The sequence below is a fragment of the Mustela lutreola genome, chromosome 6, assembly GCF_030435805.1.
Source record: "Mustela lutreola isolate mMusLut2 chromosome 6, mMusLut2.pri, whole genome shotgun sequence".
In the NCBI taxonomy this organism is placed as follows: domain Eukaryota; kingdom Metazoa; phylum Chordata; class Mammalia; order Carnivora; family Mustelidae; genus Mustela; species Mustela lutreola.
Window position 1 is genome coordinate 148222838 of NC_081295.1, and position 72089 is coordinate 148294926.

The 72089-nt window shown below is 43.9% G+C and overlaps 1 protein-coding gene across 1 annotated transcript; it reads left to right on the forward strand.

Moving 5' to 3' along the window:
• Nucleotides 1–11632: 11632 nt before the first annotated feature.
• STMND1 (stathmin domain containing 1) lies at nt 11633–37637 on the forward strand. The gene is made up of 5 exons (XM_059179412.1): nt 11633–11840; nt 22010–22190; nt 27226–27377; nt 36092–36217; nt 36858–37637. The coding sequence occupies exons 1-5, from the start codon at nt 11760–11762 to the stop codon at nt 37137–37139; spliced, it is 822 nt and encodes a 273-aa protein (XP_059035395.1). The 5' UTR covers nt 11633–11759; the 3' UTR covers nt 37140–37637.
• The last annotated feature ends 34452 nt before the right edge of the window (nt 37638–72089 follow it).

The window sequence follows — 72089 nt, forward strand, 5'->3', positions numbered from 1 at the left end:
GTTATTGGTTTTTCCTATATGTTCCCAGTATATTTCCATTTCTTCCTCCTGGCCTTTGTGCTAATGGCTGTCATACATTTAACTTTCATACACATTATAAACCCCACATTGCATTGTTATTATTTTTGTTTAAAAATCAATGCTCTCTTAAAGAAAATTTAAATAGTAATAAAATCTCATCTACTCATGCATATAGTTACCACTTTCAGTTCTCTTCATTGTTTTGTGTAGACCCGTATTTCCACTGATTATCATTTTCCTTCTTCCTGTAGGACTTTCTGTAACATTTCTATATAAGGGCCTGCTGGTGATGAATTCTGTCATCTTTTGTATATCTGAAAAGTCTTTGCTTTTTTTCTTTGTTTTTATAGATATTTTTGCAGGGTATAAAATGATAGGTCACCACTTTTGCCTGCAGTATTTTCAGATGCTTTAACAGTACCTTAAATGTGCTTTAAAAATTCCTCTGCACCTAGGAGGTTTTCTTTCTCCATTTGCTATTAAGATTTTCTCTTGATCACTAGTTTGTTTTTTAAAGATTTTATTTTTTAAGTGATCTCCACACCCAACATGGGGTTCAAACCCACAACACTGAGATCAAGAGGCAAATTCTCCACCCACTGAGCCAGCTAGGCACCCCCTCTTGATCACTGGTTTGGATCAATGGATGATGACGTACTTTAGCATAGTTTCATGCTTCTCATGCCAGATCCAGATCCAAGATATTCCAGGAGTATCTGGATCTGTGAGTTTACAGTTTACAGTTTCAATCTAATTTGGAGTTTTTTCTGTCATTATTTTTTCAAATACCTTTTCTAGCCTCCCTAGCCTAGCCTCTCTAGCCTCCCTGTCTCCTTTGGAAACTGCAATTACAGGTATTTTAGATTATGGGGAGTTGTCCCTGATGCTCTGTTCACTTTCCAGTCTTTCTTCTCTCTGTATGCTTCATTTGGGACAGTTTCTACTGCTATGTTTCCAAGTTCACTAGTCTTTTCTTCCAGAATGTCTACTTACTCATTGCAAGACTGGGTGGTTGTGTCCCATCCCCCACCCTCAGTTTCATACATTGAAGTCTTAAAACCCTAATAACATAGTCTGAGGAGGTGGGGCTTGGGAGGTGTAGGTCGTGAGGGTGGAGCCCTCGTGAATGGGATTAAGGCCCTTATAAAAAGGACCCAGAGAGCCCTCTGTCCCTCTTTCCACCATAAGGAGATACAGGGAGAAGGCTACAACCTGCAAAAGAGCTCTCACCAGAACCCAACTATGGTGGACCCTGAACTTGAACTTCCAGCCTCCAGAGCCATGAGAAACAAGCTTCTATTCTTAACTCATCCAGCCCGTGGTGCTTTGTTATAGCAGCCTGAACAGACTAGGCTTGGCAGTGATCCCATTCAGGGCATTTTTTTTTTTTTTTAAGAGCACAGACATCATACTCTCGTTTCCATAAGTTCAATTTGGGTCTTTTTAATAACTTTTGTGTCTCCCTTTTCCCATGCTTAGTCTTCCCTCTGGGTCTCTGAACACAGAGAATAGAGCAATAATAAGTTGCTCTATCAAAATAAGTTTTGATGTCTTTGTTAACTCTAACATCTGTGTTCATTTCAGGTCAGTGTGGGCTGACTAACTTTTTTCCTAATTATGGATCATACTTTCATTTTTTTCTTTGCATGCCTGCTAAGTTTTTTATTATCGTGATTAGACGTCTGACATTATCCATGTTGCCTTGTTGGGCCCTCGGTGGTTTTGTGTTCCCATAAATATTCATTTTGACCAGAAGCAGAAGTCTACCAGGTCCATGCTACACGAGGGAAAAGGGAAGATGGTGGGCGGTATCATTCTCCAGAATTTCGTGAAGCTGTCTAGGTATAAAATAATCATAGCTTTCTTGCTTCTCACTTTGTTTCTTTTTATAGAACAGACTGAGGAAAGAGGACAGGTGAGATGCCTCCTTTTTTTTTTTTTTTTTCTTTTGTGGGAACTTTGAAACATCCTTTGCTTTTTTTCCCCCTCACAGAACAAAAAATCAAGGAATTCTCAAGTTGTTGCTGAATTTAATTCAACCGAAGCCAAAAGGATAAGAGAAGAGGAAGCTGAGTATCTCCTTCTAGCAGTCTTCAGCCGTAACACATCTCCTCTGAACCATCGAGAGTACAATTTAGCTACATTGCTTAGTGTCCCTTAAAAGTAAGATTCCCCCCCGCTCAGGGAGTCTCACTGCCACTATCAAGGCAAATACCCATCTCACGGCTGCCTGTTCAGCCCTTAGCTGGTAAATACTCGGTCTAATTCAGAGTCATTTGGGATTAACTCTTGAGGGGAACAAGACTAAGCTCATCAGGAAGTTTTTAGGCCTGCCCACTCTGGAGAGTTGTTCAATCTCCTTTTGAGTCTTCAGACTCTGTCCTGAAAGGGACTGACTTAGCCATAGGGCCTGTCAGGGGGAGAAGAACATTCCCTGCTCCAGTGGCTGCTGGAGCACATCACGGTCTGAGGGACATCCTGGGTGCCCCCTGGCCGGGAACACCACCTGTTTGCAAGGTCAAACACATTTGGCGGGGGAATGGGGGGGGGGGGCAGATATGGAGGCACTTTGCCCTGAAGTACACTATTATTCTCCGCTGAGTGCCAGAGAAACTCTACTGAGGGAAGAGGGAGACAGCAAGATCAGGCAGGTGAAGTAGACTTAGAAGAACTGGGGGACGCCCATCCTGGGTCTGTCACTTGATAAATTACTCCCCATTCTCATCAAGCCTCATATGATGTGTGGAATAAATACGACATGACCACCTTGAGAACAAGACCTGGGGGTCTCGGGGGAGGGGGCTCTGGGGGAGGGTCCCATCCAGTCCTAAGAGCAGTGGTGCTGGCATCAGGTACCTCTCCGAGCTTGTCCCTCCCTCCTCCTGTCCCCTCTGAGGCCACACCAGCCCCCATGTTCTCCTTCACATGTCCCAGGCATGTTCCTACCCAAAGCACTTTTTTTTAAAGATTTTATTTATTCATTTGACAAAGATCACAAGTAGACAGAGAGGCAGACAGAGAGAGAGAGGAGAAAGCAGGCTCCCTGCTGAGCAGAGAGCCCGATGCGGGACTCGATCCCAGGACCCTGAGATCATGACCCGAGCCGCAGGCAGAGGCTTTAACCCACGGAGCCACCCAGGCGCCCCTACCCAGAGCATTTTTGTTTACTCTTTCCTCTCCACCCACCTCCAGCCCTAAGCGTCTCGTCTGCTCTACCCTTCCCATCACTTTCTATCTCTTCCCAAGTCTGTTTGTTTTCTCCCAGCCTAGCACTCTCCAACACCGCCTATGGCCCATGTCTACTTATCTCTTTGCTCTGTTGCCCCTCCGTATGTTCCGTAAAGGCAGGGGCTGTGTCTCGCTCTCTCCCATATCCCTACCACGTGGGACAGTGCCAGATGCCCACTAAATATTTGTTGAGTGAATAAGTCAGCAAGCACGTGGAACAAACAGCAGGCTGACTGGTGTGATTGGATCATAAGAAAATTGGCTCGACTAGACCAAAGTCACAGATGATGTTTTCTCACCAGTGAGAATGAAACACGTCTGGGGCACCTGGGTGACGCAGTCAGTTAAACGTCTGGCTCTTGGTTTCAGCTCAGGTCATGATCTCGGGGTCGTGGGATCGAGCCCCGCATTGGGCTCCACGCTCAGTGAGGAGTCTGCTTAGATTCTCCTTCACCCCCACCCCTCCCACTCAAGCTCTCTCTCAAATAAGCAAATAACGTATGTTTTCTTAAATGGAATCCATCAGGTCACTGGAGATATTATAGGAGTCTGTCGGTATAAGCAGGTCCAGCTGGGGGGCAGTCTACTGTGGCGGGGAGGAAGGATGCGTAAGAGTGGGGTCAATGGCCAGAAAACCTAGAAACAAGAGGCACTGGAAGGACAGAGCCCCAACCCCAGAGCCAGTGCAGCATCCAGCCATGGGCTAATGGAGGCTGTATGGTGAGGGGAGCAGCACAGGCTTTCTGCGCCCCACGCAGTTAGCCAGTAGTAGTACTGGAAAGCACGGGGCCCGGTGACCTAAGTGTAACTGAAAGCTGCGGGCAGCCACTCAGGACGGTTTACAGAACTGAGCTAGAGTTTGGGATTAGTGCATTTCCCCTTCTGCCCTGGCCTTTCTAACACAGACTTTTTAAAGAATGCACATTTTCTCATTTTAAGTCCACAGCATCTGCCCAACTCTTCTCCTCACGGGTGTCACCGTGAGAATTCCACCCGCAACACGCAGCCAATAGGGGGGCCTCATGCAGACATTACCGTGGGCCAACGACAGGCCCCAGGGAGCACCTGACCCTTAGTAGGAGGGTCCCCAATCCATGTTTGCGGAATTCAATGGAATCAAGCCATTTCTGCAAGCGATGACACAGGTGCCCCACCCCTGACCGTCTGGAGTGTGGACGAAACCCAGTCAGGCACAGGGAAGTTGAGGAACCGAGTTTCTCTTTCCCAGTGGAGGGTGGTCCATACTCAGCCCCTCACCTGTCTGAGAAAGTTGTCCCTTTATCCACCATCCCGGTGTCTCTCTCTCCGTTTCTCTCTCTGTCTCTGTCTCCCTCCCTCCCTCCCCCATCCCCAACCCCCCAACAGCGTGGGCTTGTGTCTGAGTTTCAAGTCTTCACACAGAGACAGAGAAATCCAGAGCAGCCTCCCTGTGATGGTTTTCCCAGCGAGACTCAACAGACTTCTTGGGGAGCAGAGCTATAATTTCACTCCAACTAATTCTGACGCTGAGGCCCTCACATGGGGGTCGTTCTAAAGAGAACAGAGCAGGCAGCTGTAATTACAGAGCCCGATCAAAGGAAGACAGAGGACAGGAAGGCAAAGCCCAGAATCATGGGGTTCACATGAGCCCTGTCTGTGCTTGGAAGGGGCTTCTCCACGAGAAAGGGCGTGGGTCCCATCCATGCTCGAGTCAGGCTGGTGGTAGGTGACACATGATACTTGCAGTCTTTTCTTAATTTTTCTAGAGCATAAATGCCTGACGTGACAGTTGAACTGTCTTCACTGCTGTGGAAATGAGATGCGATCAAACTCGTGGTTAGAAAAATAAATAAATAAAAACATTCAACCCTGTTTAAAAACCTGATTATTCAACAACAACAAAAAATCGTTTTTTTCCTTTGCAGTGAGGTTAATTTGGCAAAGTTGTGGACTTCTGGTCAGAATTTAGAATTTTATCAAGAACTTCATGCCTATCCCCTATGAGGATTCCCCATCCATACACCTATTAAATTTATTTTCTCCTGTTTAAAAAAAAAAAAAAAGGGAGGGGATTTAGAATTTTATCTCCTTTACCATAAAAAATAGGCCGACCTTAACTGTCAAACTGTAGCCTCGGTCATCTTAGCTGACCTATACTGCATAGTCCCTCAGAGTCAACGATGTCCTTTCTACGCCTTATTTTTTTCCAAAATTATTTTTCCCCATAACCTTGGGAGGTAGGTACTATTGCTATCTCTTATTTTGAGGCTTTTAAAAATATATATTTTATTTATTTATTTGATGAACAGAGAACACAAGTAGGCAGAGAGGCAGGCAGAGAGAGAGGGGAAAGCGGGCTCCATGCTAAGGAGAGACCCCAATGCGGGGCTTGATCCCAGGACCCTGAGATCATGACCTGAGCCAAAGGCAGAGGATTTAACCCACTGAGCCACCCAGGGACGTCTGCTATTTCCTATTTTTCCTATTTTAAAGATTAGTAAACTGAGGACGCCTGACGGCTCAGTCGGTTAAGCATTGGCCGTCAGCTCAGGTCATGATCCCAGGGTCCTGGGACTGAGTCCCACATGGAGCTCCCTGCTCTGCGGGAAGCCTGCTTCCCCCCTCTCTCCCTCCTCCCACTTGTGCTCTCTGTCTCTCTCTCTCTTTCTTTTTCTCAAATAAATAAATAAAATATTTAAAAAATAAGAGGCGTAAACTGAGACTCAAGTTGGTCTCTCTCCAAAGCCCCAGTTCTTCCTGCTCTCCTTGCAGGGGGAGAAGCCTGTCTGTGCTCACGAACCACCCCAGAAGAGAGCTGAAAGTACACCCTCCTCGGAGAGTCGGACCCAGGAGGTGGGAGTCTGTGGTGATGGCGAGCCCAGCGGGCGGTCCGAAACCCAGGCTACCAGTTGGCTTTGCGAACCAGGCAGGCCATCCAGGGCACCATTCAGCATCTTCTAGCCCAGCCCTTCCACCAGAAGAGGGAGGGACCGACCCCCAGAAATCAAATGACTTCCTGGAGGGTGGTCCACTGGCCCCGAGTGAGACCTGGGTCAGAATGGAGCCAGCTGGCCCAGCATTCTTTCCACCACATTCCAGTAAAGAGGGGGGAAAAAAAAATCATCCAAGTCTCTGAAGGAGCTTTATTCTCCCCGTATCATTCAGTTCAAGGCCGGCTCGATAAAAATCACACCAGCAATTCGAGAAGTCTCAGTGCTGTGGGCCCACGTACTGCCAAAATTGGAAGCAGTGAAAATCATTTAAATATTACTTTTCTCTAATTGTGAGAATATCGGTGTGTGAAAATTGCCATGTGCTTTCTCAAAAGCGAGCTCGCCTTTCCAACTGCCGCTCGCTCGGCGAGCATTGTCTCTCCCTTTACACATCCACCATCCGCTGGCAGCCCGGAGTTAGACCCACATAATCCCTAAACGTGCTCCAGAACTGGTTCAGAAGGTGCGTGTAAAAGGAACTCTTTTTCATTCTCTGAGATGATTATTGCTAAATTTACAGTCAAGCCGCCTGTTCCCTGAGCCCTGACCCTGACATGCGGGTTTTCTCTCGGTCTGGACCCAGTCTGTGTTAAATGAGCAGAGCTCAAGATGGTTGGCTTGATGCCAAAGTTCAGCGAACGACTCTTGCCCTGTTTGCAGGCTGACTTCTTTATTCTGGATGTTCTCTGCAAGAATCTGTCCTATCTGGTCCTTGAGAGCGGGGCCTGGGATTGCCTCTCCTTTGCATTTTGAGTTCAATAATTCAAGGCTCGTGTTCGTGCAAACATTCGGACACGGATGGCAAAGACCTTCATGAGGCAATGGAGTCGTTGTGTCTTTTTTGCGACACTCTTCCGGTACCATTGTTCCTCCTTTATTAGTGGTAGTTCATAGATAGATTCGGGAGGTTTCTAAACATGCTAGGCCTGGCGCAGAGGCAAATGTGAGGGACCCTTGCATCCGAGCGCTGCGAAGCGTGCGAACAAAGGAGAGGACTGTTCTCCAGATACACAGGGTTTGGGCTGACGTGTCTGACAAAGGAACATGAAGAACCGGAACGAGATGGGTTTTTTTTTAATTAGGTCTTTAAATCCGAGAAGACACTCAAAATGCCACTCGTTTCTTACAATCTGGTGCTCTCTTTTCCTTTTCCAGAAGCTACGGTGTTGCCTGCACTACCTCCCAGGCTGCAGAACAGCCTTTCCACATAGCGAAGTGGTGGTCCCCATAGGAGTGGTCCCCACTCCGGCACCTTCCTGTTGAACTGGGTTTCTCAGCAAAGCCCAGGGGTGGGGCGTGGGGGGTGGGGGAGGTTGGTTAGCCGCTGAGTGAAGCCACTTAACAGGCCCGGGAGTTCGTTTAGTTTGATGCGATAAATCCCCCCTGTGTGGCATCTAGTACCCAGGAGGTTTTCGTCCTTCTGGAAGGGGGACAAAGTCTTCCCAGCCATTAAGGTTCCACACAGTTATTTAATACGCTTGTGGGAACTGCTTTATCATTTTAAATCATAGATCAGCAAACACTTTCCGTAAAAGGCAAGATAATAAGCGTTCTCAGCTCTGCAGGCCATATGGTCTCTGTCAGAGCTACTGAACTCTGCCCCCACAGCTCAAAAGCCACCCTAGATAATATGTAAACAAAATGAGACGGATTGTGTTCCAATAAAACTTTATTTATGGACACTGAAATTGGAGCTTCGTCTAATTGTCCCAAATGACTAATTAATGGTCTTTGTTTTTCAGGTTTTTTTCAATATTTTTTTTTCCAATCGTTTAAAAATGTAAAAGCCTTTCTTAGCTCATGTGTCAGATGAAGACAGGCAGTGGGCCCCAATTTTGCCCCAGGGGGGCCGAGATTCCCAATCCGCACTTCAAGCCAATAATTGACTAATAAAATAGAAATACCAACATAGACATCAGCTCCCCTCTCCCGGTTAATTTTTCACAAGCACGCAAGATGTCAGCCATCCCTGTGGCAATTAGTCATTTGGGACACGTTTAGGAATGAAGATCAGCATAGAATTGTTCTAGTAAAAAAAAAAAGAATTATTCTAGTCAGTGCAACCCCCTTATCTTTTCTCCCTCGCCGTGACCCAGGTACTCACAAAGACCCAGAGAGGAGGGATAAGTAACTGCTGTGGCTCTGGGGCTCCTTGTAATTTTATGCCTAAAGGTACTTCTTAGACAGAAGTAAAATGAAGTATGGACTTCATGTACATTCTTGACTCTCGTTTACCTCCTCAATCTTTTTTTTCCTCCTTCCTCACATCTTTCCTTTCTGTCTTTTGAAGTTATGATTTACTATTCAGATGGGTTCTAGACTCTTCCTACCCCAAGTGTGGTGCTCTACCGACAGTACCACTGGAAGCTGGTTAGGAATGTGGTCTTTGGCCGTGCTGCAAACCTACCAGTGGGAATCTGCAATTTAATGAGGTCTCAGGGTGCCTGGGTGGCTCAGTGGGTTAAAGCCTCAGGTCATGATCTCAGGGTCCTGGGATCGAGTCCCACATCAGGCTCTCTGCTCGGCGGGGAGCCTGCTTCCCTCTCTCTCTCTCTCTGCCTGCCTGCCTGTCTGCCTGCTTGTGATCTCTCTCTCTCTCTGTCAAATAAATAATGAGGTCTCTGGGAGTCCTTATAATATCCTCATCATCCCGGAGAAAAAAGAGCTCAGATCAAAGCCCAGGCTTAAATCCAGTAGGGAGTAGAGAGTTGACTTTATCGAGATTATCCAAAACTGATAAGAAAAACCAAGGATAGTAGTCAAACCTTAAAATGGGCAAGTGATGGGGCGCCTGGCTGTCTCAGTTCATGGACCCTGTGGCTCTTGATCTCAAAGTGGTGAGTTCGAGTCCCATCTTGTACACAGAGTTTACCTAAAAAAAGAAAAGAAAAGAAAAGGGAAGGGGCATGAGTGATGGCCCTGTTTTGGTGAAAATCAAAGGCGTTTTCACAGTGGCAGTCTTCAAAGTGGAAACGAATTATCTAAGACCACAGCATGATCATTGGGGGTTGATAGTACAGAGACTTAATACAACATCCCAGGATGAAGGGAGAAGGAGAAATGACACACACACACATTCCATGGCTGGGCGTAAGGGTGCCTGCAGAAATCAGAGAAAGGTAAGCAGGGTAGAGCAATTCCTGTGTGTTCCAGAATACGAGAAATGGCAGCGATATGCTGGTAAATGTTAAATAACCAGCTCCAGGGCTGGGGGTCGGGAGAGAAAGCCCTGATTGTTACCTGTTATCGATTTTCATGGCGTCCATACTCCCCCTTTGGCTGTGATGTCACTGGAGGCGGAGTTAGAGATCCACAGCAGCACACCGTGCAGACACAGGAAACCCGTGCAAGCTGGAAAGCTGACAACAGTATATCGTAGTAAAATAATTAGGAACTGATGAGTTGTATTTATGACCTTGATTTTAATATAACTAATGTAATCGTAATTTATATGACTTAATTTTTAATGATGACTGTGTTTCGCAGTTAGGTCCAAATATTCCTGATGATCAGCCCTCCTGAGGCAATACAAGCAAGCTCTAGAAAAAGAGCATTTTGGAAAATTAGAAAAAGGACATTTTCACAACTTTGGAAGTTACAGGATGCTTCCCGACATGCCCGAACAACACATCTGCCTTCCACCCCCTTGATTCATACTCGTGTCCTAGCAGATCTCTGTTCACAGATTGCAAGGAAAAGGAAGGGAGGAGAAGGGGAGGGGCGGGGAGGGGAGTGGGGGAGGGGAGGGAAATAAGAGAAGGGGCGGGGAGGGAAGGGAACGGACTGGCAGGAAACCCCTCTCACAGTTCATCCTGCACACTTCCATGAACCTTTCTCAAGAACATTTCATTGGTGTCTGTTGTGTCAGATTATTTTAGTCAAGAGTTTTTCAGTTCCCAGTTGGACTATTTCATGGGACTTATCCCAACCACGAGTTAATACTTTCAGATATGTTCCCCAAACACCGTCGGAGCGTTGTTCCAACTTCATTCACAAATCCTCCAAGCTCCTTGCTCAATAACGATAATGCCTGGACTTGAGTTTTATCCCCTTTTTCCTCTCTCCTCAATTTTAGTGAAATGAAAACTGACAGGCAACACCAACCAAGCAGTAAGGAGAGGCAGTGGAATGGACTTAAACGCTACAATGTAAATAATCAGCTTCTTCATTTTTTTCTTTTTCTTTTTCTTTTTTTTTTTTTTTAAGATTTTATTTATTTGCCAGAGAGAGAGAGGGAGCGAGAGCGAGCACTGGCAGACAGAGAGGCAGGCAGAGATAGAGGGAGAAGCAGGCTCCCCGCCGAGCAAGGAGCCCGATGTGGGACTCGATCCCAGGACGCTGGGATCATGACCTGAGCCGAAGGCAGCTGCTTAACCAACTGAGCCCCCCAGGCGTCCCAATAACCAGCTTCTTCTAACAGAGCTGACCGGTAATTTTCCCGCAAGGATTCAGAATTTTCACATTTCCAAAAATCCTTAGGAGAATCTTCCTGGTGGTGTGGATTCAGGGACCCACTGAGTCGGGACACCCCGTTCTTCATCCCAGACCCCCCATTAACTAGCCTCCCCGCCACAGTGACCATCAGTCAACCTCTCCCATCCCAGATTTACAGCCTGTAAAATAAGGGGTTGGTAGACAATGTACTATGATCCCTTTCAGCTTTTTGTTTTTAATTCTTGAAAGTAAAAATTAATTCAAACTAGCACACACACACCCCCAAAAAAAGTAAAGAAAAAAAATCTAGCAAAAAACTTGTTGCTTAGCTGGGCGATCTTTCCGGTCTCCCTTTTTTAGTGGACAACACCATTTTTACTTAATTCTCTGAAAGCACCAGGCCTCGCCGGGCACTCTCCTTACCACGTAACAGCTCATAAAACGCAGTCTCCATAAAAATGATTTGCATGACCCATTTCTCGGCTGCTGAGCTGTTCTGATCCTAATGCCTGGTTTTCTTCATGTGGGTTTCTGCCTGCGTGACCGTCCTCCCCAGCTCTGCCTGGGACCCCGCCGTCGGGGGCTGTCGGGCTGTCTGCACCGCCCGCCCCAGCGGCTCGGGAGCTGCTCCCGCGGCCGGACTCCGCCGCGGCCTTGCGCGCGGTCCCCAGCGTCCCGGCTGGGAGAGGCTCCCACGGGGCCTCAGAAAGGAACAAATCGGAGGTCCCCGCAGGATGCCTTCATCTAGGGTATTTGAAAAACGAACTCATTCAGGCAGCAGGCTCCTCCCACCCCTCCCGTCCCTCTGCAGAGGGCTGCGATTTGCACCGTCTCTGTGGTTGAGACGCCTCGGATCTTGTTTCCAGTTACAAACATCCCACGGCCGCCCAGGTCCCAGGTCCGCGTGATGCGGTTTATTGTGGCAACAGTTCCCGGCAACTGCCGAGCGCCTCCAGCCCTAGCTCTCGGTGTGCAGGGGCGGGGGTGCAGGGCGAAGGGCGCAGGGGTTGGGTGTGGGGCGCTGGGGTGGCACGCCGGGCAGCAGGGAGCACCCCTCGGGGCGCACTGCCTGTCCGGGCGGAGGGAAAGCGCGCGGCGCGCGGCATGGGCTGCGGACCTTCCCAGACTGCTGAGGACCAGAGACGCGTGCCCGCGCCCAGGAAGGGCTGGGAAGAGGGATTTAAGGTAAAACAAGCAAACCCAACAACTAGCGGGCACAAAGCCCTTTGCCACGACTGGGGGCGCGGGGGGCGGGGCGACTGGAGTAGGCTGGGGCTGGCTCCGCCGGGGACTCGCAGCCCTCCCGGGTGGGAGCCGCTGTGTTCGCCGTGTTCACCCGCTGTCTTATCCAGGACTCATCCTGCCTCAGGACTAGCTTTGAGAGCCTTTTGTGGTTCAAGAACTTGAGATGGTGATCACCCCCCAGGGCAGAGGCTGGAGTAGAAGGTAGAGCTGTGCGTTCTGCCCAGAGCTGGGGTTGCTGGGGACTCTCTGGGGAGGGTTGGCGTGGGGGGGGGGGGGGCTGTCCTACTTTATTGGCTTCCGGAAAGTGGGCCTTTGAGAATTACTTAGAGCTCAAAGAGATCCTGGAGGCCTTCTCTCTGGCTGAGCCCTGCCGCTTACCTAACCCTGAGGACCCTAAGGCCCAGAGAGGCGGGCGTCTCGCTTGAGGCTGCACAGCTTGGTTGGGGGCAGAGCTGGAGATAGACTCTGATTTTCAAGAGTCTCATTCCAGTACTCTGCGCGCGCTCTCTCCTTCTCAAGGTTGCAAACCCCGTAATTCTTCTGGAGACATGAAGGGGATTTTTTCCCGGGGTGCGGCACGGAGGGATGTAGGGTTTCCTCCCATTCTCACCGCCGTCCATATTGCACCAATGAAACTGGAAACCTGCAGAGCTATACCTTGGGGGGGGGGGGGTCACCCAAAGATAATATTACCATATACTCTATCATCAGAAGCAGGACAGTGAAAAGGAACACTATTAACAAATTTGCCATGTCCGATTGGAGCCCATACAGTCTGCCGGAAACTAGGACTTAGGGTGACCCCTGCAAAAGGGCATTTTTGGAGCAGCGGTCTAAAGTGCACACCTGTTTTTTCGCAGACAATGTGCGAGATACTATTTGGTGCCACTCGCAGCAGTACTGTGTGTGGTACACAGGCTGGGCTCTTGGGGCACATCAGTAGACAAACCAGAGACAAACCAAGCTAGGACCTGGTGCGCACCCATCCTGACACGGTTTCTATTCCTTGACACTGCTCCTTTCTATCTCAGCTGCCTCTGTCTGAGTTTAGGGCCCTCTTACCTCTTACAGGCTCTTCCTGCCTCTCCCACTGGTGTCCTCCCTAGCCTATCTGCCTCCCACCCACGCTGCCACCTCTGTTTCTAAGGAAGAATTCCCTGGAGTGTGCAAAAACGCCCTACACATGGTCCCACCGGTCTTCCGAGCCTCATCTTGTCCAGTCCCACACACTTGTGGACTCCCGGGTCTGCCGCAGGAGCCTGCAGTGCTCCCTTCCTCCACTCATCAACACCGTCCGTGCTGTTCCCCATGCCATTCCCCCTTCCTGGAATGCCCTTCCCAGGCTCCCATTTCCAGTTCACCTGAGGAATTCTTTTTTTTTTTTTTTAAAGATTTTATTTGTTTATTTGACAGAGACCACAAGTAGGCAGAGAGAGAAGCACAAGTAGAGAGAGAGAAGCAGGCTCCCTGCTGAGCAGAGAGCCCGATTCGGGACTCGATCCCAGGACCCTGAGATCATGACCCAAGCCGAAGGCAGCGGCCCAACCCACTGAGCCACCCAGGCGCCCTCACCTGAGGAATTCTTACTTACCTTCAGCACCGGGCCCAAACACTACTGCTGGGGCACTTCTGACATGGTAAAGGTTTATCTAAAGCTCCTTCTGCCTCATAGATTAATTAACTTATTGGAAACAATTTGGTCATCTTTATTACTCATTACTGCTTTGGGTTAATATACAGGAATACATTTCCCCCCCTCTCTCCAAAAACTGTATTAATGTGGGGTACATGGCTCAGTCGGTTAAGTGTCTGCCTTCGGATCAGGTCATAATCCTGGAGTCCTGGGATCGAATCCCACATCAGACTCCCTGCTCAGCGGGGATCCTGCTTCTCCCTCTCCCTCTACCCCTCCCCACCGCTGACGTGCTCACACCCTCTCTGAAAAAAAAAAAAAAATACAATCTTTTTTTAAAAAACAATATTAACATGATTTAAAATATTAACCCATTGTGCTTTTATCTTTCTTGTATGAAAAATATATATTTTTTAACTCTACTGGCATGATTACAAATAAGACTTCCATAGAAGGAAATTTCCACTCTCTGTGTTTCTTATCTGGCCATTACCCTTTGTTTCATTTTGTGGTTATTACTGAAAATTATTTTGTTGAGCAGGGGGAGGATAGAGCCTGTGGAAGTGATAAAAAAGCAATCCTTTCTGCATGTGAGATACACGGGGTTCTTCTAAGCCAAGCTTCCTCAGGCTTGGGAGGGTTTCTGTATTTCTCCCTGAATTCCCTGGGTATGGAAGTCATGGTGTCTCCACTGGATTTTTGTCCAGTTTTCCCAACTGGCTTCCCTGGGTCCACCCCACCCCCACCTGCCTTCCAGTTCTTCCTCTTCATGACCTCCGGGGCAATCCTTCTAAAGCAAAACCTGATTATGTCGTCATCTGTGGGCAAAGCAGTGACCAGCCCATCAGGTAGGCACACAAGCCAGTGGTCAAGAAAGTCACCACCTCGGGTTGATTTCTGGGTTCACCGTGTATGAAGTGTGAAGTGGTGTGAAGTGAACTTGGTCAAGTTATTGAGCATCTCTGTGCTTGAGTATCCTTCTCTGTAACATGAGGGTACTACTGGTACTAGTTATTTCATAGAGCTATCGACGAAGGTGAAATTCATGGGAAATGATCCTACCAACGCCTGGCACGGACTAAGTGCTTAATAGGAAGTAGTACAATTGTCGTTATCATGAGATAATTTCCCAAATCCTTAGCACGTCTTACCAGCCGTCCTCGGCTCACATTCTCCAGCTTCATCTCCTCCTACACTCAGTCATGGTCAAACCTCGCTCCTTGTTGCTGTCCAAACTCCTTCTGTCTCTATCTCCATGCTTTTGCACCTGCTGTTTATCCTCTTTTCACACTTTCCCTCTCCTCCTTGTCGGGTCACATAGCAAATATGTACCCATCTTTCAGGACAACATAAGACCCCTCTTCCTGCCCCTGCCCCTCCCCGCTACTGCCACCATGCTGGCAGAGTTAACCTTAGACCTTCTTCTACCATGTTTCAAAACATCGTATTGCATTTATTCGTGTTCACGTTTGCCTCCATCCTGAGTCACTACCTTCTTTGTCTTTGCATCTCCTGTGCTCAGTACAACGTCCGATGCAGACAAACACTAACGAACTTTTCTTGAGTGACTTCCATGTCCCTCCGGGCTCCTCCAACTCCTTGGTTTCTTCTTGTGTCCTAGTCGCGTAACTAGACTAACGACAGTCAGCAAGGAGGAGGAAGTTCAGTATTAAAAGAGCCTGAAAATTGACTCAGAGTCGACTCACGCCTGTATCTCCTTCCCCACCCCTCCCCCAAGTACTTCACTTTGGAAATCTGATCCAGCAAAGGTGTGATTATTAATTAAACACTCTCTAGCTATCGGAGCAGTGCTGCTTTTGCTAACTTCCTAAATGCACAGGCTGAGGGTTCCGTAGTTCAGCGGTGTCATTAAAATGAGATGAACGTGTTTGCTTGCATGAAATTTTTATGCTTCTTAATGGCACAACTTGAAAATATTCTGAATCGAACCTCCCGAGACCTACCTACTGGCTTTCTCCTCACTTTTGCCTTAGTTTAAAGGGGTAAAAAGGCACGATAATAAAACAATGCCTGATAAGAAAAGCATGCGAAACTTTTCTCAGTTGGAGAAACGTTCTTCTGTATAATGAACTCCGAGTTTCTGGCTTATTATGAAAAGGAACAGATTAGATTGGAATAGACAATCTCTACGGACCCTTCACAGTTTTCCCCTAGTCTTTGACCAGGAAAGTCTTGTTTGTCATCAGAATAAAAGGGACAAAGTGGCTTCTTCCACTTCAGATTCTTTTTTAAAAAAGATTATTTATTTATTTATCTGACAGAGATCACAAGTAGGTAGAGAGGCAGGCAGAGAGAGAGGGGGAGGCAGGCTCCTGGCTGAGCAGAGACCCCGAAGTGGGGCTCGATCCCAGGACCCTGGGATCATGACCTGAGCTGAAGGCAGAGGCTTTAACCCACTGAGCCACCCAGGTGCCCCACCACTGCAGATTCTTAAAAGATGATATTTCTGAGTGGTTTTTGGTGGGTTGCTATTTGTTTTTATATTCATTAGATGTAAACTAGAAAAATCAAATTTTGAAGGATGCATTTTCCCTATATGTCTAGAAGACAAATATATTTATAAAATGCATCTGCCAATCACGTGATTTAAGATTTCAGCTCAAGGGAGACTTGACAAGTGACTCCCTCCAAACTGCTTGGCAAATGCGTTTCTCAAAAGCTTTAAAACACAACCTAGGGTACCTCCAAACCCAAAACAAACAAAACACAAAAACCAACTCTGTCTATAGTTAAAAGTGATATCCTTTTTGGAATGCTGATGATTCTCATGCATCCCGTTAGCTTAGAATTCTCGGCTTTTCAATTCTGTCTATAATGATAAGATTTTATCCCTAGGACAATGCAGTATAAAATAGAACTGATACAAAATATAGAAACGTATTGATTCCGAGCTTCTACCACAACTTCATCTCAAAGAAAGGATAAAACCTCCCTCCCACCTCCCCACCCCCTCCCCAGCACCACGGCAGATAGACTTCTCATTGGTGTGAAAATATAAACCTTGCATGCATTAAAAAGAAAAAGAAATATGTTTCGCCATATCCCCAAGGGGCATAGATAGAATTAATTTGTAAATATCATTGGTCTTTGAACTCTGTCTATTCTCAAGTCTAGATTATGAAATTGGGTTAGAATTTCCAGAATGTGTTGCATATAGATAAGATATTTGAAAGACAGCCTCAGCTTTCCGAAGAGAAAAACCTTACATTTCTGCCCTGGAAACTCAAGGCTGGTGGATGTTATTTTATGTCAAAAGATTGTGTTTCTTCTGTTACCATTTAAGCTTTGGTCACTAACAGCTTAAAGGCAGACTGGAAGTAAGCATAAACGGATGAAGATCCTTGCTAAGGTCTGGGTTCGTGGCTTTGATGAAGCCTTTGGGAGATCGTGAGGGGTTAAATATACTTAAATATACTCTGATTTGTCAATGGCAAAATATCTTTGTGAAAAGCCACCTTCGAGACTGAGAAATTCAAATTTGCTCTCAGCTCCAATATGGGCATTTTGTTTGTTGTGGTTAAATTTGTCAGAGTCTCTAATGGGAAATGTTCAATGGCAGAATTCATCCCAGTGTTTCACCTGGTGCCTTCCTAGCTTCAGAAAACTAAAGGTCTAAAAAGCAACACAAAGTTATAAAATCACCTGTCTTACCATCACTGCAGATAATTGGTTTTTCATAGTTTATTTGGAAAGAGGAACAAGAATACCTAACACGATCTTTGCTTTACCTCCAGCATGAATCGTGAGCCCCTGAAAAAGCATCAGACTCCCCTTTTCTTTTGTTATATGTAACAATATGTGTTTATATATATGTGGGAAATATGGGTGCATAAATGTGTGTGTGTGTGCATGTGAGAGAGAGACACCCTGTCTGATATCATAGAATTATTATTATATAATAAAATAACAGTATGTCATATCTATAAAGACTTTTCCTGGGTCAGCTTACTGGACAGGGGCTGCACAGCAGTAACTGTGTCTGTGCAGAAAGACAAATGGAGAGAGAAAGAATAAGCACATAGCTGCTCTCGTGCTTTCTCCGTCTGCCGTTTTAGATATGTATTTTAGATATGTATTTTAGATCGATCGGCTTTTTGTTCGCTTACTCGTTTGTTTGTTCCGTTGGTTGCTTTTTCATGCTTCCCAGTGTTGTCTTGAAGAACAGAACCAATTAACTCTCAGCACGATGAAGTGATGTTGATTTAGCTGGAGTGATCATACCATGTTAGGATGGGGATGAGAAGCTATGTGAGTCTCCCTATGAACATAGGAGAATCCCTAATTGAATGACAAGAACCTGAGACAGGTTGGAGCTGCCCTGACCTACTGACTGCGATTTCTACTTAGCATCTGAGGGATTTCAGAGGACTTTGGAGAGCTTCCAGAAAGTGAACAAATGTGCTTAAGTTTTTTTTTTAAACTTGTATGATTTTTATTGTGAGAGTACCAAGAGTTTCATGCTGATGTCCTGCTTTTCTAAATTAAATTTTCCCAAAGGAAATGCTTTCTCTCGAGTCCCTGAAGTTGTAACTTTGAACCAGAGAGACCTCCTTCTTTTAAATGGAAGTTCTAAGAAGTGTGCTGTCTTCCTTTCTAATGTTTCTGGGCCCATCTCTTTCCCCCAGGTTCATCGCCATTGTCCTAGTTCATGTTCAATCAGATCTCACTTGGGCAACCGCAGTCATGTTCACTGACCGCCCTGCTCTGTCCCTTCCTTGCTTCCTTCCACTCCCCCAGTTTGCACTAACCCCAGTGACTTTTCTAAAAACACACGCATGATCATTTTATTTTACTTCCATGTACAGTAATCCTATGAAGGATTCCTGGTGACATTTAAAATAAAATCAAATTCCTTGATTTCCCTTTCCCACCTCAACCCCTACCCCTCTCTACCTCCAGCTGTTTCTGCGCCACTGAAAAAATTCAAGTTCAAATGCTCACAGTGCTGTTTCATACCCCTTCTTCGTGTGTGCTTTGTCTCTATCTAGAGTGACCTTTTCTTCTTGCCCACTGAAAGCTCATTCATCAAGACCCAATTCAAGAATCTTCTCTTCTTCAACATCTGCTGCTGCCCCAGCAAGATACAACATGGTACTAGTGTAGCAGGGCATTGCTGGAAATAGTGGGGTTTGGAGATAGGATCCTGAGGACCTCTGAATACTCAGGGGAGAAGAAGAGCACCCATGGGCCAACAATGTGAAATCAATAGACATGAGAAGAAGACCCAGAGGACAATACTCATAGATGATGCTTATGTTCTTAGGTCTCCTGGGGACACTGAGGAGGCTTCCTCTGGTATGTGTGTCTTAGATACAGAAGAGGTTGGCCAATCAACCCAAGCAAGGAAAGAAGAGCCAGTGCTGAGTGAGAGGGAGGGGACAGGGAAGTTTAGAAGGGATTGGAGAAAAAGTCTTCCTGAACAGACCGATATTAGAACATGTTGCCTCTCCAAATAAATGACAGTTCTTTAAATTGGATTAATTTACCTTTTTGAAAAACTCACTACATTTTTTTTTCTTACTTTTCTTCTTTTGCTGGGGGACTAGGAAAGATTGGATGTGGACCAGCATTTTGGAGTCACTGGTTTATTAAATCAAATATGGGCCCTTTTTTACAGTGTTTTGACCTATTTGCAAGTGATGGAATTGTAGTATGGAGAAATCGATATTCTTAAAAGGAAAAGGTGAGGTTGTAAGCCAGTGCAGGATTTATGGAGGGCCCTCTGGAAACCAATATTCATAAAAAATGTGTACATCTTTGGATCCAGCACGTCCACATCTAGGGACATGTTCTCTTGGAGTGATTGGGTGAGTTCACACTAATGTGAACTGTCTATGCACAGATATATGACAGCACTGTTCCTTATATTGAAAACATGTATAGAATCACATATATAAACATATGTAGAAACACCTAGATGGCATTGGTAGAAATTTGATTAAACAAGTTGTGACACATTACATAATAGACCACACTCCGGTTCGTCAACTAAACGACTGCTCTGCAACATTAAGTAGAATAAGGTAAATCAAAAAAGAAAAAAAAAAAAAGAATGAGGTAAATCTGTAATCTGTATACATTGACCTACATACACTGATATATAGTATATACACTGATGTACACTAATGTCTCTGATACATTGTTAATGAAAAAAACAGGTTACAGAAATATAATACAATACCATTTAATGTATAACCTAATTTATTTTATTCACAAGTAGCTTTATTAAAATACAACCCACATGTCATACAACTCGCCCATTTAAAAGGCACAATCCATAGTCATCACCACAATCTAATTTTAGCGCATTTTTATACTCTCCACAAAAGAAACCACTATCCATTAGTGGCCAGTCTCCACATCCTAAGCAACCACAAAATCTCTACTCCATTTCTATTAATTTGCCTATTCTGAATGTTCGGTAAGTGGACCACTCTTTGCATCTGGCTTCCTTCAGTCAGCATAACGTTTCAATTGTCACCTACATAGCAGCGTACTTGAGGGCTTTATTTCTTTTTATTGCTGTATAATATTCTTTGGTCTGGATGGACCGCATTTTATTTATCCATTCATCTGTTGATGGATATTTGGGTTGTTTTTACTTTTTTAGATATTACGAATATGAATTTTGAACATTGGTGTGCAAGGTTTTGTGCGGACATATGTTTTCATTTTGCTTGGGAATATATACCTAGAGGAGGTATTTTTGAATCAAATGCTAACTCTCTGTTTGGCTTTTTTTATTTTTAAGATTTTATTTTTTTGAGAGAGAGAGATACCTCGTGCATAAGCAGGGGAAGGGGCAGAGGGAGAGGGAGAAGCAGGCTGAGCAGGGAGCACCATGTGGGATCATGAACTCAGCTGAAGGGAGACGCTGAAACACCTGAGCCCCCCAGAAGCCCCTCTGTTTGAGTTTTTGAGAAACCCTCAAACCGTTTTCCAAAGTGGCTGCACCATTTACATTTCCAGGGCTCTGTACAAAATCTCCAAATTTCGCCACATCCCTTATCATGTGTTTTTTTTTTTCCTTATAGTCATCCTGGTGGATGGGCGATGGTATCTCCTTCTGGTCTGGATTTCCATCTCCTTAATGACTAATGATACTGAGCATCTTTTCATGTGCTAATTAGCCAATTCCAACTTGTTTTTAAAGATTCTGTTTCTTTGAACAAACACATCTGGGAAGTTATATACTGAGATGTTAATAGTGCTTTTGTCTACGGAATGGTACTTACTTTCTACTGTGTTTCTGTATCATTCGGGTTCTACCAAAAGAACAGAACCAGGATTATGGCTGGCTGGCTGGCTGGTGAGATAGATAGATAGATAGATAGATAGATAACAAGGAATTAGCTTATGCAATTGGGGGCTGGCTAGGTAAGTCCAAAATCCACACAATGGCATAAGTGGTCAGAAAGGACAGGTTTGGGTTGAAAGTGCAGTCCACAGAATGAACTTCTCCTTCCTCAGGAAAACCTCAGTTCTGCTCTGAAGGCCTTCAACTGACTGGATGAGGCCCACCCAGATTATCAAGGATACCCTCTTTCACTTAAACTGATTGGAGGCATTAACTACATTTACCACACACCTTCACAACAACGCCTAGACTCTGTTTGATGGAATAACCATGCTATAGACTAGCTTAGTTAACTCATAAAACCAATCATCACCAATTTCCTTCTGTATTATTTATTTTTATAATAAGTCTGTATTACATTTTTAATCAGCAAAAACAATAATGATACTTTCATTTAAAAAAAAAAAAAGACTTTTTTACACTGCAGTATCTTTACTTTTCACACTTGATGGATGTGTTCATCTTGGCGTCGTGCGGGTGCCCAGCGTGGTAGCACGTCCCTGACAGATTGCTAGCAGATACTGTATCCATTTCTACTGCTGCTGTGACAAATTATCATACACTTGGTGGCTCGCTACAGCACAATTTCACTCTCTTCCCATTCTGGAGGTCTGAAGTCCAAAATCAGTTCCACTGGGCTCAAGTCAACATGTTGGCGGGGCGGGTTCCTTTCAGGGGCTTCAGGAAAGAATCCTCTTCCTGTGTGTCCCGGCTTCTAGAGCTGAATTCCTCCCATACCTTGGCTGGTGGCCTTTCCTCTGTCTGCAGCTGATAGCATCTTCAATGCTTCTCAGCTTCCCGGATGCATGCATCCCCTTCTCTACTTCTGTAGCTGCGTCTCCCTCCGCCTCCATCTCATAGGGACCCTCGTGGTTACCCCTGAGTACTCCAGGATCACTGAGCCCACTCAGGGTCCTTAAACGCATCACACCGGCAAGCAAGCTAATATCTCCAGGGAGCTGGGGCCGGTCAGCCTCCACTACAGGTACCAGTCGGCTGAATATTCGCAAAGCAGATCTTGTGATGTTGTGTCCATCTTCCAAGAAACCATCTTCCAAGAAATCTTGACTCTCACATGGAGCCATTCCCTTTTCACAGGCTGATTTCGGAGGGATTCATTCCAGGGAGGACGGCAGGCCCCAGAAGGAAGCTGTGGTACCCGAGGACACTGGGAGCAGCCCCGACAACCTGGAAAAACAGGCTCCGTTGGGAAGCTTACCTGGCACCATACCAGAAACCTCCCCAGCTCTTAGTGAAAGAAACAGAAGAATAAATTCAGGTAACGGCCCTCGTTTATATGAATCTCCACAAAATACTGTCTCTCTAAATATGTTGTATAACATATGTTAGCAACCCGTTTATCAGTTTTGTGGACTAGGCAGTGTTCCAGATGGCAAAGACCTCATCTCTGACACAGGAGGATGGAGCCTCGAACCTTCATTCTGTAAATAAATAATGCTAACCATTAATTTTCTTGTAGATGAAGTGATTAAAACCATCTTGATTTTTTCCTTTTTTCTTTTCTTTCTTTATTTCTTTTTTTCTTTTTTTTTTTTTTTTTTTTTTTTCCAAGCAAGGAGCCCTTGCTGGTGGTGGGAAACAGACCTTAGGCTTTGGTTACATTCCTGTAGACTTCTGCCATGTTCCCACCTTTCCAAGAGAAAGTTCTCCATTTACAAAAATATATGCAGCCTCCCTCTCACTGCTCCCCTGGTGTCTCCCATCCAAAGGATCAGCAAATATACAAAACAATCATCTTTCAAAAACACAGAAGAAGTCATTATGACCTGGTGTGCTCCTTAGAAACTATTTTGACTTTTCCCGTGGTTGGTCTTGCTTTCCTTGAGTTACCTACAACCCCCCCCACCCCCCACCCCCCGCCAACTCCCAGGGTTGATTTAAGAATGCCTGGTTACACTTTATCAGCCTCTGAAACAAACTGAACTCAATAGAACTCAAGGAAAAGTGCTCTGTTTTACTGGAGGGGAAGGCTTTCGGGCTATTCCTGACTGCTGTTCTTTCTTGTCTTTTCTTCCCCGGGCACATGTTAGAGCTGGCAGGTAGATGGGTTAGTAAATGAGATTCTTCTCCTTGGACTTGGGGGCACACTCTCTTTATGATAGATTTCATATTAACCTTCACCTAGTGGGTCTGATGTGAGGAAGGAGACAGGGGATACAGCTGGGAAGCCTCCCCTCTCTCTCTGGGTCTGGCCGGCTCGTACATTTTTTTTCTCAATGATAATTCCGTTGATGGGAATCCCTCCTAGACCGTGACATGGATGTTCAATGTCTATGGCGCTACAGACGGCAGACCGTCAGGGGCACGGGGACGCAGGCGTTCCCTCGGTCCGTCTGTCCAGCGGGGTAATGCTGACAGACACACCAGCCTGGGGAGGGAGTGAATTATTAAAGCAGGTGTTCCAAGATGTGGTGTAAATTAGTTTCCAGGAAAGCCATTCCCACTGAATGAGTAAGAACCAGTGCCCTACGCTTTATATCTGTTCTCTGCCCAGTTTCTCCTCGGTCTCTTTTCTGGATCCCTGATCTGCCCATCTTTAGAGTATAGTTGTTAAAAATTTCAAGCTTCACACTAACATTTCTTGTCTTTCCTTTAAAAAAAAAAGAAAACTTCCTTGAGTTGGGGGAAATCAGAGGGGGAGACAAACCATGAGAGACTGCGGACTCTGAGAAACAAACTGAGGGTTTGGGAGGGGAGAGGGGTGGGGGGTTGGGGGAGCCTGGTGGTGGGTATTAAGGAGGGCACGGAGTACGTGGAGCCCTGGGTGTGGTGCATCAACAACGAATTCTGGAACACTGAAAAGAAATAAAATAAAATGAAAAAAAAACTTACTATTTTGAATAATTTCAGATTTGAGTAAAGTTGCATAAAACAAAGAATGCCTGTATTCTTTCCCCCAGATTTCCCAAATGCTAACATTATACCACATTTGAATGTGATATAATTACAGGAATCACAGTCCCTCTCTCTCCCCCTTCCCTCACGCTCACGCTCTTTCTCTCTCTCTCACACACACACACACACACACATGCACAGGTTTTTTCTGAGAGCAAATCGCAGACATAATGACACTTTATTCTGAAGTACACCAGTGTATGTTTCCTAAAACAAGGGTATTCTCTGCATAATCACAGGACAAGGATCACAATCAGCAAATTACCCCTTATGCAGTACATATCTCATTTGCATATTCAAATGTTATCCATTGTCTCACAAATGTCCTTTATAAATAAATTTCAGGTTCAAGATCTAATCCAGGATCACATGGCTAATGTCGACATCATGCGGTGTTTTTCTCTAATTTGGAACCAGTCCCTCAGCTTTTCTTTGTCTTTTATCAGATTGATGTGTTTGGAGACATAAGCCATTACTTTACAGAAACTTCCTCAGTTTGTGTCTGGCTGATATTTCCTAATGATTAGCTTTGGGTTATCCATTTTTAGCAAAAATACCAAAAATGATATTATACCTTGCTTAGTACATCAAATCAAGGGTCATGCGATATCTGTATTTGACCTTTATTGCTTTTTCTTTGCCTTGCAAACGTTTTTTAATGTAAAATTCATCAAATTTTTTCTCTGAATCTGAAATTTGAGTCATAGTTAGAAAGCCTTTCCCTATGTCAGCGTTAAACACGAATTCACCTACATTTTCTTGTACAACTTTACTTTTGACACTTACGAAGAATTTCTAACCTTGGGAGAAAATGCTAATCTGTACCTTAACTGCATAGGAAATAGACCCGTATGTTCAGTAGGCTGTCAAATTTGTAAAAGTAAAATCTGATGTATCAATAGCGGTAATCTCTGAATGGTAAGAGGATGGGCGTTTTTCTTTTCTTTTTTCTTCTTTTCTATACTTTCCAAGTTTACTCTGATAACCATGTATGACTTTATTTATTTTTTATTTATTTAATAATATTTTAATATTTTTATTTCTTTAATAAACTTTAATACGTTATTATTTATTTATATTATTATTATTATTATTATACAATAATTAATATGGTAATACATTACCATGTATTAACCAGAAAGAGGGGTCATGTCACTTTCCAACATCCCCCCAATTGTCTTCAGCATCCCAAGAAATAAAGAGGATTAGTTGGAAGACCTCCATAGTGCACGGGTTTCTTTGTAGGCTGGTCACTGTCAATGTCAAGCCAGTATTTTGGACCCAGAAAAATAATTGATTGAGACAGTTCATTATTTTTATTTCATAATCATTTTAATAATTGAATAATTGTATCATGTTAGTGACAGTCGTCAACTATAATGTTCTCGTTAGACACATCCTGAGAGGGAAATGGACCACACAGTGGTCCTTGGGGAAGGAGGGCACCGAGGTGGCGGAGAACTTGGGGATTGAAGTCAGACATTCTTGGATTCAAACCCTAGTTGATTCTCTTCCTGGCCATGTCACCGTCAGCAAGTAAATTCGCCGCTCTCATAGAGTTTATACAATAGGGATGATAATACCTCTCTCACAGAATTCACAACATTACAAGGGACATCTGGGTGGCTCGGTCCGTTAAGCATCTGCCTTTGGCTCAGGTCATGATCCCAGGGTCCTGGGATCAAGTGCTGAGTCAGACTCCCTGCGGAGTCCCTGCTCAGTGGGGAGCCCGCTTCCCCCTCTCCCTCTGCCCCTCCCCACCACTCATCAGCTCACTCTCTCCCTCTCTCTCTGACAAATAAATAAATAAAATCTTTTTTTAAAATTCCCAATGCTACAAAGTATATAAAAGGACGTAAGATGGTACCAGGTACCTAAGTGCTCAGTAAATAGTGACTACTCTATTGACCCTTTTAAATAAGATCACCTTCTAAAAGAAAAAAAAATCCCCTTAATTCTTTGAAGAGGTTTTACCTCTAACTTTGTATTAAATTTTTCTCTATCATTTCAAGCTTTCCTTTACTAGTTTACCTACTTGAAAGACATGCTTTACTGCTCTGTACCGAAAGGGATACAGCTTTTTTTTTTTTTTTTTAAAGAAAGAGGCCTTTCTTTTTTTTTTTTTTTTTTTAAGATTTTATTTATTTATTTGACAGAGAGAGTTCACAGTAGACAGAGAGGCAGGCAGAGAGAGAGAGAGGGAAGCAGGCTCCCTGCTGAGCAGAGAGCCCGATGCGGAACTCGATCCCAGGATCCTGAGATCATGACCTGAGCCGAAGGCAGCGGCTTAACCCACTGAGCCACCCAGGCGCCCGGTATACAGCTTTTTAAAGTGAAAACTGAGTCTATTTCAAACACACGCAAGGTTAGAAGGCACAGCACTGGACGAGAAATGAGATTATTGACAATTCGCTGAAGTTACTTGCAGCGGTCTTATAGCAACAAGGTGAATATTCTGACGGGAGAAACATCTCACTGGCTGGTGTGTGTGCCTGTGCGTTTTTTTCACCTCTTCCCGCTGCAAATCCATGAAAACTGTCTTTGTTAACCAGTGAGGGTAGAAATTTTCATAAAAAGACTCTGACCACTAGATGGAATGATTCATGGTACCCTCAGGACTTCCCGATGATTGCAAAACAGAAGAGAGCCCATTCCTGAGGACTCCTCCCTGAACCTTTGTTTAGTAATGGGAATCCGTGAGGACAGATGTTTGCTTGCCTCTTTGTAGAAAGGAGTGATTTCGAATGGGGGGGGGGGGTCTCTCTCATCAGTGCAATTTATAAAGGCCCCCGAGAAACTGTTTTGGTGCCATTTTCGGAATCAATCGTAAAAATGTAGCTGATACCGCTTGACTTCAATTGTAATTTAGTTCAAAGACTCTTTTCAAAAAGGCATACTCTTACTTACATAGCTTTAGCAGATGGCGTCACTGGAAACTCAAGGTTGCAGAACTAGAAGTCTCTTGGCAACATCCCACTGTTTATCCTTTGTATACAAAGCATAGAAACCAAACTGCAACTCAGAGGAGTCACTGAAAGGGTATCTCCTTCCTAACTGTGCTTCGTAATTAGCATAGAGAACCCACGTAGTCATACTCAAGTGTATAAGTGTTGTTACAACAAAAAAGTAGTACATAGCAGCACATGAAAGACTTTTTGTTATGTTAATACAGGGCTTGCTAAGTAAACTGTATATTCTGCTGATGTGTATCCTCTGTAAGGACATTCAGAATTTGAACTTCAAACGATTCAAAGATTTATATAATTGACACAGATACGTAGGTTAGAGTGTTGAGACTAAGATTTAGTTAAGTAATGTCATTTGTAAGGCATCCACTTAGCATCTGATTGATAAAATGTTCATGTTTACATTTCTATTCCTTCTTTCTTTCCCTGTAGACCTAGTGATGGATGGATTAATCCATAAACCCCAACCCCTAAAGACCCAAGAGCGACAGAAGTCATCGGATATTCTGGAGGAATTAATTGTCCAAGGAATAATACAGAGCCACAGCAAAGTATTTAAAAATGGAGAATCCTATGATGTCATGGCAAGTAATTCCATAATTAACATTAGCTTATAGTTTAAAATATCTATAGAATAGGATCGATCGCGAATTACAGTCTCCAAACTCTTCAAGTCACCACGCAGATTGTAGCATTTAGCTAAGCCAGTTTTTTCTCCCGTAACTTCTCTCTCCTGTCTACACATCACCCTTCTCTCAGGAAGTGCCTTAATCATTTTTTCAAGCTTATATATTTAAGCAATCTCTACATCCACTGTGAGGCTTGAAACAGGACCCCAGGACCAAGACCTTCATGGTCCACTGACTGAGCCATTGTAGTACCCCAAGAATGCCCTAATCATCCATGATTAATGAAGTCAATAAAACATCTTGGATTTTACTGAATCTGAGAGACAGTAAGCCCCGCTGAATATCCTGCCTTCATTCTTTGAATAATTTTTATTAAGCATTACCTATGTACTAGGTATTATGACTATAAACTAGAACCCAATTTCTATAATAGGAAAATACACCTAAATGCCAAAGCTAGAATAGATAGTCTTCCATACACACTAAGGTCCAACATGAGGAAACAAATACAATGATGAAAATCTTCATACTCTTTTTTTTTTCTTTGTTCATTCATCTTGACGAACTGATCATCGTTTTTCCTTAGTGTGGGCAGTATTTTTACTTAGATTTTAACTGGTTGTGGGCCAAGTCTTGAGTCCTTCATTTTTTAATAAGTTCTAGCTAAGCCCCTGAAGAGGATGGCAGATGTTGTTGTGGTGGTTTTCGTCTGTTTTCTTGTTTGTTTAACCAAAGCTCCCAGGCAGCCCCCCATCGTCCTAGAAAAGATGAAAAGAAGAATTGAGAGAGAAAAAAAGCCTAAGGAGAAATGAGTAAGAAAGAAAAGAAAGACACAAAAATGATGGAAATAGGGACCAGAAGGAACATTTTTTTTTTAAGATTTTATTTATTTATTTGACAGAGAGGGAACACAAGCAGGGGAGTGGGAGAGGGAGGAGCAGGCTTCCTGCTGAGCAGGGAGCCTCATCCTAGGACCCCCAGATCATGACCCAAGTGGAAGGCAGACGCTTAAGGACCGAGTCACCCAGACGCCCCACCAGAAGGAACATTAAAGGCTCTGGATGGCTGCCCATCTTGGTCCTGTAGGGAAAATAACCAACTGGGAATAAAAAAGATGCATTATTTAAATTAAGTTTGCCACCTCGACCAAGTCACTTAAGGGTTTGAATAAAGGTAATTTCCTTCTCTGCTTGTAGGAAATGCTGAGAACTCATGAATAAAAGCCAAAGTGGCATTCTCTTTTGAAGAAGGAAAATACGAAGGTATCTGGGGAAAAGAGAGGAGATTGCTAAACCTCATGAATGATATGATCAGGTTGCCAGGAGTAAGAGGGTGCAGGGGGCAGGGGAAGGTAAAAATAGATTATATAATGGAAAAGATAATGCCAGTGCAATGACAGTTTACATCTGGGCCACGCTATTGTGATACGCGGCACTTTAGGATACTGTATCTGATATGAAAGTACGAGAAGATGGGTCTTTAACATGGAAAAGGAGGGCGGAGAGATTCTTTTCCAGCTGTAAGTGAGTCTCTGGAGGACAGAAAAAAGGAATGTGTCAAAAGGAAAAAGACAGGAGAGCGATCTGGAGAAGGATGGATTGTGGAAACTTGGAGTAGCGAAGCGATGCCTTCTTTGGAGAAATGCTGTAGAACCCCGATGCTAACGGCAGTGGGAACAGCATTAAAAGGTTGGTCACAGATGAATGAATTCAGACTGAGACCTTACAAGGGCACCAGCAGGGTTAAGTAATATCAACTAAATCGTGAAAGAAATGTATCTATTGAAGAATGAAAACTATGGGCTTGACCTTCAATAGCATCATTAGGTGAGCCCCAGATGAAGAATGCATTTATATTATAAAGAAATTGAATGATTATCAGGAACCTAGCTGGACTTTTCTCAAAAAAGATCTAAAGTTGACGAAACCACAGAGGTAGGCGAGAATCACACATTTTGTTTCTTTTGTTTTTTGCTTTGTACGATGCCCCAGTATAACCCACACTTGCAACAACACAGCTCTGTGTTTTATTGCCTAGGGCTGTGGTCCTAAACCTGGCTGCACATTCTAGTCACCTAGCAAGCTTTCAAAAAATCCCAGTGCCTAAGTTCCTCCTGAGACTAGTGGCATGGGGGGAGCCCTGGCTGTAGTGTCCCTAGGTGATTCTGGTGGGCAGCCCAGGCAAAGAACCACTGCCCTGAGCTTTCTACCAATGTGGACACAAAGCCTTCAAATTTATCATAAAGCTGGAAAAGGTTAAAGCTTTTGAAATTGAATTCCCCCATTCATTATGAAAAAGAATTCTAAGGTATTCCTGAAAATATGTTATAATGTTATGTATATATTAATAGTATAAAAATACAATAAATATATAATATATTAATATTATAATTATTCAATATTGTATTATAATAATAAATTACAATGTTATATAAATATTATATTATTATAACTATAATATATAAAGGTATTTTTATATTATATTATGACTATGATTATTATTATATGTTATATGTAATTATATGATTATTATTATAATGCCATAACACATTTTCAGGTAGAGAACTAAGGGTATATACTCAGGAACATATGGAAATGAAGGAGAGATACAATTGGTCAGTGTCTCAGGTAAAGTCTCTCAATTCCGGCGTATCTGAGAACATATCAGACACCAGGGGTCTTAATATTTTAGGAAAAGTTAGGAGCCAGTGTAAAAAGATGAGTGAATACTGAAAGGGGGAACATACTAAGAACGGAAATATTGTTAGACAGTTCATATTTTTAACTATCCAATATCTAATAATAGTTAATTGGATCATACTTTTATTTAGACTATCATACTTAATTAGATAGTTAATTGAATCATACTTTTAACTCTCCAATATTTAATATTTGTTGAGGGGGAAAGAAAAGAGCAGATGATAAAACTGGCTAAAAAAACCAAACCAAAAGGGATGTTGATATCAATAGTTACTAGGATGTGATGAAGCCAATGAGAAATTGTAACACAATTTCTTCATCGATCCCAAAATTCATTTAAATCAAATATTAGGGGGAGATTGGAATAATAAATGTGAGAATACTGGGGCGCCTGGGTGGTTCAGTGGGTTAAGCGTCTGCCTTCAGCTCAGGTCATGATCCCAGGGTGCAGGGATCAAGCCCCGCATGGGCGGGGGTCCTCTGCTCAGCAGGGAGCCTGCTTCCTCCTCTCTCTCTCTGCCTGCCTCTCTGCCTACTTGTGATCTCTATCAAATAAATAGAAATAAAATCTTAAAAATAAATAAATAAATGTGAGAATACTTTAAAAACAAGGCTTTCTTATGTAGACCAAGTGTGTAAATATAAGGGAATGTTAGATCTGTCCCCTTCTGCAATTCGGTTCTCATGTAGAGGGAAATATAAGAAAAGGTTTTGTAAAGTGAGGGTCCTCCACTCATCTGCTGAATTGGGGACCCCCTCCTCCTTGGGCCAGTCTCTCTCTGGAGGTCCACAGCAGTATCTGTCCCCCAGAGGGCCCCATTCATTTTTTTTTTCCTTAATTTTTCTCATTTGCTTGTTGGCAAATACTACAGCAGTTTCGTAGTGACCCCCTCTCCCAGATAACATGCTTTCCAGCCAACTCATACAAATGGAATCTACCCTCACTCCGAAGGAATTGCAATGATATATATGTAAGGTAAATACCAGACTAAGTGAATCTTTCAGCATACTTTAAAACATTCTAAAGAGACTTAAGTGGCTATATTATAAATATGTACGGACTTTATATACACACGAAACCCTGTGTCTGGTTGGTATGGATCTCTACAAGAGTTGTAATGGGCTCTCTAGGCATTATCCCACCTAGGCATTATCCACTTGAGATGTTTTTTCTCCCAAACTCCTTTCCCCCCATCCCTTAGCCCACCCACGATCTCCAAACACAAGACTCTGATTTCTCCATTGACTCCTTCTTCTGTGGCCAAAGTTGACTCCCTCCTCCGGGCCACGTCTGCCCTTGGTACCCTTCCGTAGAGTGAGGGAGTTGGTTATCTTGCCTCAGAGTCTCTCATGTTATTTGTTGAACCTCATGGGGCTGGGGATGGGGGGGTCTCACAGGGAGGGAGCGGGACTGCCGGGAAGCTCCGACCCGTTCTGTGCACACGACTCTGGTGACGGAACTTAGCCAGGGTAGTTCATCTGGGGGTCAGCAGTTACTTTGGGAGGCTCTGAGGAACGCACAGTGGCTGCAGGAAGAATTATATATATACAAGCAAGGAGGGCTGAAAAGATCCAAACATTCTCACACGGTCTTTGGGTGGGGCAGTCCTCTGCTGGTGTTCTTTCTTTCTTTCTTTTTTTTTTTTTAAGATTTTATTTATTTATTTGACAGAGATCACAAGTAGGCAGAGAGGCAGGCAGAGAGAGAGAGGAGGAAGCAGGCTCCCTGCTGAGCAGAGCCCACCACCCCACCCCACCCAGGCCCATGCCGGGCTTGACCCCAGCACTCTGGGTTCATGACCTGAGCCAAAGACAGAGGCTTAACCCACTGAGCCACTCAGGCGCCCCTCTGCTGGTATTCTTAAAGAAAATCATTGACCTAGCAACTTCTATAGTTTGTTTTTTTTTTTTTAAAGATTTTATTTATTTATTTGACAGAGAGATTACAAGTATGCAGGGGCGGGGGGTGGGGGTGAAGCAGGCTCCCTGCTGAGCAGAGAGCCCGATGCAGGGCTCGATCCCGGACCCTGAGATCATGACCCGAGCTGAAGGCAGAGGCTTAACCTACTGAGCCACCCAGGTGCCCCAACTTCTATAGGTTTTAAAGTCGATTTTTTCTTTCTTTTTTTTTTTTTTTTTTTTTTGAGTTTCTATGACTCACTCCTCTCTGAGTGTATCACTGTTATTTTCAAGCGCCGAGAGTTGATAAACCCTGGCTTCAGGAAATCCAGTGGGAAAGAATACAGATACTTTCCCTTAGGTCTTTCAAAGCTTTTATTTCAATCGTCAGACTCAGGAAAAGATGAGGGCTGTGCAGGGAGGTTCATTTCCGGAAGCAGGAGGAAGTATTTGATTTCGTACGTATGGTCCGGGATAAAGCCACAGGAAGAGTCCACCCAGACCAGAAATCCCAAGTGTCTCAGAACTACTGTCTACGACTTTAGTCAAGATGCTGACTCCCGTGGGAAGCCTTAGAGAGTCTTTCTTCACTGAATCTGGGATTACCATTGCATGTTCTTTTAGCCCTCTGTGAGTGAACTTCCCAAAAAAACTGTTTTCATACTAATTTCAGAGTATCTTTAGCTGAACCACTACAGCAAGAACGTCCCTCTTCACAGCAAATGGCTTTTGCCAGCAGGAAGCCCAAGAGCCAATTGTCATAAAAATAATACAGTGATGGGGGAGGGGAAGCTTGCTTTGAAAAACATCCCACGGTTTTCATGTAGTGAAAAAGTTCTCACCACATAAAACTGTCTGATGGCTGTAACTGAGCCAAAATTTCAACAAATGTTTCCTCCTAAAAGGCTTTCCGAGAATCATGGTTCTTAAAGCTGGAAGGAACCCTAGTGGTCCTCAGCCTCCTCACTCTTTCTACGTGAGAAAAAAGAGAGTCCAAGGAGGTGACTTGTCTCTGGCGATACCATGGGTATTAGTGGTCGGCAGGTTAAAGCCCAGGCCTCCAGCTGGCCCCCGGGATTCAGGTTCCCATTCCCACCCTTCAAGACAAATACTGTAACTTGGTGATGATTCTGTGGGCTGTCACTGAAAAAAGTCACCGCTTGAAGCATCTCTCCAAAGACATCCGGATGGCCAACAGACACATGAAGAGATGCTCTACATCACTCATCATCAGGAAAATACAAATCAAAACCACAATGAGGTATCACCTCAGACCCGTCAGAATGACTAAAATCAAAAATACAAGAAACCACAGGTGTTGGCGAAGATGTGGATGAAAAGGAACCTTCGGGTGCTGTTGGCGAGAATGCAAACCAGTACAGCCAATGTGGAAAATAGTATGGAGGTTCTTCAAAAAGTTAAAAATAGAACCTCCCTAGGATCCAGTAATCGTACTACTGGGTATTTACTCAAAAAAATACAAAAATACTAATTCAGAGGGATACATGCTTCCCAATGTTTAGAGCAGCATTATTTACAGTAGCCAAACTATGGAAATGGCCCAAGTGCCCATTGACTGATGAATGGATAAAGAAGACGTGGTGTAAATACACAATGAAATATTCCTCAGCCATCAAAAAGAATGAAATGTTGCCATTGGCGACGGCATGGATGGAGCTAGAGAGTATAGGACTAAGCGAAATAAGTCTGAGAAAGACAGATACCATATGATTTCACTCATATGTGGAACGTAAGAAACAGAACAAATGGGCAAAGGGAAAAAAAAAAAAGGAGAGAGAAATAATCCAAGAGACACTCTGAACTATAGAGAATAGACTGATAGTTATTAGAGGGGAAGTGCGTGGGGGTGGGGGATGGGGAAATAGGGCAAGAAGATTAAGGAGGGATTAATTGTGACGAGCACTGGGTGTTGTATGGAAGTGTTGAATCCCTCTATAGTACACCCGAAACTAATATTACACTGTATTTTAACTGTACTGGAATTAACATTTTTAAAAACTTCATTTAAAAAGTCACTCCTTTCACTGAATGAAATGTAATTACCCTTTCCTGCGTAATTACTGATATCTCCTTGGAAAAGAAAATCCTGTGAAAGAAGTATTATTAAGCCCATTTTTAAAGAGATGAAAGCAAGGTTTACAGAGCTGAAGAACTCAGGCAAAAACACACCATGGCCAAGCCAGGGCTCAAACCTAGGTCTGAGTCTTGGTTTGGTATCTTGTTCTATTGTGCTGGACCTCTTCTCTGTTGGAAGTATTTTCAGCATGAACAGTCTTATAGTATAAAGAGACAGTCTTTTAGATATTACAATGGATATCACTAGTTCCTTTTCTTTAAGTCTCTAGAGATGGGGCACCTGGGTGGCTCAGTGGGTTAAGCGTCTGCCTTCGGCTCAGGTCATGATCTCAGGGTCCTGGGATCGAACCCCACATCAGGCTCCCTGCTCAGCAAAGAGCCTGCTTTCCTCTCTCTCTCTCTCTCTCTCTGCCTACTTGTGATCTCTCTTTCTTGGTCAAATAAATTTTAAAAATCTTTAAAAATTAAAAAATTAAAAAATAGAAGTCTTTAGAGAAATTACCTAGGACAAACCAGTTTATTTATAATGAAATCCCAGAGTTCACTGGGACCTTCCCCAGTTGTCATAAATCTATATATTCTGACCCAGTTGTCATAAATCTATGTATTCTGACCTAGATGTCCATCGTAAATTAAGAGAAGAAGGCAAACTGCAGAGCCTGGTGAGGGCATAATCTTATTTACGTTTGGTTTAACGTTACAGATGTACTACACATACATATGTATATATAAATATATGCACATAGAGAATTCTGGCAGGACACATACCAAACTTTTTAAAATAGTTCATGCTGACGAATACAACTGGGGACCAGGTGGTTTAAACAGAAGCCTGGGAAACTATTTCTGTATTGCTTTACTTTTTCATGACCAATGTATGTTATAAAAAATTAATTTTTAGGGGCACCTGGATGGCTCAGTCAGTTAAGCTTCTGCTTTCACTCAGGTCATGATCTCAGGGTCCTGGGACTCAGCCCCGCATGGGTGTCTACAGAGCGGGGAGTCTGTCTCTCCCTCTCCCTCTGCCCCTACCCCTGCTGGGCTCTCTCTCACTCCCTCAAATAAATAAATAAATAAATTTTAAAATTAATTTTTAAAAAGAGAAAACATGTATGTTAAAACTTTCTTTAAAAACCCTTTACAGGGGCACCTGGGTGGCTCAGTGGGTTGGGCCTCTGCCTTCGGCTCAGGTCGTGGTCCCAGGGTCCTGGGATCAAGCCCTGAGTTGGGCTCTTTGCTCAGTGGGGAGCCTGCTTCCCAATCTCTCTGCCTACTTGTGATCTCTGTGGGTCAAATAAACAAATAAAATCTTTAAAAAAACAAACAAACAACCCTTTACAATCTTTTTTATAAGTAGAAATTAATCAGAAAGTCATTATCCCATCACTTTAAACTCCAGAAAGGGTAGTCAGTCACATGAAAGAGTCAGGGATTTTTCCTAACGTCAAGAAAACATTCTCGAAGTCTTCTGACGGCAAAGGCCAGCCCAGGGTTAATTCTCTCCTTGGTGAGACCCAGAGTACTAAAACCCTATCTCGATCCGAAATGAAAGGCGTTTGTAGCCCACAGCATTTACAAAATTATCAGATTTAACTTTTTATTTTTACCTTGAACTACACATTCATCACTCGTCTGCCTCCTTTCTCTGCCTTAGGTTTCTTCTCCAGAATCTTTTCTTCTCCTGAAACCTCTTCCAGCTCCTGAACGTCCTCGCATTCTTTGATGGGTTTCAGGAAGAGCCCGTTTTTGTCATTGGTTTGGGTTTTTTTTCCTAGACAGCTAATAGACCTTTTTTTTTTAGGACTTAGTTCTCTTGTTCCCAGCATTCACATGGTGGTCTTTAACTCTGCCAAAATACCTGTTTAGATTTTTAGAACTAACCTTTTACACCGTGTGCATGCCACCTCTCCTGGATCTGCCCTCCACGCCCTGAATCATGTCTGTTTCTCCCTTTTGAAAACTGTTTTCCTCCAGGTGAACACGACACCGCTGAGAAAGCCACCGGCCAGGCTGAAGAAGCTTAAGATCAAACAGGAAGCAAAGGCTTTCACGATGAATGACCTGGACGAGAAGATGCGGGCAGTGGAGAGGCGCAGGAAGGTCCTGAGCTCACCCCTGAGCAGGGCTGCCTGCCGACAATGCACCCACATAGGCGTTTCCTAAGTGCTGCTTTAGGGTTCAGATCAAGTACTGGAGTGATCTGTAGGCTTTCTGGGCCGTCTGTGTCATTTTCCTTTAATTCTCTTTGGGGGGTGCAGGAGTAAAGCATCCTGAAGCTGGCTGAATGCTGGCCCCATCCAGGTAGCCTCAGGAAACACTGTTCACTTCTGAGTATGGGGTCTGCTTTATTGGGAAAAAGAAAACCTCAGCTGGGGTGGGGGTGGGAGGAGGTGTCGGGGGCAGGAGAAGAGGGCAGGAGATGAGGGGAGGCCACGCAGAGGACACGCGGTCTCTATCACCCTGTGTCCCCCATCCTGCCGGAAGCAGCTTTCACAGCTGTGGGCTGCCGACCTCTGCCTCCATCTCCCTACCTGGCCGACCTCTCCATCCCCTACCTGGGAAAGCAAGGGCCATCCAGAAGCTCCAGGAGGGGAGGGAGTGTGTCTGTCCTCAGCAGTGCCTCGGCCGGTGTTTGTGGAGTGACTGAATGATGGCACAGCCCAGCCATGCGGGTTCATGTCAGGCATAGGCATGAGAAAGTTATCTGGGCTCATTTTGCTTCTTTAATACTGCTTTTCAGACTAAAGAAGAAGACATAAGAAAAAGGCTAAGGAGTGACCGACTTCTGTCCCCGGCCAGTCACCCGGGGGCCACGGAACCCCGTGGGGCTGAGGTTCCCTTTGCCAAAGGACCCCACGAGGCGACTTCTGGCCTCTTGGAGCCAGCGCACCTGCAGGGAGCCAAGCCCTTGAAGAGGAAGAACAGCGATGCAGCCTCCAGTGGAAGGAGCTTCAGTTGTGAAAGCCTCGGGGTGGTGGAGTCAGACCGGTCCTACAACCAAGCAGATGATGCCTTTGAATGAAGCCATCTTCCGTGAAGTGCGTGAAAAGGCAGAACTCCCCCCAGCTGGGACCATCCTCCTCGGTGGCTGTGTGCTTTCTGGCGGCCTGACCTCACCCCGCTGGGACACGCCGTGGGTGGAGGAATGGTTGTGTAACCTGCAGGGGCTGAGCCGAGCCGAGGAAATGAAATGCCGACGCTAGCAAAAGGGAAAAAACCGAGACGATCTGACTAGCTTCCATATGACGCAGTTGGCATCCTCCTCCAGTGTGGCTTTGAGCATCGTGAAGACGTCTTGATGAATACTTTCCAGCCTACATCCCCCTGCCTGTGCCAGATGAAACCCTTCTCTTTGGCTCCGGGTCCTTGGCTATGCCCGTCCTCTGAGGGTCCCTTCAGACCAAATGCGCGGATGTGTATTCTGTATTTTCATGATCTGTAGGCTTCTTATCGGTAGAGTTTAGTTATTTTTTTTTTTTAACTCTCTTTGTGTGGTGAGGGATTAAAGCCGTATCTTGAAGCTGGTTGATTAATAGTTTCATGCGTATTAGCTTAAGCTAGCAATATCCAATTCTTGAGAATTAAGTGTGAAAAAAGAAAAAACTTCTCTTGGGTCTAGGGGCTAAGAGGATGTCCAGGTGGCAGGGGGTGTGTGGGGGGAGGGGCGCTGGGAGGACGCCCTCATGTCAGTTCCTTACTGCCCTGTGGACTCTCTGAGCTGAATTGGCTGGCCCTTATCTTACTGGAATTAGGCTTGGTTCTTCCCTCTGCTTTACCATCCACATCCAATCACTGACCAAGTCAGATGCGTCTCCATTCTGAAGATCTCCCCTCCCTTGTCACCATTCAACTATCATTCAACTGAATCACAACTTTTGTTGCTCTTCCAACCACAGTCCTCTGGTTAAAACCCTCTCTTGGCCTCCGTTCACTGTCATGATAGAGACCAGACTCTTTCCCGTGGCTGGTAAGGATCTCCGCTCTCCCACGCTCCTGCACTGAACTTCTAGTTCCTAAACTCGGCGCACCCTGCCTAGCCTCGGGGTCTCTGCACGTGTAGATTCCCCCTTTCCCTCTCTCCCTCCTGCTGCTTGAGCTGATTGATGCCCTCTTGTTGTTCATGTCTCCACTCAGACTGCTTCCTCCAAAGCTCCTGGTCTGGGTTGGTGCCCTTCCCCCATAGTTGCCTCTTGGCACACTGGGCGACTTGTCTCTGCACTTGCCACCCTGGTTTGCAACTGTTGGAGTCATTGTATCCAGACATCTTCCAGAAACAGGATAGCTCCAGAAAAGGGGACCCGCCTGCTGGGGGCAGTGCCAATGACCAGAGGACCACATGTCACCTCCTGCTTATGCTCTCCCTTTGGGATATTGTGTTCCTATAGTCTACAGGACTGAGAACTCTTGCAGTCCGTGAGGCATGATGGGGGGTGGGGTTTCTTTCAAAACTCATTCCAGAACAAATCCCATCAGAACCTTTAAGAGCATCCTTCATACGCAGTGTCATGAGGAGCCCTGGTCCAGGACTCTCTGTGTTTCCACGACCTTATATGTTAATTCAGGATAACCACCTTTATGAAATCGTACCAAATGAAATAATGAGTTTAAAAGTACTCCATTTAATCCTCTGTGACCCCCCCCAAAATTTTTAAAGACACACCAAACATACAGATAAGAAGAGTATAGATCATTAAAATGGCATCTGGAATATGCTATAACGTTATAGAATATTATTTATATAAAATCCCTTGCCAGCAACACGATGTTTTCCAAATCTAGTGTCTTGAGATTTTCCTCTGGAGATTATCTTGTGGTGACATTGTGCTGATCTTAGAAAATATCAGAGTAGCTAAAATGACCGCACTAGGCCACTTAGGAAAGGATTTGGGTATCATTCAGATGTCTGTAAATAATCAAATTTAAATGACCAAAGCATGCCTCAAATACAAATGGCTAGTAACTATTGGGAATTAAACCCCCCAATTTGATAAATACTCCAGTGATACTTTCTCTTGAACTTTTATGCTCTTTCCTGTGCTATTTATAGTGACTCAGGGGACGTGTCTGCTGGGTTAAAACTAGGAAGAGTACATGCAGACATCATCATTGAGACCCTGGCTTGGAAACCTCTCTACTTACAGAGGGTCAGATATGCCCAAGTCACACTCCCCTGGGTATTTCCTTAGTGAGAAACACATGAAAGGGTGGAAAGAGAGGCAAAGTGGAAATGGACATCTGGACCCAGGAAACGGCTCTGAAGCTCTAAGGATGTTACTATTCCCCTAAACAAGGCTTTAGGGATGGCTCAGCGTCTCTAAGCTCCTCCCCCTTCCCAGAGTGCCAGCATCCACTGAGGTGCCCCCTGGCATTCGAACCCACGCCCGCTGCCCCAGAGACTTCAACCCCTCTCTGCAATGCAGTTTTTAACTTCAAATGTAAATGGGACTTTTTTCCATGATTTTTTTTTTTTAAGGATGATTTAGACTGAAGAGTAATAGGAAAGAAAGAGATTTCTAAAATGCAGCAAGGGGACATGTTAACTTTACATGTTGAAATAACATAATTGGCTTTCTCATTCTTAAAACATAAAGTTTTAGCTGGGTGTGGTGCACAAACAATGCATCTTGGAATATGGAAAAAATTAAATTAAATTTTTTTAAAAATTACATTTTAAACAACCACTAAGTTATTTCAACCCAAATCCAGTCACAACCTTCAGGAAGTCAGGAGTCAGGAAGACAAGATTAGGTAAATGTCCCTCAAATCATTTTAACAGGCAATGGAAAAATGGTCATATAGATTTCCTTGTGAAAGATGATCCAGTCTGGTCTAAAAGAAGGTTACTTTGATATTTAGTAAATCCTCCATTTTGGGGGGGGGGAATACTTATGGATAACATATCTAAAATAATATTTTAAAGGTATATTTAAAGTAGTTCACATGTATGTGAAATATATGTGCAATATTCTATATATGAAAGAGTCAGAATTGTAAGATTCTTATGTTAGATGGAAAGTAACTTTGCAATTACAGGAACAAAAATAGAATTTATCCTAGAGTGTTTCTATAGTGATTACCAGTAATTTATGACTGTGCCTATTTCCTTGTTTGTTATTCCTACCAGTAAACAGCTAGTATTTGAAGTAGTAATTATGTGCTAAATACTGCATTTTAAAGATGTGTCGTACTAAAAAGATCTGTGGATAGATCACTTTGCACTCACATAACCTGTAGACGCCACACTTTCCCGTACAACATCTCCTGTCAGGAAACCGACATTAATTATTTTAACATAAACTGTGGGAGAGGACAGTTACGTTCTCTGCAGATCACTTGTATTTGCTTTTTAAAAATAATAGCTGCCTCTTTTTTTTTTTTTAAGTTATGTAGGTAAGATGGAATAGCAAACATTGAAAAACATAAGAAGCAAAAAACACCAGGAATCCAATGTGTTTCCCTCTAGCTCACTGCTGGGAACATTTTGCTGGCTGTATTTCAACACTGTTTCCCTGCAAAAATGGACTCATGCTATTTAAACCTTTTGCAGCTTGCTTTTTTCACTGGACCACATGCTATTCTCTGCATATAAATCTACCTGAGCAGTATCCTTCTTAATGATGTAACACTGTTTCATTTTCTTATTACATTTCTAAAGGGTCCCCTAGCCAAAGATGGTGAGAACGCAGGTTCCATTGCTGTTTTTAAAAGGCTGGTAAGTCAAATGACTTGAACATCTTCCCGGTGAAACCAGCACCATCTGCACACCTGGGAAGGCAGAAGCACCGTGCCGGCTTTCTCCGCACGCCCTTTCTGTTCCGCTGCCCTTCCGTGCAGGATGGCCAGTGCAAATGAACCTGAGGTCTGAAGCAGCCAGTTTTGTGGACCCACTTCTAGACTCTGCTCCTGACTTCATGTTATCACAGTTCCCGTTCAGCACACGGAGACCTCAAGCATGCTTCAAAAGCCCAGGCGATAGAGAGAAAACAAGAGTGACAATCACATCTTATCTCCGAGCTGGCTTTTCACGGATCTGGAATAAACGGGAGCTGCATTTGCAAAGCATTATTGACAGAAAAACGTTTGCAGGGAAGGGTCTGAAACCTTTTCTCTCCTCATTCAGAAACAAGAAATTACCGTCCTAAAAAATAAAGCGATTGGCTATTTTGAGCACAGATCGCAATCATTCTGAACATCAGGGATGGGAAAGTAGTAATTCAATTCCTAGTAATTTCTGGTAATTAATACATAAATTTCCTCTCTGTGCAATACAACGCAGTCCCTCAAGTAAATGCAATCTCTCATCTAAAATGCACATGACAACAATTCATGCTTTTTCCTTGCTTAAAATGAACAGCAATGCTCGCTTGTTAAGTGGGAGAAAGGCAGCACGGAAGATTTTTACCCACTCCCCGAGTTGGCCTGTGTCTGTGATTCTCACAGGGTGACCCCCCCCCCCAACCAGTAGCACCAGCCGCACCTGGAAATTTGTAATAAATGCAAGTCCTTGCCCCCCCCCCCCAGATCTTCTGGATCAGATGGTGGCGCCCAGTGTTCTGGGTCTGCTCAAATCTGCCAGGTAGTTCTGAGGTGTTTCCCTCCCCTTGTAGGCACAGGGAGCCTTTCCACGGAAGCTGCCCCCTCGCGTCAAGGAAGCCACTTTCCAGGAGACCCAAGAACCCCCGTCCCGGGGCTTGCATTCAGTATCTACCAAATCAGTTATGTTTCTCCTAAAGCCTATGAATGCCATTTGTCCTGGCTATTATATTTAATTTTTAATAGTTTCTGTATTTTGAATGTGGGCTGTAAGGGAATAGATAAGACAGTTTAAAAAAAAAAATCTTCGAAGGCTCTACACTCACATCATTTGATAAAATTTACAGATTTCACCTTCCAGTTGAAACAACTAAAACTTCAGTTGTGGATAATGCATTATGGATGGGGTTTGTGTAAGAATTCTGTCCATGCCTTGGTGTTACATCAAAGTATCTTCAAATGAAAGTTTAGGCAAAGGTTTTAAGTTTAAGTAAACTACTTGGGGTATATAGACATTGTTTTGTTTTTTTTTTTTTTAGACATTGTTTTTTAAGACTCCTCTCCAGTTAACTATTTTTTATTAACTCATAATCTCCCGGACTTGATTCTGTCCATTATATTTCAAAGGAATTTTATAACACAGCCCTTAATATACGGATCAAAATTATAAAAATATTTTCTTTTTAAAATCAATTCTCTCGGGGCACCTGAGTGGCTCAGCAGTCAGTTAAGTGTCCGACTCTTGGTTTCAGCTCAGGTCATGACCTCAGGGTTGTGAGAGGGAGCCCCGTGTCTGGCTCTGATCTCAGTGCAGAGTCTGCTTGAGACTCTCCCTCTCCTTCTGCCCCTCCCCCCATCACATGCATGCTCCCTCTCTTAAATAAATACATAAAATCTCTAAAACCAAATAAATACATAAAATCCGTTCTCTCTCACATGCCACTCAAAATTGCTAAAAATACTTTTTATGCCATGAAAGGGGATTTGCATGTCTAAAAAAAAGTTGGAAGTTACTGCTGTTATTTATTTAATTAATCCCTGTTTTGGGAGGTTTGGGTTAGTTTCAATCTGTCAGTTTCATACATTATTGTAAATCATTCCGGGGCTAGCTTATCAGACTAAGTCTTCGATGTCTTCAATTTCATCCCCTTCGTTCTATGCAATGGAAATTTTCGTTTTGCCTCTTCTGTCTACCATTGCAGAGAACCTGACAATGCAGGAAATTGCTGTTTCCACAGATACCCTGGCAATGACTGACTGCTTGATTAGCTCAGACGGCTTAAGACCTTTTGTGCGATTTTCCAGGGAGGGACTGCTTCTCCCTTCATCTTTCCAAACTTGCTGAAATCCGTGCTGCTCGAATGCTGCACGTCCACACTGGGAAACACATACAAGTCCTCATCAGCCCCAGCAGCGGAAGTAGAGAAGCTCATCTGGGCTTCAGTCCTCAACCCAAGGTGAGCAATCACTGGCGGCACATCAGTTGCTAGAAAGACTGACCTCTCCCGGAAGACATCCTGGATTGCAAGAAGGAAGGAAGTGACACCCTGGAGTTTTGCCTTGGCAAAAACATTACATTTCATGAAATCTTGCCATTTGCAACGACGTGGATGGAACTAGAGGGTACCATGCTTAGTGAAATAAGTCAAGCAGAGAAAGACAACTATCATATGATCTCCCTGATATGAGGAAGTGGAGATGCAACGTGGGGGGTGAAGGGGGTAGGAGAAGAATCAATGAAACAAGATGGAATTGGGAGGGAGATAAACCATAAGTGACTCTTAATCTCACAAAACAAACTGAGGGTTGCTGGGGGGAGGGAGAGGGTGGTGGGGTCATGGACATTGGGGAGGGTATGTGCTTTGGTGAAGTGTGTAAACCTGGCGATTCACAGACCTGTACCCCTGCGGATAAAAATATATTATACGTTTATAAAAAATTTAAAAAAACAAAAAAAAAACATTACATGTCACTCTTTCTAATATACAACTTGGAGGTTCAATATGGTCTGTCCAGTCATCGGCAATCTCGTGTCACTCTGTCTGATAAAGGCCTATAATTTCATAGGATCAAGGGGCATCGCGGGACCCGCACAGGCAATGCTCCCAACTCAGTGGGGGACACCAGGACCCTCACTGTGCCCCTCGGAAGCTCTGAACAGGCAGCCAGGGGGAGCCCTCCCTCAGGTGACCGCCATTTAACCATCTCTCCAGTACATCCCAGTGACTCCAATAAGATCAATGAATACTTTTCAATATATTTTTTCTTTCTCTTTCCTCACCTGGTCTTTTTTTTTTTTTTTTTTTTTTTTTTTTAGAAACAGAGCGAGTGTGTGTGTGCATGCACGTTGGGGGAGGGGCAGAGGGAGAGGGAGGCAGGCAGACTCCCTGCTCATCATGGAGGCCAACATGGGGCTCAGTCTCACAACCTTGAGATCACAGCCTGAGCCAAAATCAAGAGTCAGACACTCGACCCACTGAGCCATGCAGGGGTCCCCTTCTTCCCCTGGTCTTAAACTGAAAGTTTCAGAATGATTTTAGTTACTACTCCCTCCGATTCCCACTTTTTCTGAGATAACTTAGTACTTATTTAATATTGTTAAATTATCATACAGAATGCTCTTTGGTTTCAGGAGTTCGCAGCTGTGGTTCTATGCAGATTGTAAATACCTCAAGTTTCATTGTCCATGATGGCTTCCCATCATCTTCTTGCTTTATCTTCATGCCTGCTTGGGTTTGTGGTCTTCTCAGGGCATTTCCTTGAGAAAATGCCTCCTTTAGGGACACTTAAGAGATACTGTCTTTGAACTCACGCCCACCTTCAAGTTTCTTTGACATGGGACATGGGATATTTTAGCTGGGTATAGGATTATGGCTTATAGTCCCTTTCTCTCAGAAGCCTGTAGATCTGACTCTATTGTCCTTCATCTTCTCCCTTTACTGGTCCAAGGCCAGTCTGATTATTTTTCTTTGGAAAGTGATTTGGTCTTTTTGCTCGAAGGTTTTATGATTTTTCCCTATTATTTTTGAATTCAAGACTTGTATTGGGATTTTTCCTAAATCTGTGTCTTTTCTCATATATGCAGTCTGGAAATCAGTATGCCCTTTCAATCTATAGGCACTGATATCTATTTCACTTTCAAAAATATTCTTTTATTATGTTTTAAAGGATTACCTCTCTATTTAGAGCTCCATTACAGAATTAGGTGTTTAAGGCTGTTTTCCAAGTCTTATATAATTCCTCCCCTACCTCCACCTTGGTCACTGAGATATTTTCTTGGACTTGTAAGTCTACTAGTTTGGGTCTCAACAGCAAACTTCTCCCATTTATCTTTGTAATTGCTTAATTGGTAAATTATATTTCTTACTGTCAGCAATTCTTGTCCCTGTTGCCGATGACTCCTTTAATTTAATGTTATTTTCTTCTCTACAGAATTCTTGTCTATCTCCTCCAGCAGCTTCATTTCCTTGGGCATGTATTCTATTTGTTACAACTTGTCATTCTGTCTTCGACTGCAGACCTTCCTTAGGTGGGATTTGCTGTTGTTGGATGTCTGATTGGAGCATCCAGGTAAGATTATTTAAATACCTGAGGAGGCAGTAGTGATGGGAAGAGGGAAGCAAACCAGTCTCCATTCCAGGGAGTTCACGAGGAGAAGTCAGGCCACCAGCTCTCAATGATGTACATGGGGGATAGTTCCCTGATGTTGGTCTCCATGGACTTTACCAATCTCACTGGCATAAAGGGCTTAGCTAGCCTTGTTAACTACTTAGCCTTATGGAAGCCCAGTAGCCAGACACACGTCCTCAGGTCACATGGTGACTTTCACCAGCGGCTCCCTTTGACTCCAAAAGCTACATTCTTCCTAATATCCACCATTGTCAAACCTGAGCTCCCTAAAACTGGTCTCCAGGCAATCATCCCGCTGTAAGACAAAGCTGTATGCTGATTCTCTCTGCTGGAGTCCAACTAAACCTAAGACCTTGCTTTCCTCCAGCTTTCTATAGACTCCAGGATCTAATTTAGGAGACCCATAGAGATGGGAGCTGGAATAAAGGGAAAGAAATGGCCACATTTAGGTGGCTCTGTTCCCCAAACGCTTCTGTATTCTCTGAGAGGGCTGATACGTATTTTTGTATTCATTTTCTTATTCTTTGATAAGAGAATCTCTCACCCACAAATGTATTTTGAAATTTCCCAAATGCTTCTTTAATGTATGTCAGCATGGATATGTTGTTTCTCTCCTTGGCCCTATTGATGGAATGAATTCTACTAGCATCCTTGCCAATACCAAACAACATTGCCACTCTCGGAGCAAACCGCTAGACAAGTCATTTTATCAGGTAACATGCTTTCCCCTAAGAGTTATAAATAGCCAAACTAGCACCAATTAAGCAATAAAGAAATGTATCAAGGTATCTTGCAAAATTGTCATACACTATCATAACCAAGATATTACATTTGGCCCAAGGATCCTTCATATTGTCCTTAAATTTTTAAAAAATTTTTAATTATGGCAAAAAAAACACCCACACATAACTTAAACCTTACCATCTTAACATTTTTTGAGCGAACACCTTTGTATTTTAAATATATGCCCATTGTTATACAACAAGCTTTACAGTTGAGTGCTACTTCTTACTCCGATCTTTGGCAAATATTAAATGTTTGCTCTTCACCTGGACCTGTACTAGGCTCAGTGGTAGGGTGGCCATGTCACTGGTAATACTTAAATGGACTATCCAATTACAGAAAATTTTAATGAGCTGGGGTGGGGGAGTGGAAGGAAATACATGTAGACATGAAAAAACGCAATGGACAGTATATTCCTCCAAAAGCCAAATTATAGAAGAGACAATTCTTCTGTCTTATTCCTGCTTCCTTTTCTTTTAACCCTTTGGGTGCCTGTTGGTTTGTCTTCCCCAAACTGGGCTTCCTTCTTATGTCTTCTACTTCTTCTCTAGTTACTTCAGAAAGCTATATTTGCGAACTAATTACCTCCGGTGAAATGCCAAAGTTATTATCTATTTATTCACAGTGCACTGAGAACTTTTCTATTTTTCTCCACCTGCCATGAAATGTATTAAAACTCCCGCGGAGGACTGTCCCCGGAGGCGTCATCCTTAGAGTTACTTGTTTTGGCCTGTGTCCAGCAGGTGGCGCTAAAGGATAATTAATCGAAGTCAATTCGCATCTCAGACTAAGCACCTGCTGGGTTTTACAGCGTTTTGAGTCACTCTGCTTGGTTACATAATAACCAAAATTTTGCGTAGTCTATCCCTCGATTCTCTTAGCTCGTGGGTCACTCTTACACTTTCCAGCACTCTTCTTGTCTCCACGGTTGGCGATTTCAAATATCTGCGTGGCTGTCCTCACAGCTCTACTTCTCAGTTCCTTGACTTACTCATATTCCTGATCTCTTCCCGCTACACAGCCCAGGATGTAGGTTTTCCTTTGGGATTCTTTGCTTCCCTACCTACATCACCTGTGGTGATCTCCGGTCTGGTGGCTTCAAATCACCATTTACATGCGGGTGACTGATGACTTTATATCCAACTCAGCAGCTTCCCTAAGACCAGGTCATCCCATCAGTATCTCAAACTCACATGTTCCAAACCGAGCTCTCTCTAGGCTCCTCTCACCGCCCTTCCCATCTCAGTGAAGGGCCGCTCCACCTCCAAGGCTTGGACCCCAAACCCTGGCGTCATGGTTGACTTCTCTCCTTCCCTTCCATCTTCTGTCCTGTCCTTCCGCACACCCTGTCGGTGAGTATGACCCTGTCTCAGCACCTGTGCACCACGATCCTGTCCAAGCTACACCTACCTCTCCCTGGCATCCTGGTCTCGGGCTTCTCATTCATCCTCGTGCTTCTGCCCTGTCTCCCTCCTGCCTACACAGAAGACAGGAGCCAGAGTGACCCCATTAAAGCACAAAAGAGAGCCCATCTTTTTTCTAGGCTTCCCATCGCACACCCAATAAAAGGCTAAATTATTACAATGGCCTGCGAGGCCATATAGGAGAAGGCTTCCACCCCATCCTACGCTCTCTGGACCTCATCTTCTGGACTCTTCCCACTCACTCTGCTGCGGCCTCACTAGTACCTCCCCATTCCCCAGCACTCCAGGCGTGTCCGCATCCTGGCCTGGGAGGCTCCTTCCCAGGAGTGCAGCAGGACCAAGCCTCTACCGCCTCCGGGCCAAAGAGCTCTTCCCTGACCCCCTCACGGAAAACCACAGGCTGTCAGCTCTACTGATCCTCTAACCTGTTCCCGCCTTTCTTCTTCTCCATGGTGATTTACACACACACCCCATACACATACAGATACACTTTCGAGTTGGGAGTATCCCCAGGGCCAACCCGAGCGCCTGGCCCAGAATCAGCCCACAATACCAACTTGTCCAATGACCGATAAACGAAAGATGACTCTGCCTCGCATGAGGGATTGAATCCCAGAATATTTCTGGGCACACAAATAACAGCCACCACTCGTGATGGATAGTACTTTGCCCTTCCCAAGTACGAGCTCAGGCAGATCTCCAAGTCCTTGGTCAAGGTTTTACTGAAAGGAGAGATTAAAACTCAGAGCAAACCAGCTCACATGTCTTTGCAAATCATTTACCAGCCTATGCTCTGCCAACAATTCCCTTTCCTCCAGCTAGCTGCTATCTGAAGGTCTAACTCCTAATGGCATAAATTCTGCAAGGCCGAATACGATGGCGTGTTTTATAAAACACCAGGCGGTGACAGAAAAAATTCTCACCCTTAAAACCATTTATAAAAGTAGGGTTTCCCCAGCCTAGCCTATGTTTTAGAAATCTGAGAATAGATGAGTATAATTTTTTTTTAATGACACTAATTTCTTCTGTGGCCACTTCAGTATCTTTAATCCCTAAGATATGTGCATTAATATTAATAAAAGGGAGAACCTTGGGTTCCAAATTACAGCATTTCTTATATTTCAAATGGGAAGAGTGTTACCAAGTCATTTCTCTGGCATTTTAAACAGCAGTTAAATTGCTCAGCCGCGTAAGACTACACCCAAACTCTCTTTAGCGCCAATCAGATTTAAAATGCTAAGGCCTTTCTGGAGGGGCACGGGAAGGATTGGGGAAAGTGGCATTAATTCCTATGGAGAGCAGACAATGGTCTAAGGGAATTCTTTCTGGAAATCTGCATACTTTCCATAGTGTCCAGGCTTGAAAATGTTTTCTAGGCCCCTCTAGCTGATTTGCCCAACCCCCATCTAATGAGCGAATCTGTCTTTTCATTGTAACTGTTTTTAGGACTTAAGGGGAAAGTCAACCAACTCTTTGCTTCCATCGTTTGTTCTTGACTGTCTAGTCTTTCATGCAGCAAGTGTTCATTTAGTGTGTATTTTGTGCTGACCACTGAGCTAGGTCTCAGGGATATGTAGACGACGAGGATAAAGAGAATAAATTGAGCTTGTTTTTTCTAGGGGCTTACAAGGCAGTAGAGAAATGTGCCAACAGATCATCAGAACGCAATGTGATGCATTGCAAATCCGGGCACAGAGGAGAGAAGAGAGAAATTGTGTTACTGAAGGGCTCTGCTATGGCTTCATGGAGAAAGTGACATTTAAGCAGCATCTTGACGGATGAGTGGGAGTCTGACCCAATATAGAAGCAGGAGGGAAGGACTCCAGGCAGAGAATGGGATATGCAAAATCTGGAAGTGTGAAAGTCCCAGGCACAGTGGTGGTAGAAGAGGGAAACGTTGGCTGTGCCTGAACGAGAGCCGAGTAGAGAGAGAGAGACGTCCCGGAAAATCTAAAGTGTCTGTGTTCTCTGCTTGACGGTTGGGTTTTATCCTGTAAATGCCGAAAGGTTTCCAGCGATGGCCGAGCACACCCATCTGTTGTAGGGTTATTGCTGGGGTACAATGCTTCCCAAGGCGTGGGCCGCACAGGCAGCAACGGCCTCACCTGGGAACGGGATAAAAATCCAGATTCTGAGTCAGAATTCAGAATTTCTGGCCAGGGGGCTTGGGACTTTGTGTTGTATCAGGACATCCGGCTGATTCTGATCCACATTCAGATTTGAGATGCAGAGTCCTAGGAACAGTTTGGAAGCTGAACCAGGGGCGGGGGGCAGTGAGGGCGGGCGGAGAAGCTGCATAGATTGTTCCAAATAGCTCAGCCTGGAAAAGAGCAAAAGCCAGGGGCGTGAGTTTAAGTGGGACCAAATGCCCTAGAAAGACTCTTCTGAAACCTCATGGTTATAGGATATAAGGCTATCTCCAGGTATCCAGTTCTCAAATCTCACCACTGACCAAAATTATCTGAGTGGCTTTTAAAAAAATTATCTCTTCCAGGCCCTACTTTTGACTTAGCAAACATGAGCAGTAGCCTGCTTTGGGTTTTTCTTCTGCTGCTGTTCTTATATCTTTCTTTGTGTTTTGCCTTTTCTGCACATGGAATCTTCCCTCTGGCTAAAGTTGTCCAACGACCTGCACTTTGTGGCGATCTCTCATTGTCTGCGCCGCTAACTTAAAATATTGATTCTCCACATAGGGAACTGATTTTTCCCAAGGAAGATCGCGAAGCGCTATCATTCCGATTTGCCCAATAAATGGTTGGTTGTGTTCACGAGGCTGTATTTATCGAGGCAAAAAATATATATGGACACACTAGAAAAATCGTTTTAAAATGAGGCAACAAAGGCTGCTCCCTTGCTCTTAAATTTAAACCCATTGCGCTCTCCCTCCCTGCGGGTTCCGCAGCGTCGCCCATATCTCCACTAGGTGGCGCTCTGGACAAATGCATGAGCTGCGCGCTCCCCAGAAGCTCCTGGGGTCTGGGTCTAAAGCAATCCGGAGTAACACGGAGGACATGGGGAGACGGAGAGGAGAAGGGAGCTGGGGAAAATCAGAGGGGAGACAAAGCATGAGAGACTGTGGACTCCGAGAAACAAACTGCGGGTTTTGGAGGGGAGCGGGGTGGGGGATTGGGGGAGCCTGGTGGTGGGTATTGAGGAGGGCACGGAGTGCATGGAGCCCTGGGTGTGGTGCTTAAATAATGAATTTCGGAACACTGAAAAAAAAATTTAATTTAATTTAATTTTAAAAAAATAAAGCAATCCGCAGTAGTTTTCATAAGAAAACCTAATTTTGCTAATTGAGAAATAAAGTTAGGCTCCCTTGAACAGTATTAATAATTACCAGTCCAGGGGCACCTGGGTGGCTCAGTGGGTTAAAGCCTCTGCCTTCGGCTGGGATCATGATCCCAGGGTCCTGGGATGGAGTTCCACATCGGGCTCTCTGCTCGGCGGGGAGCCTGCTTCCCCCTCTCTCTCTGCCCGTCTCTCTGCCTACTTGTGATCTCTCTCTCTCTGTCAAATAAGTAAATAAAGTCTTTAAAAAAAAAAATAATTACCAGTCCAAGTGTTGTTTAGAGTTTTTTTTAATCTACCTTGTTATTTTATTGAGTTCTGGAGCATTCCGCCCCCCTACCGGCCTCCCCCCACGATCAAGACAGTTATAGGCTTTAAAACGGTGTTACAGGCTTCAACTTACAGACATTTAGTCCCCGGTTTTTCTATTAAAGCCAATAATGACGTATGGTCCCCATTGTCTCTATATGAAGACCCAAACACACACCAGACTTCAAAGAATTGGATTTATTTTTACGGGGTAAAGCATCGGAATGTTATCTGAGACAGAATTAAATGGCAAGCGTTCCCGAAATAGAAATAGGACTGTCCTTGGCCGTGGGCCGGCGGTTGAGTCCGCAGCTAGAATAAGACACGGTATCCAGCAGAAGACAGGCCCGGCGGGAGCTCCACTCAGCGGTTGTGCAACAACTCGGGAAGTTATCAGAGTTTCCAGGGGCAGCCGGCCACGGCCATTCCTGTCAGCTCTTCTGGAAAGGGCGGGACTCCGGAGTGCCCTGGAGGCCCAAATGCCAAACTGTATCCCACGTTCGTCCTCATTTTTCCACAGGTGCTGCCTCACGGGCTTCTCTTTCTGACATTTGTGTTGACAGAGATGGACCATCGGAATGAGTCTGGGCTCTTCTGCTGCAAAACTAAGCTCCCTATCCCGAGCCAGAGAAGGCCAAAAACATGTGTCGCTCCCTTCTAGCACCGGGAGAAGTGTTACCCCTGGAAAACCGGATATTACCGAGCCCAGAAGACAACGGTAATATATCAGCCTTCCGCTGGCTGTGGCCGCAGGCCTGGCTGTCCTCGGTCCTGCCTTGGCAGACGTGACGCACTTGACACTCAGAGCAGTTTCTTGGATGAGGATCTTGGTGCCTGAGGGCTTACAGGGCGCTATTTCTGATCGACTCTTGACTCTCTGTTCCGCCACCCTCCAGGGACCGGGCCAGCCGTGGGAGAGGATTAGCCAACACCCTTGTTTCAAAAAGTGTCCCTCAGTCTGCCGCTGGTGCTTTGACACAAACACTGCTGCCTCTTTCTAAGACACATCCTCCAAAGAACAAGGGGTCCTTGGAATGAGCGCACAGGGAAGTATGGGTGGAGGAACCACCGATGGGGCGTCTGGACACTTAGGGACACATAGGACCGAGGACACTCCGTATCAGGTGGTGTGCGAGGCCGTGTCTCCCCGTGTCAGGCCAGCCAACAGGAAATGACCTTGTGCTCATGGGAAAACAGGAGAGAGAAACTTAGTTTAAGTGATGCCACTAGCAGTAAGGCTGACACGAGTGCGGCTCTTCCTCAAGGGCCGTCTCCCCGCCTTGTGCTGGGGGCACGCAGGGGACCGGGGGAGAGACAGGGACTGCCCAGAAAAGGGGGTGAGATCAGGGTACCCTTGGGACCAAACAGAAGTCTTGCCAAGTAATCCCGTGCCTTGAATACTCAAACCAGCACTGCGTAGAATTACCTCAACTCTGCGATGAGCTGAGAAAATCAAAATTTTGAAGTGTCTAGTATTCTATTCCACTTCGTCTAGATCTGGGGCCAAGACTGTTGCCCCAAGTCTCGCGCTCTGCGCTGTATCCCAGCAAGAGACGGGCTTTCTGCTTAGTCTTCTGGCCTTCGTCCTTTTCCTTCAAAGGGGGTGAAGGAATATTCCCGGAGGAATTTGCTAGGTACTCCGAGAAACCAGGAATGTGCAATGCACAGGATAAGGGAAGAATTTTGCTTCATTCCATGATGGTTCAGTGCAACGAAGCTGAGCCTAGGGGAAGAATCTGGGCTGTTTTTCTGTTGCAGCCAAGACCTGTCTTTTTAAAGGAAGGTGACACCTACTGCTGATGCTCTTATTTTTTTAAATATGGGGACATAGCCCAGAGCTGCTTTTATCAACTGCCCTTTTAATTTTTTTTTTAAGATTTTATGTATTTATTTGAGAGAGAGAGACAGAGAGAGAGAGAGCATGAGTGGGGGGAGGGAGAGAGGGAGAAGCAGGCTTATCATTAAGCAGTGAACCTGATGCAGGACTTGATCCCAGGACCCTGGGATCATGACCTGAGCCGAAGGCAGACGCTTAACCGACTGAGCCACCCAGGCATCCCTCAACTGCCCCTTTTAGGTCTCAGCTTTAGTTCCTCAACAAATGAAATGGAGAAGTTTTTCTCACTAGACACAAGATCACGGTGTTTGTTAAACCTAATATCCACAGCACTAAATACTCTTCACACCATAGCACTTAACACAGAGTTTTAAACAATATCTGACCCATTTTAATAAACTTGGCATAGCCGAATTTTTTGCCAGAATAGATGTTTTCACCTGTTCCAGAAAGGTTCCGTCAAAGGAAATCAACAACATAGGATTCCAAGCATCATTTCTTCAACAAGAGACACGTGCACAGCAAGGCCATCGTGAATTGCATTACCTAAAAGAAGAGGTGACTTAGCTTCGATGACCTCAGTATGGGTTCATGAACTGTCCAGAGGAAGGGGCTTTCCAGACACCTGTGGCCCTTGGATCCGGGAGTGATGGTCTTGCCCAGGCTGGTCCAGTCCCAGCCCTGCCTTGGCATTTTATTTAACTGTGAGACCACGAGGGTGAGTCAGTCCTGCTCCAGCTGGGACCTCAGCAGGATGTCAGATGTGGGCCCTCGTGTGGGGATTATGAGGTCGACCAGGAGACAGAAGCAGAGACCCAGCACGAATCCTTGTGGTGGCTCAAGGCTCTCCTGCTCCTTCCTGGAGTCGAACCCCCTTTCCCCGTCTGGCTATTGGTTTCCTCTGATTATGTAAGAAACCCCAGGATCCTATTAAATCCCTTTTTGTGCTTTCAGCTAGTTTGAATGGATCTTTTATCATAGGCAAGGAAAAAAAAGAAAGAAAGAAAGAAAAACAACACACGACTAACGTACCATCAAACTGAAAATAGATGAACTTTTTGTCTCGAGAAATTTTAGGGCTATGTCAGAATTTTAACTTCTTGATAGAAAGAGGCCAGCTTCTTTGATTAGAGCTGCCAAATGGTTGCTACCTTAAAAGGGCCCGGTGAGATCTGAGCAGGATGCAAGGAATCAGAGGACAGCTCTGTAGTGCATCAGACATTTACATAAAAGGAAAGCATTCGGCCCATCTGCATAGGAACACCCGCTTGGCTGTTGGAAAATGCTAATAAGAATCCAACACTTCACCCTTGGGCTTGCACACTGCCTAAAAAGACGCTGCGTCGAGGAAGCTGGGAGACGGAGCCCTTGTCTGTAGAGATGGCGTTTTTAAATAGTGCTCAGTGGAGAGGTTGCGGGGATCTAATCAGGTTCGAGTCGTGTTAATAACTAACAAAAGCACTTAGGCAAGTGGAGACTGACATTGGCAGGAGTGAAGGCCACTAGTCGTTTCTTTTCTGGACAAAACTCTCAAACACCAGTCTATTGCATTTGAGACCCTGTAAACCCCATCCCTGTGATGCTGTCTCCGGTAGAATTGGGTCCCTCTGTAGGGAGGAGCCAACAGGCAGGGGAGAAGGGGCAAGCTGTCTCCAGCTGGACAGCAGGTCGGAGGGGCGGGAGAGAGCTCCACACCGTAGGGTGGCATCTGCAGAGGCACCTTCTGCCCCCTCGGGCCAGATTTTCTGCAAGAAGAGGCCGAGTCTCACCTGACAAGAGAAGAGAGGAAGGGTCAGTTCTAGAAAAAAGACTTAACTTTGCTGCTCATTCCATCTCCTTTCCAGCACCACCGAGGTGCCCCCACCCCCACTCTTGCAACACCTGTGCGGCGGCTGAATAGTGTCCCACAGCCAATCCACGGCCAACCAGAACCTCAGAATGTGCCCTCGTTTGGAAATAGGGTCTTTGCAGATGGGATTCGTTAAGAATCTTGAGATAAAACCATCCTGGGCTTAGAGTGGAACCTAAATGCCATGACTGGTTTCTTACCAGAAGAGAGGACACAGAGACACCCACGGGGAAGGAGGCCATGTGAACAGGGAGGTGGACATGGGAACGGCGTAGCCACAAGCCAGGGGCCCTCAGAAGCTAGAAGGAGCCAGGAAGGATTCTTCCCTAGAGCCTTAAGGAGGAACATGGCCCCGATGACACCCTGATCTTGGACTTCTGGCTTCCAGAGCTGTGAACAAATTCATGTCTACTGTTTGAAGTCACCAAGTTTGCGGTCACGTGCTACAGCAACCACCGAACCCTAGTGTAGTCTGGAAGCTTGTTAGGCATCCCTCCCCATGCCAAGTACGCCAAAACACCCACACAGACCTCCCTTCTCCTACACACCTTCTTCTCTCCCCACCATGCCTCATCTCTGCCCTCCACTGGCTCGTCCTAACATCAAAGTCCCCATTTCCTAAACGTGGCTCATGTCGGTTAAAAGTTCAAAGACAATCAATTAAATTGCATTCATTCTTATCTGAATAGATGATACCACCATTTGTCCAAAAACATTTCCACTTCAAGAATCCTCATGGACAAGTCTTTAACGAGTAGAATTTCCTGTATGAGAAGAGCGTTTGAAGAGTAGACAGACGCACTTCCATTCTGAAGAAGAAAGGTCCACCCCTGGGGTTCTCTTGGTTGAGCGTTCAGAGAGCTTTAGGGGAACCTGAGAGTGGGAACCGGGATCATGTCAAGCACGCGTCTCTAATCTTGGCTGTATGTATCCCACCGCCGTCTTCCCAGCCCCAACCCCAACCCCACAGAGACAGGAGAGCTCAAACAGAACCTAGAGACTGTCTCATTCAAAGCCCCCATTTTGTCAATCAGGAAACACGCTTACGAGTGGTGGGATCAAGACAAGAACCAAGGTCCCTTCTATGCTAAAGACGGTCACTGCCATTTGCGGAGTGATTACCATGTGCCAAGCACTATGCTGGGTACTTTGGGAAGGCATCTCAGTGACCCTTCTCTCTCTGGTCTCTCTTCCTCGGTCTCCTTCACTCAGAAAATTTCTGGCCTTTTCTACCCTTGCTCTTCCCTACAGGTTGGCCGCTCTGGTGAGGGCACGCAGCAGGGTGGGATCCCTAGAGTTCTCAGTTTTCTGGGAAGGCTTGGAAGCCCTTCCAGGAGCCCAAAGAGTAGCATCCTCTTGTGGAACATCTGCAGGAGATCCTCCTCTTGCCAACATGACCCCCCCCACACTCCCCTGCCCTCCACCTCATTGTTCCCGGCCCCTGACCCACCCACCTCAGGGCAAAGCTTCAGGATTGTGCTGTTGTCCACCAAAGCCTTGGCCTTTCTTGCTGTCTTACTCCAGACCCATTGGGCACCTAGACTGGAAATGGTCAAAGAGAGGGAGGAAAGGGAAGGAAGAACAAGAAGAAATCTCCACCTCCGGCAGTTACTAGCCTTACAGCTTGTCTCACAAGAGAGGAACCTGAAGTTGAGGAGCTTCATGGAGACACGGGAGGCCATGAGGCCACCTTCAAACCCAGACCCGTTGTTATCTGCCCACCACGTTTGTTCTCTGGAGAGTTGAAGCATGACTTCCCAGGGAGTTTGGGTGTCTCCTATGGACCCTGGGAGCCACCTCAGCCTCAGTCATGCCCATATCAGGACCCAGCAGAGGACAGGGGTTAATTTTAGAAGTGGGGTGAGCTCTGAGGAGCTGAAGAGTCAACATGGCTTATGTGTCCCTCTGTTGATGCCCACAGCCCCATCAGCATGGCTCAGTCTCCATCATGTATGACTTGGAGGTTCAGCTATCTGTGTAGCCTATGTTGTCCAGGACACACTGGCCTGAGCGAATGCAACCCTGAAAGCAATAATTAATATATTTCTCTGGGGCACCTGGGTGGCTCACTCTGTTGAGCATCTGACTCTTGATTTCAGCGCAGGTCATGATCTCAGGGTCGTGGGATCGAGCCAGCATTGGGATCTGCACTCAGCAGGGAGTTTGCTTCTCTCCCTCTCCCTCTACTTCCCCCCCACCCTCTCTCTAATAATGAATAAATAAATATTTAACAAATTTCTCTGGCTCTGCAGTCCCCTCTTTCCCAGGACCTCTTGATCCCCCTTCCTACCTCGAGCACCCCCCACCTCCTTCTCGAATGCCCCTGCTTGCAGGAGACAGGATGGGACCACAGTGCCTACAGCGGCCGCCTACCAGAGCTGGCCCCAGCCTCCCAGGCAGCACAGCGTCTGGTCTGTGCCCTGTGCCCTCCAAAGCAGGGGGCCTCTGAAGCAGGAAGAATCTCCTTCAGTGATTCCTCTACATAGATCAGTTGTTTGAGGTTATTACCTGAGATCCTTTATTTCTTGAGGATTCGGTCATAAGCTCCATGTGTGTGCCCATTCTTCCCTCTTTTTTCCTTCCTGCTAGTTGAAAAATGGTTATGGTGGCTGGAACTGGAGGAACCGACCTAGACCCTAAGGTGACTTGAAAATAAGATTGCAGATTACCATTCATCAAGCCGGAATGATGGACTTCTGAGTTTCTGAGGACATGGGATACTCTGCCAACTGGACTGATTATTGCCAGCGTCTAAAGTGAGAGAGAAAGAAATATCTACCCCATTTGAACCACTGTTATTTGGGGGGTTGTACCTCATTCTTGAACCAGAGCTCACTAATATCCTTTAACTTTGTGTATGCTTCCTGTTCTCAGTGAAGTGTGCTTAGTTGTAAGGCCAGTGGGGTTCAAGCAACGAAACATTGTCTTCCATGAAGAAGCCTTGAGGTAGGGAGTTTCAGAGTCTGTTCTCTAGTTCAACGCCACCAAGACAAGAAGATCGTACTCTGTGTGGTTCTCTTAGCCTGCTACCTCTGCTCACAATGTGGCTGCTGCAGCTCCTTCTCACACACCAGCATCCAAAATGGGAAGGCAATCTCTTCTTTATCAGTCAAGAAAATCTTTCCCATAAACACATAAGCCCACTTCCCCTTATACCTCACCACAAGTCCCTAGTTTGGTCATTATCAAGGGGGAGTGGGATTTCCAAAAATGGGTGCCGCCTGTGCTTATTGGTTCCCCAGGGTGAGGCACATTGCCATTCAAGCCAAACCATGGTTCCATTAGCGAAGAAAGGAGAATAGGTACTGGGGAGGCAACCCCCGATGTCTGCCCTACAAATCAAAAAGAGCACATCGTGGGATAAAGACATCTGGGTCCTTGATACGGCTTCATGCCACAGTGGTATTGTCATCATTCTGAAATGCCAGCACTAATTTTATTCACTTGGGGCTTGTAGCTTCTCCACTGACAACATACTACCCCATGATTTCAGGCTAAGGAAGAGCGAAGTGTGGACAATATTTCACGAAACTTACAATTAGGAAAGATGATGGTTTAATCTTTCATGCTCACAGCCCAAATCAATCTCAAGCTCAGAGAGAGAGAGAGAGAGAAGAGCTATTTATTTTAAGAAATACCAACGTCAAGGGCTCCGGAGCCATTCCCTGTCCTTCCGGATTATTGGTTCTCTTCTTGAACACTGTGTCTGCCCTTCCTCCATGGCGGCCTCCGGCTCCCCGCACCCCCGGCCCTGCCCGCACCACGCACCGCCTCCCTCTTCCTCCAGACTTGCCCTATGCTTTGTTGTCCTTGTTACTGTTCCTTTTTTCTTTATTTCTTTTGTCTTTCTCGTTCCTGCGCCCGATTGGGAAGGGTTTCTGGGAGGAGCCATGTTTCGCAGGATTCTGTATCGCGTTCATTGTTCTTACTCCTGAAAGCAGGTGAGTCCAGTGTTTGTGCACGGCCTTTGCAGAAAAAGCTTTCACAGAATTATACGAAACTGAATGAAAAGACAAAAAACGCAAAACAAAACAAAACACCAAACCCAGCGTTCCCCATTCCTGTCATGTGACTGATTAATTCCATTCAGTATTTGGTCTTATGAGGGAAAGAACCAGCAAAAAAAAAAAAAAAAAAATCCTATTAAGCTCTCTACTTCAATTCGATCTAAGGAATTCAGTCACGCTCTGGCAGACTGTGAAAAGCCATATGGGCTGACCCGAAGCCCAGCAAATACTCACGGAGCTAGATGCTCGCAGGTACTTGGCTACCATCACAGAGAACTGGCTTGGACCCAGCTCTGAGCAGGGAAGTCCTCCTGCAAGGGGAGGTGCTAGGAACTAATTGTGCCTCCCCAGAGTCAAAGACCTAACCTCCATCGTGACTGAGTTTGGAGACAGGACTCTTAGGAGGTAATTAAGGTTAAAGGAGGGCATAAGGTTGGGCTTTAATCCAGCAGAATGTGGCCTTATAGGAAGACAAGGGTCTCTCTTTTTCTCTCCTTTCCTCTGTCTCTCTCCCATCTCCCCCGCTTCTCTCCCTTCTTCCGTCCATCCACCTCTTTCCCCTCCCCCATCTCCTTCTCTATTTCTCTCTCTGTCCTTTCCTCCCTCTTTCCTTAGCATTACCATCGGAGGACATATCAAGAAGATGGCCATCCACAAGCCAACAAGAGGTCTCTCGTCAGAAACCGAACTCAAGGGCGCCTGCGCGCCTCAGTCAGTTAAGTGTCTGCCTCTGGCTCAAGTCGTGATCTTGGGATCTTGGGATTGAGCCCCGAGTCATGCTCCCTGCTTCTCCCTCTCCCTCTGCCCCTCCCCGACACCACTTGTGCACGCGCGCGCTCTCTCTCTCTCAAATAAATAAATAAACTCTTTTTTTTTTTACTTTTTTCTTTTGACAGAGATCACAAGTAGATGGAGAGGCAGGCAGAGAGAGAGAGAGAGAGAAGCAGGCTCCCCGCTGAGCAGAGAGCCCCATGCGGGACTCGATCCCAGGACCCTGAGATCATGACCTGAGCTGAAGGCAGCGGCTTAACCCACTGAGCCACCCAGGCGCCCAAATAAACTCTTTTAAAAAAAGAAACTTCCATCTTCCTATGTAGGCTCTATTTGTGCATCCATGACTCAGTAGAGTAAACTCTGCCTTCTGGGGGTAAGGTAGGGAGGAGTGAAACTTCCCTGAAACAGATTGTATCTCTTTCCTATCTATTATTACGAGGGGTAATCTCTTTCCTTTTAAATTCCATCCATAAAATTTTTAGCATGTATCTCTAAAAGATAAGGATTCTTCAAAAATAACCATAATTATCCCATCCCAAGAATTAAGTCATTCATCGATATCAACTGCTTAGTATCCAATGTTCATGTTAATCATTGTTTCATAAACGCATTAATGGCTGTGTTTTCATTCTTACGCATTGTTTATTCGAATCAAGATCCCAAAAGCCCACCACTGGCACTGGAGACTAAGTTGCTTAAGTCTCTTGTAATCTAATCTATAGTACCCTCTTTAAATTGTTTTATTTTCTTCGATTTTGTTGTTGTTGTTGTTGTGCGTGCTGTGGAAAAGCTGGGTGATTCTTTCTGTTCAGGAGTTTCCCTGTTTGGGTTTGCTTCTCAGATCTCCACAGTGTTTTAACATATCACTCTGTCCTTTATAATTTCCTGTAAGTGGCTGGTTGGATCAGAGGTAGGATGAATTTTATTTAAGATGGTTTTATAAGAGGTGTTGAGGTCTACCATGTGGAGGGCCTAGTGGTTCCTCTTCGTGTGGGGTTGGCAGCCACACGAAGATACATTAATTCATTGAGGGACACGAAATGACACTATGCTATCAACCCTTCTTCATTTATGAGCTGGAATAATTCCATAGAGCAACGCCCCTTCACGTACTCCTTAACCCGTGATACCACTCACAGAGAAACATCAGGATAAATCCTTGATTATTTCCCTTTGCATACAAGCTTCATATTAATGTGTTGGTTCTCCCGTGTTCCCCAAAGGTAACCACTCTGGCAAGGAGTCTGAGTTGATTTTGTTTGCTTTTGTAGTTGTTGCCTCATGAACGTGTGGATTTTAACCTATTTTATGTGCTTTAATCTATTGTACTTGCTCTCTCTCTCTCTCTCTCTCTCTCTCTCTTAGATTTATTTGTTTAATTGAGAGAGAGGGAGAGAGAGAGTACGTGTGCAAGCCGGGAAAGGGTAGAGGGAGAGAGAGAGAACCTCAAGCAGACACCCTGAGCATGAAGCCAGTGCAGGACTCGATCTCACAACTGAGATCATGACCTGAGCTGAAACCTAGAGTCTGTTGCTCAATCGACTGAGCCACCCAGGTGTCCCTGCATGTGTTCTCTTTGATGATGTTTAAATTGCTCCATCTTTAGCCTGGGCCGGGTGGGGGGGGGTGCTTCTTTGGGTTGGCTCCTGAGTCCTTCTGTTGTGTCTTAGTAAATGAGTTGTCTTTGCCATCTTCACTTCTTCCTTCATTTCTGATGCGAGAAGATATTCCAGGTTCCTCCTGTACCTTTCCTGACCCAGATCTCGAATCAATCATTTCTCCAAGGAGCACTTTCCTTCTAGTGGGAATTGAAATTGCAGGATCACCATCTGTCTGCTGAAGATCTTCATTGCTGGAAGGTTCATCATTATTTTCTTGGCTATTTCTATAGACAGACCTAGAAAATTGTTTTAGAAGAAGTTTAAAAATTTTTTAAAAGATAAAATACATCATGAGAATATATTGAAGCTCCAATTCAAATGTAGGAGTAAATGGCTTATTTAGCCTCTTGGATCTTAAATATGGCCTTTTTTCCTGCACCGATAAAACTGGTCATCAAGGACACTAGAAATGATAGAATTAGAATAGCTCACCATTATTCACTCGCTTTATCCTGCAATAGACCCAGAACAGTCTTAGAGAAACAATGCCACTGCTCTCCATTCCCGGACAATACGAATACTGAAACTAGTGTTAAGATTTGTTTCCTCTTTGTGTTTTGTCCTTATGGTATATCCCACGGGGAGTGTATTGTTGAATTACTGTGTTTAAAGCCTCTTGGAATAGTCCTTTGTCTGTCTATCTTTCAGAATGTAGTTCTGAGAAGTCTGCGGAGGACTGAGCCAGAACAGAGGTAAAGCACTTGCGTACAGAAGGACCATTATCCTTCTCCCGAGAACCAAATGCTCTCTCAGCCAGCTAATTTTATCCTTCCTTCATGTAGTTCCCCTAACTTCCAGCCACCCCCAACCCCCAGGACCTACCTTCAAACTTGGCTCCTCTAATGCTGCATTCTAATATCCCAGTGATCAGGTCCCTGGGCCATAGGAATCTCTACCCCCTATTTGGGGATGTGAATCAAGATTAACAAAAATATTTCCACACACCTTCTAAAAAAATTTTAAAAATAGATGTTATTTCTTATAGCACCTTTAGGTTCCCAGTAATGTTGAACAGAAGGTACAGAGTATTTCCATATATTTCCTGTCCCCATTCATGCATGTCCTTTCTCTTACAACATCACCCACAGAATGGTGCATTTGTTACAACAGATGAACCTACAGTGACACATCATTACAGCCCAAAGACTATAGTTTCCATTATGGTGTCCATAGGTGGTATCCTTTCTATGGGTTTGGACAAATGTTATAATAGCACGTATCCATTATTATAGTATCATATAGACTAGTTGCACTGTCCTAAAAATCCTTCGTGCTCCTCCTAGTCATCCCTCCCTCCTTCCCTGTTCACCCCAGGCATCCGCTGATTTTTTTTTTGAAAAATATTTTATTTATTTATTTGAGACAGAGATCACAAGTAGGCAGAAAGACAGGCAGAGAGAGAGGAGGAAGCAGGCTCCCTGACAAGCAGAGAGTCCAATACGGGGCTTGATCCCAGAACCCTGGGATCATGACCCGAGCCAAAGGCAGAGGCCTTAACCCACTGAGCCACCTAGGCACCCCCATTCACTGATTTTTAACAGTCTCTGCAGTTTTGCCTTTTCCAAAATTTTGTACAGCGGGAACCATACCAAACATGGCCATTTCAGATTGTTTTCTTCCACTTAGTAACATGCGCTTAATTTTCCTTTTACGTCTTTTCACGGCTTGATAGTTCATTTCTTCTTAGTGCTGAATAATGTTCCATTGTCACCATGTGTCACAGTTCATTCATCCATTCACCTGTTGAAGGACATATTGGCGGCTCACCGATTTTGGCAACTCTAACGAAAGCTACTGTAAACATCAGCATACAGGCTTTGTGTGAACATAAGTTTTCACTCTTTTGAGAAAATGTCAAGGAGCATGATTGCTGGGTTATATGGTCAGAGCACGTTCAGTTTTAAAAGAAATGGCCAAACATGTTCCAAAGTGGCTGAGCCATTTGGTGTTGCCACCAGCCTCCGGTAAGGGATTCTGTGGCCCCACATCCTTGACAGGATTTGATGTCGTCAGTGTTTTGGATTGGGGCCATTCTGTTGGGTGTCTAGTGATGGCTCATTGTTTGAATTTGCATTTCTCAGATGACCTATGACGTGGAGCATCTTCTCACAGACTTGTTTGCCACCTGCCTTCTCCTCTTTCTCTCTCTCTCTCTCTCTTTTTGGTTCAGTGTCAAGGTCTTTGGGTCATGTTCTTATTGTGGAGTTTTAAGTGTTGCTTGTACATTTTGAAGATCCTTTATCAGGTATAGCTTTTGCAAATATTTTCTCCCCCAGCCTGTGGCTTATCTTTCCATTCCCTGAATAGTGTCTTTGGCAGAGCAGGAAATGTTAATTATAATGAAGTCCAGCTCTTCAGTTCTTTCTTTTATGGATTATGTATTGGTGTTGTATCTAAAATATTATCACCAAATCCAAGGTCATCTAGATTTCTCCTTTGTTATCTTCCAGGGGATTTACAGGTTTGCCTTCTACATTTAGGTCTGTGATCTACTTGGAGTTAATTTTTGGGTAGAATGTAATGACTGTGTCTAGTTTTTTGTTTTTTGTTTTTTTTTTTTTTTTTTGCATGTGGATGCCCCATTGTTCCAGAACTATCTGTTAAAAAAACTGTCTTTGCTCCATTGTATTGCCTCTGCTCTTTTGTCAAAAATCAGTCGACTGTATTTCTGGGGGTTTATTTCTAGGCTTTCTTTTTTTTTTTTTTTTTTTAAAGATTTTATTTATTTATTTGAGAGAGAGCATGAGCAAGGAGAAGGTCAGAGGGAGAAGCAGACTACCCATGGAGCTGGGAGCCCGATGCGGGACTCGATCCCGGGACTCTGGGATCATGACCTGAGCCGAAGGCAGTCGTCCAACCAACTGAGCCACCCAGGCATCCCTAGGCTTTCTAATCTGTGCTATTGATCTACTTGTCTATCTTTTTCTCCAAAACTACACTGTCTTGATTACCATAACTTTATAGCAAGTCTTGAAGTTAGGTAGAGTACAGGCCTCCAACTTTGTTCTTCAGTATTGTGTTGCTGGGTCTAGGTCGTGTGCCTCTCCATATAACCCTTAGAATCAGCTGCTCTCTCCACAAAAACAAGGACTGTTTTAGGGCTGCACTGAATCTATAGATCAAGTTGGGAAGAACTGATATGTTGACAATACTGTGTCTTCCCATTCACGAGCATTGAAACATCTCTCCATTTATGTAATTCTTTGGTTCCTGCACCTTTGATGCAGTAATTTTATTTCCTTTTTTAAATGATTTTATTTATTTGTGAGAGAGATCACAAATAGGCAGAGAGGCAGTTGGGGGAGGGTGAAAGCAGGCTTCCTGCTGAGCAGAGAGCCCGATATGGGGCCCAATCCCAGGACCCTGAGACCATGACCTGAGCCGAAGGCAGAGGCTTAACTCACTGAGCCACCCAGGCACCCCAGTAATTTCATTTCTGATAAGTATATCGCCTAAAAAGGGGGAAAAATATATGCAGCATTGATTTTAATTATTTGTGGACAAGATAATTCTGAAACTTTAAAATGAATACAAAATTTCCTAGGGAACATATTTAAAATGTAGACTTTTTTAAATTAAAAAAAGGAATTTAGGCATTTTATTTTGTATTTTTCATTTGGTAAGTAAAATGTAGATTGTATCTGTGGCTTTACAGTATATTTCCCTGAACACCAATTAAGTTGAGCATATTCTCATATGTCTGTTGGCTATTTTATTTCCTTCTTTGTGAAGTGTCCCTCTATACAGGAATTTTTCTCATTTGTTTTCTGCGTTCTCAGTTTTTTCTTTATTAATTCATAAGAATTTTAATATATTCAAGATCCTAAACTGACTTTCAGGTAATACATGTTGCAAATATTTTTTTTCTATTCTGTGTTTTGTGCTTTTTAGTCTCTTTACAACGTCTTTTGATTAACAGAAATCCTAATTTTATTAAAGTTAAAATTAGCAAGTTTCTCTCCCATGAATAAGAAATTCTTCACTACTTTTGGATCGTTGACATTTTCCCATCTTCCATATGCTTTATAATTTTGCTTTTTGCATTTTGATCTCTTATCTACTGGGACTCAATTTTTATGTATGATATGAATGAGGGTTCACTTTTACTTTTTTCTGTATGGATTACCTACTCATCCCAGGAATATGATTTGAAAAACTCATTTTTCCCTCACTGATACACAAAGCCACAGCAGTCATGTATCAACTTCTATATGACCATTTATCTGTTTCTGGGTTCTCTATTCTAGTCTATCTGTCTGTTTTCAGTCCTGGCATCAGTACCACACTATCTAATTCCTGTAGCTTTATACCATATGCAAGGAAAAATTCGCCCCTTGTATTTTCCTTCAAGAGTGTTTTCATTACTTTTGTCTCCTTTGCATTTCCTTATAGTTTAGGAGCAGTGAATCAATCTTAATAGGTAATCTGACTTAATTGTTATTAGGACTGAAAGGACTATTAGGGAGAATTGACATATTTAATACCAAATCTTTCAACCCATGAACATGGTATGGTACAGCTTTCCATTTATATGGGTCTTCTTTAATGTTCAATAAAGTTTAATTGTTTTCTCTATAAAGATCTTTAGCACACACACACACACACACACATACACACACACACAAGATCCTTTTCCACATCGTTTGTTAGATTTATTCGTAGGTCTGCTGTATGTTCAAGTTAAAAGTATCTTTTTTTCTTTATTTTCTGGTCTGTAGCTAGCACATGAGGTACAAGTAAATGGTGTGTGTTAATTTTGCATCTGACAACCTTGGTGATTCTTTTATTAATTCTATAATTGAGCTGTATAGTCTTTTGCATTTTCTATATATGTTCTCATATCATTTACAAATGATTACAGTTTTATTTCTTACTTTCCAATATTAATACTTTTTATTTATTTTTCTTGTGTTACTACTTCAGCTTGAACCTCTGATGGATAGAAGTGATGAGAGTGGATATCCCTGTCTGATTCCAAACAGAGGGAAATCTTTCATTTTTAAAGAATTTTTAGATATCCTGAAAAACATAAGAAAGTTTCCTTCTAGTAGTTACTTTAAAGTATTTTCTAAATTGTTCTTATAAATGGGAGCAGAATTTTATCAGTGTTTTAATCTATCAAGAAAACAATATGTTGTATCTAATTATATCGGTTGATTTGTCTAATGTTAAGTCAACCCATATTCTTTCTTTCTTTCTTTCTTTTTTAAGATTTTTTACTTATTTACTTGACAGACAGAGATCACAAGCAGTCAGAGAGGCAGGCGGGGAGAGAGGGGGAAGCAGGCTCCCCGCCAAGCAGAGAGCCCGATGCAGGGCTCGATCCCAGAACCCTGAGATCATGACCTGAGCTGAAGGCAGAGGCTTTAACCCCCTGAGCCACCCAGGCACCCGATATCACCCTGTATTCTTAGGACAAGCCTAAGTTGGTCATGATGTGTCGTCCTTTTTAAAAACATTGTTGGGAACAAATATATTGATGGATTTGATTTTTGTAGGAATTCACATTTTTACATATTAATTTTCTTAGCAAATATTTATTGAGCACCTACAATGTGCCAGGCACAGTTCCACATCCACAAAATAAACCAGGGTCCTTGTTCTCATGAAGTGTAAATTTTAGCAGGGAGAGACATAAAAGAATAACTGAACATAATTCAAAAGTCGTATTCAGTGTGTTAGAAGATGAAAAGTACTATGAAATAAGGAAAAATGGAACAAGGGTGAGGCAGGAAGATCTGAAGATGGTTTGGGAGGATGCAGTGGAACAGGGTGATAAGAAGAGGTCTTGCTGAAAAGACAACACCTAAGAAAAGAGTTAAGAGAGATAAAGGTATTAGCTCTGTGGCTATCTGGTGGGAAATATTTAGGAATAGGGAAGGGCAAGGTTAAGCTCAGAGATCAGTGTGACTGGACTGGAGAAAGCAATGGGAGTACCAGTAGGTGACCTTGTCAGAACATTGAAGGGCTAGATCACATGGGGTTCTGTCAACTCCTGAAGGGTTTTGGGTTCTCTGAATGACCTGGGGAGCCATTGAAGAGTTTCAGGCAGAGACTTGACATGATCTGACTTGCACCTTAAAAGGACCACTCTGGCAGCTGAGTTGGAAATAGACTATAAGTTAGTAAGCTTAGAAATAGGGAGACCAGTTAGGAGGCTATTACAGTAATCCAAGAAGGAGATGGGGGTGGTTCTGGGAAGGGTGATCGCAGTGGCAGTAGTAAGCAGTGGTTAGATTCTGGATATATTTTGAAGGTTGAGGCTACAGGATTTCTTGATGGATTATATATGAGATGTAAGGACTAGGAAGGAGTATAAAACCGGCTTCAAATTTTTTTCACATGTGTCACTGGAAATGCACACATTGATGCACATTTGGCAGATAAAAATTTCAAGTTCATTTTGGTACATGTTGATTTTAAGGTTTTTATTAGACAGTCAAGTAGCATTGTCAACTACATAGTTAAATCTTGAAATTGAAAGAGAGGTCTGGGCTGCAAATATAAATTTGGGAGTAGTAATGATATTTAATACTCCTTATAGATGATATTTATAATCAGCTTATAAATGGTATTTAAAATCAATTGTCCAGATGAGATTGCCAAGAAGTAAGTGTACATAAAAATAAGAAGAGAGGGACCAAGGATTCACTCTGAAGAACCCCAACATTAGGAGTTTGGGGTGAGGAGAAGGAATCTGCAAAAGAGACAGGGAATGAGGAAACAGTGAGGCAGATGGCAAAGCGGGTACCTGTTCTGTCCTGGAAGTCAAAGAAAAAGGTGTTCCAAGAAGAAACAAAAAATGCACTCTTCCTCTGTCAAATGCTATTGATAGGTTCAGTAAGATGAGGGCAGAGGTTGGCCCTTTGATTTAGCAAGGTCATATGATGACCCCCACAAGCACTGTTTCAGAGGAGTGGTAGGAGAGAAGCATGAGTGAGAACAGAGTAGACGGCAGTAGAGGAATGGTTAAACTTCGGCTACAAAGAGAAGCAGAGAAATGGGTAGGTGGAGATTTGGGGCAAAGAGAGGGTTTTTTCCATCCCTAGGATGGAGAAATAAGCATATGTTTGCATGCTTATGGAGATAACCTGGTAAGGAGTAAATCAAATATATAACAAGGAGGGGAGAATTGATAAAGCAATGCCCTTAAGTAGAAGAGATGGGTAGGATATAGTGCACAAATGGAGGGATTGTGCTTAGACCTAGGAGCATGGATAAGTTCATTATATTAATAAGCAGGACGTTGTGGGTGCAAAGAAAAGTCTTATAGGAAATGAGTTGGGTGGCAGAGGTCTCTGGAAATTCTTTTGTGATTTATTTCAAGTTTCTCAGTGAAGTAAGAAATGAGGTCATCAGGTTAGGTTCAAGAGTTTCAAAAATTTTAGAACAAATTTGTTCATATTTTCTTATTATTTGTAAAATATTATAGCATTGGTGATGGAAACTCATTTCCATTTCTGTTTTTGGTTGCCCTTTTTTGGTTGCTATTCTTAATGCATTTCACCGGACATTTGTCACTGTTGTATTTTTTTTTTCAAAGAACCATGTTCTTGCATTATTGATTCTCTTACGGGTTCCCCATTTATTGTCTATTTTACTTACTGCTGTACTTTATTTCCTTCCTTGTAGTTTTTTTGTGTGGAAAGAGGATATTTTGCTAATTGTTTGATAATTTCTTGTGACAAATACTTAGTTCATGAAATTCAAGCACTTTCTTAACTAATATAAATTTAAGATTGAAAATTTTCCCTTATAAAATATGCTAACTGCATTTCACAAGCAGCTAAACATATACTAGTGTTACAATCACTCAATTCAACTGACGCTCGGTGGCTCAGTTGGTTGGACGACTGCCTTCGGCTCAGGTCATGATCCCGGAGTCCTGGGATCGAGTCCCACATTGGGCTCCCAGCTCCACGGGGAGTCTGCTTCTCCCTCTGACCTTCTCCTCACTCATGCTCTCTCTCACTGTCTCTCTCTCTCAAATAAATAAATAAAATCTTTTAAAAAATATTATCTAGTTTCTATTTTATAGTTCCTTCTTGATTTACTTTTTTATTAACATATAGTGTATTATTTTCTTCAGGGGTACATATCTGTGAATCATCAGGCTTACACAATTCACAGCACTCACCATAGCATGAACCCTCCCCAAAGTCCATAACTCAGCCACCCAACCCCTACCCCCACACCCTCCAGCAACCCTCAGTTTGTTTCCTGAGTCTCTTATGGTTTGTCTCCCTCCCTGGTCCCATCTTGTTTCATTTTTTCCATCCCTACCCCACACTACCTCCCCACTCTGCCTCTCAAATTCCTCATATCAGTGAGATCATATGATAATTGTATTTCTCTCATTGACTTATTTCACTCAGCATAATACCCTCTAGTTCCATTCATGTCATTGCAAATGGCGAGATTTAGGGGTTTTGATGGCTGCATAGTATTCGTGTGTGTGTGTGTGTGTACACATATATGTATACAAATATATATACATTGTGTGTGTATATATACACACATATATATGTGTATATATGTATAATGTGTATAAGAAGATATGAGATATATATACCATATGTATATATACATATCATGTATATAAATAAATACATATATACATATATACATATGGTATATATATCTCACATCTTCTTTACCCATTCATCTGTTGATGGACATTTAGTTTCATTCCATAGTTTGGCTATTATGGACATTGCTGCTGTAAACATGTAGGTGCATGTGCCCCTTCAGATCACCATATTTGTGTCTTAAGGATAAATACCCAGTAGTGCGATTGCTGGGTCATAGGGTAGCTCTATTTTCAAATTTTTGAGGAACATCTATATTGTTTTCCAGAGTGGCTGCACCAGCTTGCATTCCTACCAATAGTGTAGGAGGGGTCCCCTTTCTCCACATCCTTGTCAACACCTGTTATTTTCTGACTTGTTAATTTTAGCCATTCTGACTGGTGTGAGGGGGTTATCTCACTATGGTTTTGATTTGTATTTCCCTGATGCCAAGTGATGTGGGACACTTTTTCATGTGTCTCCTGGCCATCTGTATGTCTTCTTTGCAGAAATGTCTGTTCACGTCTTCTGCCCATTTCTTGATTGGATTATTTTTCTCTGGGTGTTGAGTTTGATAAGTTCTTTATATATTTTGGATGTTAACCCTTTATCTGATGTGTCATTTGCAAATATCTTCTCTCATTTTGTCAGTTGTCTTTTGGTTTTGTTGAGTTTCCTTTGCTGTGCAAAAATTTTTTATCTTGATGAAGTCCCAGTAGTTCATTTTGCCCTTGCTTCCCTTGCCTTTGGCAATGTTTCTGGGAAGATGTTGCTGTGGCTGAGGTCGAAGAGGTTGCTGCCTGTGTTCTCCTCAAGGATTTTGATGGATTCCTGTCTCACATTTAGGTCTTTCATCCATTTTTATTCTATTTTTGTGCGTGGTATAAGGAAATGGTTCCGTTTCATTCTTCTGCATGTGGCTGTCCAATTTTCCCAACATTATTTGTTGAAGAGACTGACTTTCTTCCATTGGACATTCTTTTCTGCTTTGTCGAAGATTAGTTGACATAGAGTTAAGGGTCCACTTCTGGACTGTCTATTCTGTTCCATTGATCTATTTGTCTGTTTTTGTGCCAGTACCATAGTGTCTTGATGATGACAGCTTTGTAATTGAGCTTGAAGTCTGGAATTGTGATGCCACCAGCTTTGGTTTTCTTCTTCAATATTCCTCTGGTTGTTTGGGGTCTTTTCTGGTTCCATATAAATTTTAGGATTTTTTTGTTCCATTTCCTTGAAAAACATTGATGGTATTTTGATAGGGATTGCATTAAATGTGTAGATTGCTTTAGGTAGCATAGATATTTTCACAATATTTGTTCTTTCAATCCATAAGCATGGAACAGTTTTCCATTTCTTTGTGTCCTCCTCAATTTCCTTCATGAGTACTTTATAGTTTTCTGAGTACAGATTCTTTGTCTCTTTGGTTAGGTTGATTCCCAGGTATCTTATGGTTTTGGGTGCAATTGTAAATGGAATCGACTGCTTAATTTTTCTTTCTTCTATCTTGCTGTTGGTGTATAGAAATGCAACTGATTTCTGTGCATTGATTTTATATACTGACACTTTACTGAATTCCAGTATGCGTTCTAGCAGTTTTGGAGTGGAGTCTTTTGGGTTTTCCACAAAAAGTACCATATCATCTCCAAAGAGTAAAATTTCAACTTCTTTGTTGATTCAGATGCCTTTTATTTCTTTTTGTTGTCTGATTGCTAGTTTTTTTTGTCTGATGGCTAGTACTTCTAGTATATGTTGAATAGCAGTGGTGACAGTGGACAGCCTTGCCCTGTTCCTGAACTTAGGGGGAAAGCTCTCAGTTTTTCCCCATTGAGAATTATATTCACTGTGGGTTTTTCATAGATAGCTTTGATGATATTGAGGTATGTACCCTCCATCCACTGTGAAGAGTTTTGATCAGGAAAGGATGCCGTATTTCCTGGAAGATTTTTATCTCTCCTTCTATTTTCAATGAGAGCCTAGATGGATATAGTATTCTTGGCTGCATGTTTTTCTCATTTAGTGTTCTGAATATATCATGCCAGTTCTTTCTGGTCTGCCACGTCTCTGTAGATAAGTCTGCTACCAATCTAATATTTTTATAATTATATGTTACAGACTTCTTGTCCTGGACTGCTTTTAGGATTCTCTTTCTTGGTAAGACTTGTAAGTTTTACTGTTAGATGATGGGGTGTGGACCTATTTTTATTGATTTCAAGGGGGGTTCTCTGTGCCTTCTCAATTTTGATGCTTGTTGCCTTTGCCATATTAGGGAAATTCTCTACTATAATTCTCTCCAATATACCTTCTGCC

Coding starts and splice junctions, on each gene's coding strand:
- STMND1 (XM_059179412.1), top strand. CDS start 11,760: ATGGGCTGCGGACCTTCCCAGACTGCTGAGGACCAGAGACGCGTGCCC. Junction 11,841..22,009: donor GCTGGGAAGAGGGATTTAAG/GTAAAACAAGCA, acceptor CCCTTTTCACAG/GCTGATTTCGGAGGGATTCA. Junction 22,191..27,225: donor AAACAGAAGAATAAATTCAG/GTAACGGCCCTC, acceptor CTTTCCCTGTAG/ACCTAGTGATGGATGGATTA.